The 71,795-nt window shown below is 43.7% G+C and overlaps 1 protein-coding gene and 1 long non-coding RNA gene across 2 annotated transcripts; one reads left to right on the top strand and one right to left on the bottom strand.

Moving 5' to 3' along the window:
- Positions 1 to 49,652: 49,652 nt before the first annotated feature.
- On the bottom strand, positions 49,653 to 55,445 carry Bambi (BMP and activin membrane bound inhibitor). The gene is made up of 3 exons (XM_069998212.1): positions 54,999 to 55,445; positions 51,640 to 51,927; positions 49,653 to 50,441 (listed from the first exon to the last, which is right to left on the bottom strand). The coding sequence occupies exons 1-3, from the start codon at positions 55,072 to 55,074 to the stop codon at positions 50,023 to 50,025; spliced, it is 783 nt and encodes a 260-aa protein (XP_069854313.1). The 5' UTR covers positions 55,075 to 55,445; the 3' UTR covers positions 49,653 to 50,022.
- Positions 55,446 to 56,090: 645 nt separating this feature from the next.
- On the top strand, positions 56,091 to 60,410 carry LOC138810906 (uncharacterized). Its single transcript, XR_011367260.1, has 3 exons — positions 56,091 to 56,280; positions 56,888 to 57,127; positions 60,298 to 60,410. It is a non-coding gene; the product is annotated as an uncharacterized lncRNA (long non-coding RNA).
- Positions 60,411 to 71,795: the final 11,385 nt, after the last annotated feature.

The following is a 71,795-nucleotide window of genomic DNA, read 5'->3' as shown; positions in this document are numbered from 1 at the left end:
TATATCCTAAGGAGGTAGGGGTTATAGCTCAGTGGTAGATCACTTGCCTGTTAAAGGAGAGGCTATGGGTTCTAGCCCTGGCACCCTAAAAAATAAGATAAAGAAAAATAAAATAAAAAATGAGTTGGATTAGCTTGAGAGATCATTCTTCCTAAGGTTTTAAAAAAGAGATAAACACCTAGGTGAATTTCTTTCTTATGAATGACAGAGGAGCAAGAATGACTGATCGTTTTGATTCAATGCTTAAATCCATCCTCTTCAAGACACCCTAGTGACCAGGCTTATGCCTAGAGATGAGGCCTTGTAACTGAATCAAAAGAAGAACTAATGAGCTGAGCACTTGTGGCTCATGCCTGTAACCCTAGCTACAGGAGGTTGGGTTCTGAGGATCGTAGGTCAAAGCCCATCTGGGTAGGACAGCCCATGAGAATCTTATCTCTAATAAACTACTCAGAAAAAGCTGGAAGTGATGCTGTGGCTCAAGTGGTAGAGTGCTAGCCTTGAGCAAAAAGAAGCTCAGTGCTCAAGCCCTAAATTCAGGCCTCAGGACAGGTACCAAAAAAAAAAAAAGAAAAGAAAAGAAACAAAGAAAGAAAGAAAGAAAGAAAGAAAGAAAGAAAGAAAGAAAGAAAGAAAGAAAGAAAGAAAGAAAGAAAGAAAGGAAGGAAGGAAGGAAGGAAGGAAGGAAGGAAGGAAGGAAGGAAGGAAGGAAGGAAGAAAAGAACTAATGTAGCCTTGTGATATTTACAAAGCACATCCAAAGCAGAGCACAGAGGAAAATGCATAGCCCTAAATACCTAACAGAACTGAGATAAATACAGCATCTGAAATAAATACAGGAATAAGTAGAACAGAAACAGTAGAGACAAAGAGAAAATAATTTGACAAGAGTTAAATAGTAGAACTAATAAATATGTCAAAGAGCTAGGTATATTACTATAAAAATGGATATGATAGTCTCATGGATTTGTTTGCCTAGGCTCATTTCAAACTTTCATGCTCAAATCTCAGACTTCTGAGTAGCTAGGATCATTATTCTATACTGTGTAAATATCTGAGTTTTTCTGCCTGACAAACATCTTCAAGTAACTTGAAGACCTCATGTTCCTCTGGCGCCCTTCATGCCAATAATTTATCAGTTCCTCTATTAAGGATATTTTAAATACAAAATGAAAAGAACAAAACAGAACATCTTAAAGACCTTGCCCTTTGAGGAGAATCTTACAATGACAGAAACAGGAAAGGACTTAGAAAAGTTTTAAACAGCATTCAAAGTCAACATCAATTTGACCTTTTGGTTCCACTTTGTCTTTTCCCCCAACAAAACTAAATTCTAACAACAAGAATGGAAGTGAGTCCTACCTTTGCTATTCCTTCCTTCTTCTCCAGCTTTATCCCAGGATGTCACAGCAAATTGGAACAGCTGGGCTAAAGGCTGGGCTCATGACTCAATTATAAAATTCATTGTTCTCTTCAGAAGAGCAACTCCTGTAAACTGGGCAGGAGGAGGAGATGGGGGGGGGGGGGGAGGGGGGAGGGGAGTTGCCACAGGGCGGGGGCACAGCATTTAAGAAGCCTTAAGCAAACAACTCTCCAGAAACAATTATATTTTTCAAACAGTGGATACATCTTTTTCTATCTTTGGCAAGAGAGCCTTTAAGAAAAGTGACATGCTCTAGCTTAATAGGATTAAATTCTTAACTGAAGCATTTTTTTCTAATCCATCCACTACTGTCTAATCTCCTATGAGTCAGAACATAAAGAAAGTTTCTATTTTGACTCAAAAACGGCCTTCTTAGAACTCGCACACCCTGGCACTCCCCAGACCCTCCTGGCCAACAGGCAAATCCACAAGTGCCAATTGCGGAGTTGAAGAGGAAGACTCCCAAGGCACTTTTCCTTACTCCATCCCCATCTAGCCCTAGTTTGGTTGGTTTTGCTTTTCTTTTTTTTCCTTTTTTTTTGCGGGGGGGGGGGGGTGGCGAGGAGAATGATCAGCTGTAGGTCTTGAACTCAGAGTCTGGGAACTGTCTCTGAGCTTTTTTGCTCATGGCTAGCTCTCTACCTCTTTGAGCCACAGCTCCACTTGCAGTTTTCAGGTGGAGATAAGAGTATATGAACTTTCTTTTTTTTTTTTTTTTTTTTTTTTGTCAGTCATGGAGCTTGAACTCTGGGCCTGAGCGCTGTCCCTCAGCTCTTCAGCTTAAGGCTAGCGCTCTACCACTTGAGCTACAGCGCCACTTCCGGTTTTTCTGGTGGCTTATTGAAGATAAGAGTCTCACAGACTTTCCTGCCCAGCCTGGCTTTGAACTGCAATCCTCATATGTTAGCCTCCTGAGTAGCTAGGATTACAGGTGTGAGCCACTAGAGCCCAGTTATTTGTTTGTTTTTTGTTTTGTTTTGCTACTTCATCTTGCCTTGGGCCATAAAAGAAATGTCCCCTGGGAGTAAAGTCCTTATGGGTTGACACTGTATTTCATTCTATGAGATCAATTGTATTTTGAAAGTCTTAATCAGGGGCTCACAAAGAAGCATCAACCCATTCTAGATATTCTCTATGATTGGAAATGAACTAAAAATAACATTCAAGGGGGACCTAAAATACCTGGCTCTAATTCTCTTACAGTGACAGTTTGCTGTCATTTAACCTTTACTTCGTTTTCTTCACTAGAAAAAGGAGTTTAAAATGCTCACCAAGCTGGGCATGGGTGGCTCTTGCCTGTAATCTTTGCTACATAGGAGGCTGAGATCTGAGGACTAAGGTTTGAAGCCTGCCCAGACAGACAAATCTGGGAGAGTCTTAACTCCATCAAAAATGCCAGAAACAGAGGTATGACTCAAGTGGTAGAGCACCAGCCTTGAACAAAAATGTGAAAGGATAGCACAAAACCCTGAGTTCAAGGACACACACACACACACACACACACACACACACACACACACACACACACACACACACACACACCACTCAGGGGCTCTCGATGGTAGAACACATGCTCAGCATCCTCAAGACAGAATCTACACAGCCAAATTATAGTGATCATCATCAAACCTACAACCTTATGCCAACACCCCCACTCTTCCCAGATGGAAAGCTCAGTCATTCAGTCTTGTACACAAAGATGCTTCATAAGCTACAAGACATCTACAAATTCAAAGCATTAATAGTCTCCATTCTGAGTTCTGCTCTTATTAACAGTATATACTTTCCCCCCTTCCCAATCATAACCACAGAACATTATTACATTGCTATATGAGTTGAACCTCTGACCCTCATAAATCCTTGTTCTCACTGAGCCTTAAGACAATCCTGCTGGTAAAAAAAAACAATTATTATTATTAATGTTAGTTAATCTGGGATTATCAGAAGCTTTCTGTTCAGCAGGTATTACTGCCCTGTTGATATAAGATTAGATTATTCGATATGGCGAATGTTTTGCAGAACTATTTGTTTCTCCAGCAGAAGAAGAATTTGCACATTCTTCACTGGAAAGATCTACACAGATACTTGATACCACAGGATTCTTCCCCATGAAAGACTGCTATTACAAAGCCAAGGAGCAAAGTTGGCACTCATTAATGGAGAAGCATTGTAGAGTTCCATGCATGCAGTGGGAAAAGAGAGAAATTTGTTTGTAATTTTGGTTGGAAGCCATATTTGGCTTCTTTCTGCTAGTTAAACACACTTCAGTTCCATGGGGCATTTAGTAGCCACACTGCATCCAGTCTGGGATGGAAAGTACAGTCTTGTGTACATTTCTGTAGTAGCTTTTTTACTAACCCTTACTTTTCTCAAGCAAAACATAATGCAGGGATGAATTACCTCTGACCATCAAGCCAGGCCAAAATCAGACATGTTAGGTCACCAGTGAGTGTGCCCCAAGGTATCAGAGCTCCTGTCCTTCTTTCTTCCCTGTCTACTTCCGGAGTACTGATTGAATGAATGTTTGGGTTGATCTATGGATAAATCTGTCAAAGTACAAGATGACGAACGCTCCAGACACCTTCAGCATCCTTAATTTTCTCAACCACAGGGGCCTTTGCAAAGATCTGAAACCAGTGGAGATTGGGGCTGTGGCATTCCATTTGCAAAAAGGAGGAGTGTTGTCATCTGGAGATGACAAAGATGTTAGCTGCCTGGGGGAAGGAAACTGTTCCTCCTTCCCATCTAAGATAGTGAAGCAGCTCTCCTTGGTCACCTTTATTTAAAAAATATTTCATTTCTTTTGTTTTGTTTTTACAATGTTGGGGTTGAAATCCAGAGTCTCACAACTGCTGATCATGCTATGGACCAGGAAAGCACACCCCCAGCCATTTTTCCCATGATTCTATTCCAAGGATGACCTTTATAAAAGAAGAATGAGTAGGATGCTCTGGGAAGACATTTTACAAGAAAAGCAGTTTGAAATTTCTACCTAGAATATTCTGCAGGTCCATAAAGTGGTGCTGTGTTGAGACCTGTAGAAACTCTATCCTGATGGCATGCTTACAGAAATTACACTCAGCCTTTCCACAATTTCTATCTGGTGCTCCTGGAGACCTGTGCCTTTGATCATTCTTTCCCTCAAATTCTATGCTTCCTTAGCCAAGGCTGTCAAGTATGCAGCCCTGAGTCCATGCAACCTGATCAATCTCCAAATCTGCCCTTGTGAGGTTTGAATTAAGGAGGCATTACCCCACCACAGCCAACAAGAACCAAAGATTCCAACTGTGGGCCTGAGAGTTCAATGTCAGACCCTGGAGTTCCACATGACTCATTTACCCGTGTGTCCTAAGGCATGTTCTACTTTGTAGGATACATAAAATTACTAATCCTTACATCTTTTAATGGCATAAAATATAAAACCCACAGATTATTAAGACCAGATTCCTGCTTATTGTTTCATTATTCCTGAAATCATGCTCTGTAAGGAAGGTTTTCCAAATATCTTTATATTAGTGTGCCACCCCTGAGGGGTAATATGGCTCTCCAGCCATAACATGAAGCACAAGAAAAACCATTTCCTCCAGCATGAGCCCTTGTCATTGCCCACTGATACCTTTTGTTGTTGTTGTTCTTGTTTGTGGCCTACTGCTGGGATTGAATTTAGGGCTTTATGTTTGTTAGGCCAGCGCTCTACCACTTGAGCCATGACCCCAGTCCTTTGTTATTTTTTAAGGTTCTTTTTTTTTCCAGATAAGATCTTGAGCTTTTGCCTTGGACCTCGATCCTCCTACTTTTGCTATGTAAATACCCAGAATTGTAGGCCTGCACCATCACACCTAGCCTAGATATCAGTTTTGAATGCCTAATCTGCACACTATTCGTGGTCCTGCTTTTTGCTCCATTGCCAAAATCTTGCACAGCGGCAGTCCATAGACACCTCTCAACTGTTTTGATTGGGAGTTCATCTGAACAGTCTCCTTTTATCACTACATACTCTGTCCTCTATTTCAGATTCTTGAAATACGGTTGATTGCTGTGGTTAGACCAATCTTTATATGTCTGGGTGAATAGAAGATCTGGGTAGAGTTTGTAATGTGCCTTTAAAATCTGAAGGGCTGGAGGTGTAATTACGCACTAGAGTGCCTGCCAACATGCAGAAGAGGTTCTAGATTTCAACCCTCATACTGCAAAATAAGGGGAAAGAATCCATAAGTCAAATAATATATACAAATGAAAAAAGTGGTTCCCAGGAAATAGGGGATCCTTTACTCAATCAGATTTGTTTTCTTTTAAATTCAAAATCCACGATGAAACTGAAAACTACACCCCTGAATACAGCACCTGAAGATGAGTCCAGATCACAGAGTTGTCCAGAGTCTGAAGTACTTAGTAAAATCTTTGCATTTATTTTCTTATAACCGTCATTTAAAGTCATGGTTGTAGTCATTATTGTTGCTTTGGTTTTGGAAGAAAAGAGGAAAGAGAATAAAAGTTACACTCAATCACTCTTTAAATTAAACACACAGGGCTGGGAAGTTGGCTCAGTGGTAGAGTGCTTGCCTTGCATGCCTGAGGCCCTGGGTTTGATTCCTCAGTACCACATAAGCAAAAAAAGAAAAAAGCCAGAAGTGGTGCTGTGGCTCAAGTGGTAGAGCACTAGCCTTGAGCTGAAGAGCTGAGGGACAGCGCCCAGGCCCAGAGTTCAGGCTCCACGACCGGACCCCCCCCAAAAAAAACATAAATAAATAACATTAATTAATTAATTAATTAAACACACAAACTGGAATCCCTTATTCAAGATGCTTTGAACCAAAGAACAGATTTCTGATTGGCTTGGATTTAGGAATATTTGCATACATATAACGAGATATGTTGAGGATGAAACCTAGTTCTAAACACAAAATTCATTTGTGTCTCATACACAACTTCTACCCATAACCTCAAAGTAATTTTATGAACTTTACTTTTGGTTGGTTGCTTTTGTTTTGGTTTTGGTTGGTTTTTGCAGTCCTGGAGAATCAAACCAAGGGTCTCAGGCAAGGTAAGCAAGTGCTACAACCAAATTACACTCAAAGCTAGCTTCAAAGCACTTTTCTTTTGCTGGTCCTAGGATTTGAACTCTGGACCTGAGGGCTGTCCCTGAGCTCTGGAGCTCAAAGTTCTACAACTTGAGCAACAGCTCCATTTCTGGCTTTTTGTGGTTAATTGGAGATAAGAGTCTCATGGACTTTCCTGCCCAGGCTGGCTTCGAACCACAATCCTCAGATGTCAACTTCCTGAGTAGCTAGGGTTATAGGTATGAGCCACCAACGCCCATCTCAGATTTTTGAATTAAGGATGCTTACCCTGTATAAACCAATTCCATTTCAAATTTTTCTAGTGTCAAGTTCTCTACAAAAAGAAGTCCATTACTGAGAGAACTAGAAGCATACCTTGGATAGGCCATAGCTTAACATTCTTGAGGCTTTGGGTACAATAAGAACCCCAAAAGAAAATAAATAAATCCCCAAATTAAAATTCTGCCTAGTTATAAGAGATGCTGCTGCTATCCCATAAACTTCGCTTGCTTTTATGCCACGTATTTAATGAACTTATATTTGATTCTGCAAAACTCTTTGGTGGCTAGACTCTAAGTCCAGCCATTGTGCCAGCCATGACAGATGGTGGGTCTGTCATGAACTGTCTGTGACAGCTGTGGCTTATCCCAGGTACAGTCAACTCTGGTCTTGGGCTTGGGTCAGGGCTGGTAAGCACAGGTTAGTGGAAAAAAGTGCCACCCTGGACATTGTCCTGCTTTACAACCTCATTTCAGCTAGCCTAGAGGAAGGTAGATAAAACAGCTAAACTGGATCACTCAAAAGCTGGGATTGAGCTAGGCACCTGTGGCTCATGCCTGTAATCCTATCTACTTAGGGAGCTGAGGTCTGAGTACTGAGGTTTGAAGCCAGCTTGGGCAAGGAAAGCCTGTGAGACTCTTATCTCCAATTAACTCCAAAAAAGCCACAAGTAGAGCTATAGCTCAAGTGATAGAGCGTTAGACTTAAGCAGAAAAGCTCAGAGACAGAGCCCAAGGCCTGAGTTCAAGCCCCAGGCACCAAAAAAAAGTAAAGAAATGAAAAGAAAAGAAATTTGGAATTGAACACAGAAGCCAACTTTTCAAGAGATTAAAGAGGAAGCTAGGTCTGGGAATAGAGCTTCGTGATAAGTAGAGTACTTGTCTACATATCTGAGGCCCAGGGGTTCCATCTCTAGTACAAAGAAAAGAAGGAAGGGGGGGGGAAGAAGGAAGAAAGAAAGGGAAAGAGGGAGTAGGAGGGAGGGAGGGAGGTAAGAAAACATCAGAGTAGGAAACTAAATTATTAGATACAATTAAATCACTGCAAAGCACAGTGCCATATGAATATTGAAAACACTACTTTGTCTGGGAAAGGCGAGAATATGGATTCATTCCAATACACCTTAGAGAGTCTATTGTATCTTACACATGAAGTTTTACACTCACATTTACTAGGTCGGACACTTCCCTTTGGAGCTGGAGATGTAGCTCATTGGTAGAGCATGTGCCTAACGTACATGAGCCTGGGGTTTGATCTCATAAACACACATACACACACACACACACACACACACACACACACACACACAAATGTGACCTTTTCTTTAATAACAACAACAACAACAATAACATATGGAGATGCTTGACATGCGGAAAATATTCATTTCTGAAGCATCAAAGGGAGACCTTATAATTATAGAAAGATGGCCAAGTTCATCAACTTGGGAAATGAACTGAATGGTCAGATTTTATCGACTTCATCTGCTATTCCTCTTCTGGAACAAGTTGCAAACGTTCAAAATCATGCAAACTGACAAATCTACCCTTTTGGCCATCTTGAAGTATGTGGGGGCTCAGGGTGGGGGGGGGGCGGGCATCTCATTCAAGTTGTCTGAGAAAAATCAATTTCAATGCTCCAAAAAGGCCTCCATGATTTTGACAAGAAATACTAAGGTCATTGGGTCTGAGCCAAAAGAAAAGCATTTTTTCTTTTAATTAAGACATCAAGGCAGAGCTTAGTGCTGGTGGCTCATGCCTGTAATTCAGCTATTTAGGAGGCTGAGATCTGAGGTATGAGCTTCGAAGCCAGCCAGAGGAGAAAAGTCTCTGAGACTCTTATCTCTAATTAATCAGCCAATCATGCACAAGTGGAGATGTGGCTCAAGTGATGGAGCCTTGAGCATAAAAGCTAAGGGACAATGCCTCAGTCCAGAGTTCAAGCCCCAGTACCAGCACCAAAAAAGAAAAAAAAAATCAATACAAAAGAAAAATGTCTAAGTTCCTAAGAGATGTGAGTAAATTTGCTAGCACTAAGCTATCATTAATAACACATATTCTTCAGGATTGGAGGTGACCCCTAGAAGAGGCTCCCCATGGATCCTGAGGCTCTAGACTACCAAGTCCTGTTACAGCTGGTGATAGAATGGGGTGTGGCAGGTGAGGGAAGGGAGATCCACATCTGGGCAGGTGTCTGTGGTGGGTTGCTGCAGCAGTGGGGGAGTGAACCTAATGCAGAGGGACCTCCTCCCTCCCGCTCACCTTTGGGCAGCTACTCTCCATGGACTATGAACACAAAGTAAAGGGGCAGTGGGGTCTCTACAAGCAGAAGGGACCCAGTGGGACCTGTTTTGCCAAGGAGACGCCTGGGCATGTGCCATCTAGACACTTTGACATTGCTGTTTCTGAGATTGTCTGCTCACAGGGTGTGTTGCCCACACCAGTGAGGGCTGGCCTCACTGTGTGCTCAGAATAAAGTCAAAGCTATTCATTCAACAAAAAGCCTGGAGCTTCCTCCTCCCGGACAGACAGACGCTGTCCCAACAGAACCAACCTTGTACTTTCAAGCCAGGGCGGCTCCAGGCCCAGGAGAGTTTGTCTAAACAATTCCCAGTACTGGCGCTCATTATAGAGAGAATTCCACACAGACAATCCTGCTTTCTCTCCATGCAGCAATTTGAGCTCATCTGTTGCTTTCTGCTCTTTTTTTTTTTTCTTCAATTTTTCTTTTTTTAATCATTTGGACTAGAAAGTAATTAGAGGGATGGACATTCCAGAAATAAAAAAAGATCAACAGTTGCGCTTTATAATTCCAATGCAAGCATCCAAGTATCATTTCAGGCTTTCCTAGGAGCCCTGGGCAGGTATGATTTCAATAATTAAAGTTTTGCATACATTTGTTAATTATCACCCTGGAGTTGAGGTTTTGAACTTTCAAGCTCCGGGAGCCACTAAGGGGGGTGGGGGGGGGGGGAAGGGGGTTCCATTACCCTACTCCCCCAACCTCCAACTCCCCCTTTTCTTCTTGCCTACCTCCCCTACCTTGCCCAACAATCTTGGATTGTTTTTTGCCCTATCAAAATGAGACTGGAGCAAAGAAAAATAGTGTTTGGGGGAGAAGAGTAAGGCATGGTAATTATATTCCTGATCACATGTAATTTCCAAGAAAATGAATAGATGTGAGAGTCTATTTAGCTCGCGACTCTGTGTAATTCCACAGTCAAAACCACAGGCACCCCACTGCCACCTGGGTGCCTTTCAAAGCCACCTAAACTCAGCAGCCAAATGGTTAATTACAAGGGAGGGCCCATTCCCACCCAGCAAGCACAGCCCTGACTCTGAACAAACACTGTCATTAAACAACAATAGCAGCTCTTTATCCAGAGCCAGCCTCCAACTGTTCCCCTCATCCCTCCCATCCTCTACCCACCCCCTTCCCAAGCCAAGGAAGAGTCCCAAAGATAAGGCAAACAGTACCTAAGACAAGCAAGGCACTGAGGCCATATTCATTAGTACTTGTGCTTCACTTCTCTGCACCATTCAATGTGCAAGTGGATACTATCATCATCATCATCATTGTTATTATTTTGTGCCAATACTGGCTTGAAGTCAAGGCCTGGGTACTGTCCCTTAGATCTTTTGCTCAAGGCTGGTGCTCTACCACTTGAGCCACACTTCTCCACTTCCTGCTTTTTGGGTGGACTTTTCTGCTTGAACTGGCTTTACAGTGTGATCCTTAGATCTCAGCCTCCTAAGTATCTAGGATTTCAGGCATGAGCTATCAGTGCCTAGTTCAAGTGGATAGTTTGTTTATTAAGTACTTATTCATTTGTCCAGCACTATAAAATGCAGCGTATATGTTAGCACATTGGTGAAGCAAGCATTGCATTTATTCAAGGATTGAAAGGAGGACTGAATAAGACAATCATAATAAGAAGATAATAATAAAACCTGAACACTACTTGACATGTAATTTCATTAATTTTCAATTGATTTTAGATTATTATTTTTAAGTAGTTGTACAAAGGAGATAACTTTTTTTGGGGGGGTGGGTCCGGTCGTGGGGCCTGAACTCTGGGCCTGGGCGCTGTCCCTCAGCTCTTCAGCTCAAGGCTAGTGCTCTACCACTTGAGCCACAGCGCCACTTTCAGCTTTTTTTCTTTTTGCTTATGGTGCTGAGGAATCGAACCCAGGGCCTCATGCATGCAAGGCAAGCGCTCTACCACTGAGCCACCTTCCCAGCCCCAGGAGATAACATTTTTATTTAAAAGTTATTAGCTGAAAATGTACCTCAGAGGTAGAGCAAGTAGTTCTTACATAAGCAATACCTTACACACACACATACACACACACACACACACACACACACACTCACACACACGGAGTTGTTGAGGATTGGACGTGGTGGCACACTCCTGTAATCCCAGCTTCTCTCTCTGAAGGTGCAGATTCAGAGGATCAAGGTTTAAGGCCAGTCCAGGCAAAAACTTAACATAAACTCATCTCAAAAACAAGATGAACCAAGATTCAGTAGCTCACACCTGTAATCCTAGCTACTCAGGATTCTGAGATCTGAGGATCACAGAAGCCAATTGGGCAGAAAAGTCTGTCTCTCATCTCCAGCATCCAACTGTGGCTCAAGTGGTAGAGCAATATCCTTAAACAAAAGAAGCTCAAGGGATAGCACCCAGATCCTGAGTTCAAGCCCCAGGACGGCAAAAACAACAACAGCAACAAAATAAAATAAAAACCTGAATATGATGTGCACACATGTAATTCCAGCTATATAAGTGGGAGAATAAGAGGATCATTTTCCTATCTGAAAAAATAAATTAAAGCAAAAACAGGTCATGGGCCTGGCTTAAGTGATAGAGTACTTGCAGGTACAAGTACCTAAGTTCAAAATACCTCCCTACCCAAAACAAAAAAAGTCAAAAGTCACTGTATATGAATTATAATGTCCAAGTCTTTGCATTTATTATCTTATTTCATACTGGCAATGCAACAAAGACTTGCCAGGCACTGATAGATCATGCCTATAGTCCTACCTACTCAAGAGCTTGAGATCTGAGGATCATGTTTCAAAGCCAGCCCAAACAGGAAAATCCATGGGATTGTTACCTCTACTAAACTACTGAGAAAAAAACAGAAGTGGCACTGTGGCTCAAGCGATAGATTCACACCCCAGGACTGCTGATTCTGGAGCTTGAACGCAGGGTCTGGGCACTGTCCCTGTGTTTCTTTTTGCTCAAGGCTAGGGCTCCACCACTTCCAGGTTTGTTTGTTTGTTTGGGGGGTACTCTTAGTGGAAATAAGAGTCTCACAGACTTTCCTGCCCAGGGTGGCATTGAGCTGTGATCCTCAAAATCTCAGACTCCTGAGTAGCTAGGATTAGAGGAGTGAGCCACTGGCACCCAACTGGAAATAGAATCTTCTGACTCCATACCTGTTCTATACTTCTCTACTTAAATTTTTGAGAGTTGAGAATTTATCATAAGTAGAACTTTATTTTCTCATGGTTCTGGAGGCTGAGAAGTCCAAGATGGAGTTTTGGTGTTTGCTGAGAACCATCTTGACACATTGTATAGGGGAGACAGAAAATCAAGACAACATAAAAGTCCCAATCTGTCCTTCTATACAACACTGGCTCCTGAAATAACAGCATGAGAGTAAGATTTCTTAAGCCCTGTGTTGGTTGCTCACACATGTTATCCTAAACTACTTAGGAGGCTGAGATCTGAGGGTCAAAGTTCAAATCTAGCCTGGGCAGAAAACTATGTGAGACTCTATCTCTAATTAGCTACCACAAATCCAGAAGTGGAGCTGTAGCTTGAGTGGTAGGATGCCAGCTTTGAGTGAAAAGACTAAGAGAGAGTGCCCAGGTCCTCAGTTCAAGCCTCATTTCACGTGCATGTGCATGTGCTCGTAGGCACGCGCACATATGCTTGTGCGCGCACACAAACACACTCACACACAAAGAGAGAGAGAGAGTTAACAATGTTAATCCATTAATCAAACATCTCTCAGTATTCCCTTTGCCCTCTATCCTTGCATTGGGGATCACATTCTCAACATGTAAACTTTGGAGACCGGTTCAGACCCTTTCAACACCTTTCTTGGTATGGGCTCCTTTGTCACTAACAAGCTGACATTACCCATCATGCCCTGCACTGCTGGCTCTTCACCATTTCCATGTTTTATTTATTTATTTATTTATTTATTTATTGTCAGTCATGGGGTTTGAACTCTGGGCCTGGGCGCTGTCCCTCAGTTCTTCAGCTCAAGGAGCCACAGCACCACTTCCAGTTTTCTGGTGGTTTATTGAAAATAAGAGTCCCACATACCTTCCTGCCCGGGCTGGCTTTGAACTGCTATCTTCAGATCTCAGACTACTGAGTAGCTAGGATTACAGCATGAGCCACCCAGTTACCATTTCCATCTTAAATAGTCATTTTCCTCCAGTGCCTTCCAGCACTTAATCTGGAGCCAAAGGGCATGGTTTTTATATCAACCAATGCAAAAGTGAATTAGCCTCTTTATCAGTGGTAATGGTGTATGACTTTTTTTTTAAATTTGAATTTGGCACACACATTAATGATATTGAATTGGTTTGATTTGGATTCCACTAAATCCATAGTGACTTGTTAAAACAATCTTTGGGCTTCCCAGAGTTCAATAAGGATTTCCACTTATAAACAACTCATCACAAACTGTTTCTCTTCTCCCTTGGTCCCTCAGGAAGAGAGACTCATACTTTTCTTCCCAAACCTCAAGATATTGTTGTAAAATTGACTTTCTAGTCACCAGAAATATTATAACAAGGGTTTTGTTTTTAATTCAATTATAAAATGTGCTGCATGTCAACAAGTATTCCTTAAATATGACTATGACTTGCCCACAGGGGAAATAAACCTTTCCAAATGACCAGGAGGAAGTATGGGTGTGGTCTTTACTTACAACTTGACTCTACTCCTCTGAAAGTGGTCTGTTTACTCCTAAGATTAGAAAGTGAATTTAAAAAAAATTTTAAATTGCTCACTGGCTAGTCAATCGATTTCACAAAGGCAACACTGCCCAGTCTTTGCAGTCTAGAAACTGAGTTTCTGTGTTGAATTTAAAACACAAAAATACCAAAAATCAAACAACAATCGGTGCATTGGGCACTGATGGTTCAGGCCTGTTACTTTAACAACTCAGGAGACTGAGATCTGAGGACCATGGTTCAAAACCAGCCCAGACAGACAAATCTAAGAGATTCTCACCTCTAATCAACCACCCAAAAAGCAGGAAATAGAGCTGTGGCTCAAGGTAATAAATCAGCCGTAAGCAAAAAAAGCTAAACAAGAGTACAAGGTCCTAAGCTGGGTGCTGAAGGAACATATCTGTAATCCTAGCTACTCAGGAGGCTGAGATTTGAGGATCACCGTTTGAAGCCAGACCCAGCAGTAAAGTCCATGAGACTCTTATCTCCAATTAACCACCAGAAAACCGGAAGTGAGGCTGTGGCTCAAAGCCTTGAGTGCAAAAGCTCAGGCACTGAGTTCAAGCCCCAGGACTGACAAAAAAAAGAGAGTACAGACCCTTAGTTCAAGCCCCAGTCTCAGCATATGCGCACACACGCACACACACACACACACACACATACACACACACACACAAGCAATGCTTGTGTTCTCCAAGAGAAAGGTACCACCAAGTTCACACAGCAGCTAGAAAGATGATGGATCCACCAGGGCCACGGCGATTCCTGCCTAAACTAACAATCCATTTACTGCCACAGCTCAGCCAGGCGGTCATCACTGCCATGCCTCCAATTACCTTCCATCTGTTTCATGTTTGAAGTTTACAGCATTTGCCCACTTTGGCTACACTAGTTTACATCTAACACCGAACACATGTTTATGTTTACCACATACCAGTGCTGCATTCTTGGATTTAAAATTATATCAATTTATAATCCCATTAATGGAAAACTTATGAGAAGGATCCGGCTCCTTTAATAAAACTAGAAAGAACAACCATTTGGAGGCTGTTAAGTACAAGCCCATACCAAGACCTAAATGCTTCAATTAGACGTACCCTGCTCAGATAAGTAGCCTCCTCATGAAGGCTGCCGAGGACAGAGCTATTGCTTGAAGTTTGTGTTCTGAGACTCCATGCTGGAGTCCTTGTCTTCATTGGAAAGACATTAAGTGATCAAAGAGAATACAAGGGTGCTTTGTTCAAAATAGACCCAATGAAAGGCTCCATGGCAGAATGCATGCTTGGTATGCACAAAACCCTGAGTTTTATCTACAGTACACACCCGCTCACAGAATAGGATCAGAATGGGAATTTTTGAACTTGGCATTTTCTAAGGTCAAGTTTATGCATGACACAAGTTTTCAGTTTCAAGAATGAGAGAGAGAGAGAGAAAGGGCTGGGAAGGTGGCTCAGTGGTAGAGTGTTTGCCTTGCATGCATGAGGCCCTGGGTTTGATTCTTCAGCATCACATTAGCAGAAAAAGCTGGAAGTGACGCTGTGGCTCACGTGGTAGAGCGCTAGCCTTGAGCTGAAGAGCTGAGGGACAGCGCCCCGGCCCAGAGTTCAGGCTTCACGACCGACCAAAAGAAAAAAAATAAATAAAAAGAATGAGAGAGAAACCAGGGAAGCTGTGTGTGTTGACAACTGGTAATGACTTTGCCATATATAGCTGCTTAGGACAGGACTGAATGCGTGTTTAGACATCTATATCTGCTGCTGAATAGTTTCCAAAGAAAACCACAGATAAGAACATTATTTGGATCTTGGAGCATTTCTGAAGGATTTCAGCTTTATAAAAAAAAATACTTTGGGAATTATAAGGGATTAAATTTTGCTCCCACAGGCTCCCTTCTACTTAAAGAAGAAACTGCTCTTTCCCTGCTTTGCCAATCTCCATCCTTTGGATAAGCCCTACACAGAATCTTAGTTCCTTTTCAATTCCTACATCTATTCACAGGGAAACTTGAATCTTCAAAAACAGTAGATAAACAAGAATTTTAATAATTATCTTATGTTTCAAAACGTGTCCCCTAAAACAAACAAGCAAACACACAGAAAAACTAGTCTATAATAAAACAATGTGAAGGTACTGGTCTAGGAGGGGAAGATTGAAAACAGTAATAACTTAAGAGAAATACAGGGCAGACACAGCCTCAAGAATGACAGGCACGGGGGGAGGCGGGGAAGGGATGTGAAGGGTAAACAAAGGAGGAGGCTGCAATGCTTGGTAAGAAATGTATGCATTATCCTGCCCATGTAATTGTAGCCCCTCTGTACAGTATGTTCTCAAATAAAATAAAATACAATTTAAAAAAAAAAAAAAGAATGACAGGCACTGTGTCTGTCATCTAGCATCTAGCATCAAAGGATTTTCTTCAGGTATGGAAGAATTTTGCATCAAAAATCACATACTCAAAATTGAAAGTTTGTCTCAGTTGGTAGAGTGATAACCAATAAACAAAAGCATCAGGTACCAAGTTTAAGTCTTGGTCTCAAACCTGAAAAAAAAAAAAATCACATACTGGTAGAACAGTAATCCTAGCTACTCAGGAGGCTGAGATCTGAGGATCACAGTTTGAAGCTAGTCCTGGCAGAAAAACCTATGAGACTTTTATCTCTAATTAACCTGCAAAAAGCTGGAACTAGACGTGTGGCTCAAGTGGTAGAATAACAGCCTTAAGCCTAAAAGCCAAATAAAAGCAGATAGCCCTGAATTCTATGCACACACACACACACACACACTGGAACTAGACGTGTGGCTCAAGTGGTAGAATAACAGCCTTAAGCCTAAAAGCCAAATAAAAGCAGATAGCCCTGAATTCCATGCACACACACACACACACACACACACACACACACACACACACACACAATGCAGACTTCAAAGGGGATAAGAGTCTGGCTTATTTTAGTTTGCTTTTTTTTTTGGTCTGAGACTGGGGCATGAACTACATACTTGATATTTTCACTCATTGGTTGGCACTCTACCAACTGAGCCACACCTCCCACCCTTTTTCTTGTTTTAAGAAGGTACTGACTACAAAGTTATACTGGGTTTGTCTAGGTTCAATGGTCTAGGTTCTAGGGTCAACGCCTTGCCATTCCTCTAGAGATTCACTTGGTTGACATAAAAGGCAGGCAGCCCTTTTCTCCTGGAGAGTATGGATGTATCTGAGTGTCTCCCAGCTCTGTAGGGTTTGTGTAATGCTTCTCTTCTTTAAAAAACATATTTTTATTCTTATTATAAAGGTGATGTACAGAAGGGTTACAGTTATATAAGTCAGATGATGAGTACTTTATTTATTTATTTACTTTTTGTGGGTCGTGGGGCCTGAACTCTGGGCCTGGGCGCTGTCCCTCAGCTCTTCAGCTCAAGGCTAGCGCTCTACCACTTGAGCCACAGCGCCACTTCCGGCTTTTTCTGCTTATGTGGTGCTGAAGAATCGAACCCAGGGACTCATACATGCAAGCACTTTACCACTGAGCCACCTTCCCAGCCCAAGGAGTACATTTCTTTTGGGACAATGTTACCCTTTCCCTCCCTCTTTCTGACTTTTTCCCTCCTGTTCTCACCCACAGATTGTGTAGTTCATTTTCAACATAATGCCTAATGAGTATCATTGTTGGACTCTCTTCTTTAAAATTAAAAAAAAAAGAGAATGTTTTGGTGCTCTTCCTAGTGAGCTTTTACACTCAAGACTATCTATCACTTTATCACATGAACCACAGTACCACTTTTGTGTGAGTGTGTGGGGTGGGGGGGGGGGTGAGTCTCATAGACTTTTGTGCTCAGACTGTCCTCAAACCATGATCCTCAGTCTCCTGAGTAGCTAGGAGGACAGGCATGAGCCACCAGTACCCAGCCCTCTCTTCTAAAAGGCAGCCTGCTTCTCTGGAACTTGTTCACCTGCCTCACATAGTAGACCCTGTTTCCAGTTATCCCAGAATAATGAAGTACCATGCAGCATGGTGCTGAAGGAGAAAGGAAAGTATGGGGCAGAGGGAAGAGGAAGGGGTATCTGGCTGTGCTCAGAAGCCTGAGGCTGGGAAATCACATCAAGGCTCTTTCATCCACCTTTGAAAAGCATCATGGACTCATTAATCTATTCCTCTTGATAATGTTTCTTCCACCTTGGAGATTTAAAGAAGAACCCAAAGATCTTTTAGATCTCCAATATTGCAAAGAAAATAAAAGATCTTTTAAGAGCCTACCACTTGGAAATTCTGCTTCAACAATGAACTTTCCTGGCCTTGCGATGGGATCATTTTGTCATAGACTGTGACCGTTGAGAAGAATTTCAGTTTGGTTCAAGCCCTAAAATACTTCCTAAGATGACCAGAATTCTTCACAACACCTCAAAAATACACATAGGAGTGAAGGGTGTAGCTGTGACAGAATGGCTGACATAAAGAATTTAAATGAGAATTTCAGAAGGTTCAATGGCTCCATTGCTCGTGTACTCAGGCAGAATATAATGGTGGTAAATGGCAGATGCTGTTCACCTCATGGAGAACAGAAAGCAGTGAGCAAGATGAGACCTGATATCATCTTCCAGGGCACGCCCAAGTGACCACTTCTTCCAAGTTCACCTCTCAAATTGTCTACCATATCCCTCATCAGTTGAGGACTGAATATTCAACACATGAGCCTTGCAGAGACATTTTGTTTTCAAACCCCGATTGTTGTTGTTGTGCTTAGCATAAGTAAAGCTCTGTTTTCAAGTTCTCAGCTCCAAAACAAAAGCATCCTCCATTGGACACTGGTGGCTGATGCCTATAATCCTAGGTACTCAGAAAGCTGATATCTGAGGATTGCAGTTCAAAGCCAGCCCAGGGGAGAAAAGCTCATGAGACTCTTATCTCCGCTAAAATGCCAGGAAGTGGACAAGTGATAGAGTGCCAGCTTTGAGTGAAAAAACTAAGGAACAGTACCCAGGCCTTAAGTTCAAGCCCCAGTACTGGCACAGGGTAAAAACAAAAAAACACCCTCCTTTTCTTCAGCTCTTAGTGAAGGTGCATGATGTAAACACTCATGTGTGCACACATGCGCACACACACACATCTGCACATACTATTTACACACATCATTCTTTCAAAATCAGGCCAACTACTTGGTTAATTTCAGAGGCCTGTCAAATAGCATAGAGACCTTACAAACCTTCCCCCTTCTTCAAAGGAGAAGCTGCTCCTTCAAAGGAGAAGCCTGCTGAAAATGGACCCAGTTCTTATAGGTCTTACACAGTTTAAAGAAGTACTGGACATTGAAATCTATACATGAACCTTTCTGAGTTTTAAATGTCGGCTGAAAACACTAAACAAGCCAAATTAAACCATTTACCAAGCCCCCATGGATCAAGCCTTAGCTTGCCAGTGGTACATGTTGGGCAAATACTCTGTTCCTCGGCCACACTCCAGTCCTCTGTGTGTGTGTCTGTCTGTCTGTCTGTGCCTGTCTGTGTCTGTGTGTGCATGCATGTGCATGCACATGTGTACATGCCATGTGTGCATGCTCATGCCAATCATGGGGCTTGAATTCAGGACCTGGACTCCATCCCTGAGCTTTTGTGCTCAAGGCTATAACCACACTGTACCCCTTGAGCCACAGCTCCACTTCTGTCCTTTTGGTAGTTAATTGAAGATAAGAGTCTCACAAACTTTCCTGCTAGAGCTGGCTCCAAACTACAATCTTCAAATCTCAGCCTCCTGAGTAGCTAGGTTTACAAAAGTTAGCTTCCCCAGTCCCATTCTGAAATGATTAATGACCATTATGGATTTATGAGTCTGTGTCCTGGGAAAACATGCGCTCTTGAAAAGAGAAAGAAAGGGAAGCTAGAGATGACAAGGCCTGAGTGAAAAAGAAGAGCACTGTAGATTGAGGAAGAAACATTTGCATGCTTGTGCATTTCTAGAACCCCTGGCTATAAACCACGGCTTTGGAACAACTGCATGTGAGGCTTTCTCTGCTTTGGGCAGGGCTGCCATTAAAATCAGGCTGCAAAGCTGGGCCCATTGCAGACTCAAGTGACCTATCTCCCCATGCCCCACTCTCCAACCCCAACTTATTATCTTCAGGATGGAGGGTTTACACTAAAACTATGTGTTCCCAGCTCTGGGTTTGTAAAGGTCTTAAACAATACCTTTGCAGATTCTCTCCTCTCCTCCCCTCCCTTCTCCTCCTTTCCTCTCTTCTCTTCCCCTCCCTTCCCTTCCCCTCTTCTCTCTTCCTCTTCCTTCCCTTCCCTTCTCTCCCTCCTTCTTGCTTCCTTCCTTCCTTGCTTGCTTGTTTCCTTCCTTCCTTCCTTCCTTCCTTGCTTCCTTCCTTCCTTCCTTCCTTCCTTCCTTCCTTCCTTCCTTCCTTCCTTCCTTCCTTCCTGCCTGCCTGCCTGCCTGCCTGCCTGCCTGCCTGCCTGCCTGCCTGCCCGCCTGCTTGCCTGCCTGCCCGCCTGCATTCTTTTTGAGATAAGTTTATACTACGTACTCCAGGCTGGGATTACAAGCATGGGTCAACACTCCCAGTTTTAGAAGAAATTTTATTTTGTCTCAATAGACATTTTTTAAAATACCTGAAAATGAATGAATAAATAAAAATATTAGGGTGGGGTATAGCTCTGTGGTAGCACATGCAGTTTGCATCTGTCATTTCTTGAATTCAAACTCTAGCACTGTAAGTAAGTAAATAAATGAATACTAAGTATTATCTGATGGGCTGAGGGTATCCTGTAGTAGAAGTCATAGTCAGTGTGTATGGGGCCCTGGGTTTGATCTCTAGCCCTATAAAAATATCAAAAAAGAGAAAATAAGGATCAAATGGTAGAATGCCTGCCTGGCAGGCATAAAGACTTGAGTTCAAACTACAGTATGACCAACCCCCATAATAAAAAAGCACTTATTAAGAGAAGATAGAGCTGAGTGCTAGTACCTCCCACCTGTAATCCTAATTACTCAGAAGGCTGAAATCTGAGGATCCCAGTTCAAAGTCACCCTAGGCAAGAAAGACTTTAAGACCCTTATCTCCAAGTAACTAGCAAAAAGTTGGAATGGTGTTGTGGCTCAAGTAATAGAGCACAAGCTTTGAGCACAAAAGCTCAGAGACAGTGCTCAGGCCCTGAGTTCAAGCCCGGGCATTGGCACAAAAAAGAGAGACAAAGACAGAGAGGGAGCGGGGGAAGGAAGGGAGAGAAAGAGAGAATAGATTCCACTGAAGAAAAGGAAAAAAAACCTCAGCATAAAAACAGTTCATTTAGGGGCTGGGAAGGTGGCTCAGTGGTAGAGTGCTTGCTTTGCATGCATGAGATCCTAGGTTTGATTCCTCAGCATCACATAAGCAGAAAAAAAAAAAGCCAGAAGTGGTTTTGTGGCTCAAGTGGTAGAGCGCTAGCCTTGAGCTGAATGCTGAGGGACAGTGCCCAGGCCCAGAGTTCAGGCCCCACAACCGAACACCCCCCCCAAAAAAAAAACACCAGTTCATTTAAAATATATAAATGAACTGTGCCAATGTCACATGCCTATCATTGGAATTACTCATGATGAAGAGATTCAGATTGTAGCAGTTCAAAGCCAGACAAGGCAGAAAATCTGTGTGATTCCATCTACAAAATAACCAGCAAAAAACTAGGCTGGAGGTGGAGGCATGGCTCAAGTAGTAAAGCCGCAGCAGAGCAAGCAAGCTGAGCTCATAGTAGGTTCTGAGTTCAAGCTATAGGATAGGAAGGAAAGGAGGAAGGGAAGGGAAGGGAAGGGAAGGGAAGGGAAGGGAAGGGAAGGGAAGGGAAGGGAAGGGAAGGGAAGGGAAGGGAAGGGAAGGGAAGGGAAGGGAAGGGAAGGGAGGGAAGGAGGGAGGGAGGGGAGGGGAGGGGAGGGGAGGGGAGGGGAGGGGAGGGGAGGGGAGGGGAGGGGAGGGGAGGGGAGGGGAGGGGAGGGGAGGGGAGGGAAGGGAAGGGAAGGGAAGGGAAGGGAAGGGAAGGGAAGGGAAGGGAAGGAAAGGAAAGGAAAGGAAAGGAAAGGAAAGGAAAGGAAAGGAAAGGAAAGGAAGAAAATTTGTTTTGAGGAAAACTCATTTCAGCTCCTTCATGGGGACTGGTAGGTGTTCTGGCTGGGATGAGCCCTGAGGTCCTTTAGTTACTGTATGTTAGAGACAGAGAGAAGGGGAAAAAGCCAGTATTTAGGGCAAGGCCAGCCAGGGCAGTCCTTTGAAAGCTGAGAAGGTTTAGAACACAGGAAAATTTTGGGCACCCCATTAACAAAGGCTTTGCAAGCCAGTAAGACTTAAAGAGGAAGGATTTGAATATCCATCTGTTTGCCTTAGGGGGCTGCTCAGAGCAAGCACAAAGTTTGAAGCTCATAGTTTCAAGATAATAAAACATATTCATGAAACAACAGAGGGCGAAACACATCATTCCATGTTTGGAAGTTGTTCTAACCTCTTGTTTATACAGCTCTTAGGACACTCACTTTATATATAATACCCCTAGCAGGACTTGCTTCTCCAAAGCCATTCCTCAGATTCAATCACTCATTGTTCATGATAAAGAGTTCACTCTATAGCCATGAATCTCTGTGCAGATTTGTGGGAAAATAATCTTACTCTTTCATTACATTGAAAGTGTGATCGTCCAATCTTAAAACACAAAGAGCCAGTTGCATTTTAAAAGTGCACTGTAGAGCTAAATTGAGAGTTGACTTAATCCCATTTTTATGGGCTGATTAATGTCCCAAGTAACCAGACTGGTTGGAAAGTTAATGCTTTTTTTTTTTTTTTTTAATGGGATACACCAGGCTTTTTGCCTTTTATAAGGGGAGCACATCTCTATAACCACGATTCCTACAGAGCAGTATTCAAACCCATTGTCAGGATTTTCCTCATGCTACAAACATATTAACTAAAATAGGGTATCTGCAGGAAAGGATTCCAATGATGCAATTCCTTTGAACAACTCACTTAGGGGTGGAGGTATGGCTGAAGTGATAGAGTGTCAGTCAATGAGTGAAAGAATCAGATCAAGAGTTCAAATCCCAGTCTCAGAACCTCTCCCCTCCCCTGAAAAAAAAAGAAATGAACAACTTACTTATAGTTTAACAAAATGAATACTAAGAACCTGGATCTTATGTTGTGAGGAGGGATGAGGTCAGAGGGAGGGGAGCAGATGAATGGAGAGAGGTAGGGATAGGGTGGGTGAAGGCAGTCATAAAATTAATGTACATATGTGAGAACGGAACCAAGTAATTGAAGGGATGGGAAAAAGGAGGAAGAATGATGAAAGCAATGACATTGAAAAAGATATATTTTACTCACAAATGACATGTCCAACTGACACTCTTTGTACAACCACTTAAAGACAATAAAAAATTAATATGAAAAGTTTTCTTGTGCTAAATGAAGTCAAAGTTATTCATGCCTGCAAATTTGTTGGTGGTGGTAGTGGTGATTTGGGGGTTTAAACTCTGTCCCTGAGCTCTTTTTGCTTAAGGCTAGCTCTACCACTTTGAGCCACATCTCCACTTCTGGTTTTGATTGGTTAATTAGAGATAAGAGTCTCACAGGGACTTTTCTGCCTAGGCTGGCTTTGAACTGTGATCTTCAGGTCTCAGCCTCTTGAGTAGCTAGGTTTACAAGCGTGAGCCACCAGTGCCCAGTACATTGACCACAATGTTGATTGGTGGTAGCTTGAAATCTGAGCTCTGTTGAACTGAGGTATAGAGACAGCCTCATAATAGGAAGAATAATCAAGTTCTCATTGACTAGCTATTTTGTGCAAAGGAATTTATGCCAGGCACTTTGCATACTTTTTTTATATGATCTTCGAGATACAGATGTGAGTGAGCCTCTAAGACACTGAACAACTTGTCTAAGAAGTAGATTTGGGTCATCCAAACCAGTGACTCCTAGATGGTCTCTGTGTATACTTGTCTACCTTCATCAGACTATCCTGCTTGCCCACATGCAGCTAATAAAAGATGTCCTTTCATTCATTCATGCCATCATCAGTGACAAAATCAAATTCGTTGGCTCTAGTGATTCATACCTATAATCCTAGCTGCTCAGGAGGCTGAGATCTAAGGATCAACGCCACCAGGACAGGAAAGTCCATGAGACTCATATCTCCAATTAACCAGCAAAATGCTGGAAGTGGAGCTGTGGTTCAAGTGCAAGAGTGCTAAATCTTGAGTGCAAAAAGGCCCTGAGTCCAAGCCCTAGGATCACATAAAAAATAATGATAATAAAAATAAATAATTAATAAAACTATCTGGAAATTTATCATAAAACTTAAAATGAAGCCAGGCACCGGTGGCTCATGCCTGTAATCCTAGCTACTCCAGAGGCTGAGATCTGAGGACCTAGCTACTCCAGAGGCAGGAAAGGCTGTGAGACTTTTATCTCCAATAAAATATCAGAAAACCGGAAGTGGCGCTGTGACTCAAGTAGTAGAGCGCTAGCCTTGAGCTGAAGAGCTGAGGATAGCACCAAACCCTGAGTTCAAGCCCAACCACCACCACCAACAATAAAAAAGAACAACAACAAAAACAAAACTTAAAATGAGGTAAGTGTAAAAAGATAAGTAGGTATCAGCTCTATGGTTGAGGTGGAGAGATTTCTTAACAGCCATGACTCTGCCCTTTGGGGTTTAAGCAATGAGTGCTGACTGTGGAATCAGAACTCTTCTACTTGTCAGCCTACTAGTCTGGTGAGTTTTCCTAGAAACAGAAATGCCTTGGGCAAGGTAGGGACCTTGTCCATTTGAAATTCAAAATAGTTAAAATATATTCCCAAGGGGCTCAGTGTTAGAGCACCTGCTGACCATCAAATGGCAAGGCCCTGGTTCCATCCCTAGCACCATAACAAAATAAAATAAAATATATGTTGGACTGGCTCATGAACACCAACCTAGTCAGAATTACACAGAGCACTGGATAATAAGTTCCCCAAGAGAGAAATCTTCCTAAAGGTACAAAGGACAAAACACATAGGCAAATTTCACTTTTGTGAAGGGCAGAGGAGCAATGATAATACTTCAATCTGTCCCCACCAAGCCACACTAGTGACCCAACCTAGAGATGAAGCCTTGTAAGAGAATTTCTAAAACTTAATAAAGCCATGTGATATGCAGAAAGTACATCCAAAACAACACTCAGAGGGAAATGCATAACATTAAATGTCTAACAGAATTGAAATAAATACAGTGTCTGATTCAGGAATAAGCAGACATAGAAACAATAAAGGCAAAAGAGAAATTAATTGGAAAGAAAGAAAATAGTGGAACTAATACATTTATCAAAGAGCTCGATGTAGGAAAATATAATGCTTCTGTATTTATTGGGTGTGAATGGATTATAGGTTCGAAGATTACATGATTAGATAGATAGACAGTAGATACATTAGTCATATTATTTGAAATCCCAGCCTGTCATAGCTTCTTGGAAAGGGTCAGCAATGAGGAAGGAATGGCTTTATCTTTTTTCCTGGGTACCATGCCTCTATCTTCTATCTGGGCTTCTATCTGGGCTCACCAGTGGAAACCCATTTTCCTCAGGAGCAATGGCTTCCTGGAGGTCCTAATTAATAGAATGATCAGCCCAGCTTCTCTAGACCTTTCTTCCTTCCCATCCACAGCCAATCCACAGTAGAACATTCACTTCACATACATGAGGACTGACTTACAGCCCCAGGACCAAAACACACACACACACACACACACACACACACACACAAAACAAACAACAACAAATGAACAAAACCACCAAATCACCATGAAAACCATCTTATGCTTATTTCTTATTTATTTTCTTGACTGTGATTTCCAAGGAAATGTAGTCCTGGGTTCTACCCCCAGCTCAATGTCTTTTTTTCTGACTTTGGTCCTGAAAGTGAAGCTATTATATGTTTTTTAAATAGCTTAGTTTGGGAGGTTGGAGATTGGATTTTTTTTATTGTTGTTTCATTTGTTTGGTTGGATGGTTGGTTTGGGGTGTTTTGTTTTGGGGTTTTTATTGGTTTGTTTTGTCATTTTATTTGATGTGAGCATCCAAGAGGAAGAAACCAAGGAGTTGTCATGAATGGAGAATTTGTAGTTCTCATAAACTCTCCCAGCAGATAGTAAGGGGTGCTCTCTGAGGGTCTTGACTGATTACAGTGAAGGTGCCCCTCTAAGGACATTGGGAAATGAGTCACTCGTTTCTTCCTCTCTATCACAGTCTTATGAACATCTTACATTCAAAGAAACAAGTCTGTGGGCCCACTTTTCCTCTCAGATAGCTCTGTCTCTATGCTCTTTTTCACAATATGAATAACATAAAATCTATCATATAACCATTTCTTTTTCTTTTCTTTTTTATTTGTTTGTTTGTCAAGGGGCTTGAACTCCGGGTCTGGGCGCTGTCCCTCAGCTCTTTAGCTCAAGTTGATCACTGTACCACTTGAGTCACAGCACCACTTCCAGTTCTCTGGTGGTTAATTGGAGATAAGAGTCTCACAGACTTTCCTACCTGTGCTGGCTTTGAACCAAGATTCTCAGATCTCATCCTCCTGAGTACCTAGGATTACAGACATGAGCTACTGGCACCCAGGTCATTTAACCATTTCTACGTATATAGTCCAATGTATTATATACAATTGTAGTGTTGTACAGTTGTTACAACCATCCTTATCCACAACTTTTTCCTCCTCCTCAAATGGAAACTCTATGCTCATTAAACCCAACCTCCTCATTTCCCTTCCTCCAGTTCCTGGAAAGCACCAATCTACTTCCTGTTTCTATGAATTTGCCCATTCCTTGAATTTGGGTTGTATGTGTTGGAATTTCATTTCTTGTTATGGTAATACTCAATCGTGTAGTGTATTTTGTCTATCTATTCATTAGTCAGTGGACATTTGGGTTGTTTCCATCTTATGACTACTACTATGAACATGATGTGCACCTATCCAATGGAGTCTTAAGGTGAGCCTTTGATTACCTGGGACAGATGCTGCCAGACACCAAACCGGCTCTTCAGAAGAATTCATCTGAAATGTTTAATGGATGGCGGAAAGCTCTTGGTTAATATTCATTAGTGTGAGTACCTGAAATTCTGGAACAACACATAGAACCAGGTGCCCACAAAGAAAACTCACACCAGACTAAGGGTCCTGAGAAAAGTCCTTAGTGATGCAGACCTGGTGAAAAAACATAAAGGCTCAGTGCTTCTGTCTACCCAGTAAGATAGGAGCCAAAGTCAAGGCAAGGAAGGACTGTATTCTTAGACATTGGTAAAGACCCACTGAAACAAATACCCACTGAAAAAACTCTCTCACCTTGGTAGAAATAATAACTTGGATCTAGAACATTAGAGATCTTCTACCATTTGAGCATAGTTGTGAGGAGAAATCTCAGAGAAGGATCCAGTGGTAAAGATCATGAGACCTTGGCACACCTATCAGTGTAAGCTGAATCAGAGCACTCCTGTCACCAAGATAATGGTTATCTGATGGCAGAGGACTAAGAAATAGGAAAGACCTGTCTGAGGCCACAAAGGCATACAGACAAACCCTAAAGTTGAAGGTAGAATGGACATTGAGAAAATTCTTCGGTAAAACAAATCCCCAAACACAACCATATTGCATGGGAGGAATTAAAAACCCCTGGTGTAACCAAGGGAGCCATGACAACAAGTGAAATCTAACCTACTGTCAGCCAGACACCCACTACAGAAAAAGCCCCAGCAGTGCTCATTTTCAGGCACCAAATTCATAAAACTCAGCCTCTACTATTTTAAACAAGATTCACAAAAGCAAGCAATTTCAAGGCATACAAAGAAGTCCTCCTACCTTCCCTTCAAGAAACAAAAATTAAAAAATTGTGAATTTATGGATATGACTTAGATGATGAAACTTTCAGAAAGTATTAATAGAGCTAAAATGAATATTCTAAAGGGTTTTGTCTTGAGGGAGTAGGAGTAGATGGCATGTAGAGCAGGACAAATCTTTTCTGCAGAGGGAAAATATCTGAAAGACACAGCAATAGAAAGAAAGCCACTGATGGGTACATCAATATAATCAACAAAACTAAGAAGAAAAAAGTGATGAACTTAAAAACAGGGCAACAGAACATACTGAAATTGAAATCCAAAGAAGAGATAGAAAAGAGGCAGGGAAAGTATCCAAAAGTTATAGGACAGAAAGAAGTGGTCTAACTTCTGTATAATCCAAATTACAGAAGAAAGAAAGAATGGATCAAGAAGTTAAAAAAAAAATGTACAAAATAAGTTAAAAAAAATAATGGCCAGGATTTTCAAAAATATCAACAATAAACCAATTATTCAAGAAACGCAAAAAAGAAATAGAATACACTTGCTGGGCACCCGTGGCTCACGCCTGTAATCCTGGCTATTCAGGAGGCTGAGATCTGAGGATCACAGTCCAAAGCCAGCCTGGGCAGGAAAGTCTGTAAGACGCTTATCCCCAATTAACCACTAGAAAACCAGAAGTATCACTGTAGCTCAAATGGTAGAGTACCCACCTTGAGCTGAAGAGCTGAGGGACAGCACCCAGACCCAGAGTTCAAGCCCCATGACTAACAAAACAAAACAAAACAAAAAACCGAACAGCAGAATAAAGACTAGTTTAATAAAACAAACTCTCAAGAATACTCAAGTACCAGCATTTCTGGCTTCCAAAAAGTAACAAATATTAAAGGATTTCTTCAAGGTGGCACACATTGTAATCCCAGAGATTGAGAGCCTAAAGCAGAAGAATCATGAAGAATTGCGAATCACTATGTAGTGAGAGGCTGTCTAAAAAAAACCACCTTTTTTTTCCTCCCAGAAAATTATAATACCAAACAGAAACTTGGATCTCTATAAAAAATTGAAAAGCACTAGAAAGCCGGGCGCCTGTGGCTCACACCTGTAATCCTAGTTACTCAGGATACTGAGATCTGAGGATCACAGTTCAAAGCCAGTCTAGGCAGGAAAGTCCATGAGATTCTTATTTCCAATAAACCATCAGAAAACTGGAAGTGGCACTGTGGCTCGAGTGGTAGAGCCACAGCCTTGAGCTGAGGAGCTGAGGGACAGCACCCAAGCCCAAAGTCCAAGCCCCATGACCAACCAAAACTAAACAAAACAAAGCAAAAACACTAGAAATTACTTAAGTGAACAAAGTATAGAATATAATTTACTGAGTGGGGGGGAGGATGGGAAGTAATGGGAAGGGGAAACAAAGGAGGAGGTTACAATGCTTGATAAGAAATGTACTCATTATCTTGCCCATGTAATTGTAACCCCTCTGTACAGTATTTTCACAATAAAAAAAAAAAAAAAAGAATATGCCAGGCGCCAGTGGCTCACGCCTGTAATCCTAGCTACTCAGGAGGCTGAGATCTGAGGATCGCAGGAGAGACCGTGAGACTCCTATCTCCAATAAACCACTAGAAAACCAGAAGTGGTGCTGTGGCTCAAGTGGTAGAGCACTCGCCTTGAGCTGAAGAGCTGAGGGACAGCGCCCAGGCCCAGAGTTCAAGCCCCACAACCCCCCCCCAAAAAGAATATAATTTACTTATTAATTTGTTCAGTTTAGTGGTACTGGGAGTTTGATCTCAAAATCTCATGTGTTGTAAGCAGGCGCTACATTACCTGAGGCATACATACTCTAGCCCTTTTTGCTTTAGGTATTTTTTTTGGATTGAGTCTTTCTATTTTTGCCTGGGTTAGCCTGGACTATTTACACCACCATCCCACAATGCAACAAGGAGAAACCTCAGAGGAACTTGGTCCCCCACAATCTTTCTTTCATTTTCTAGAACATCAGTGTTTCTCAAACTGCTTACAAGAGATCAATTATTTCTTCTAATTTACCTGAAACTGATAACTTACAAAATACAATAAAAACAAATTACTAGTCAGGTGCTGGTAGCTCACATTTGGAATCCTAGTTATTCAGGAGGCTGAGACCTGAGGATTGTTGTTGGAAGCCAACCCAGGCAGGAAAGTCCGTGAGATGCTTTTTTTTTTTTTTTTTTTTTTTTTGCCAGTCCTGGGGCTTGAACTCAGGACCTGGGCTCTGTCCCTGGATATAAGAATCTCACCAGACTTTTCTCCATGAGCTGGCCTAAAACTGTGATCCTCAGATCTCAGCCTTGTGAGTAGCTAGGAAAACAGGCATGAGCTACTGGCACCCAGCTCCAGAGACTCATCTCTAATAAACTACTCAGAAAATGCCAGAAGTGGCTCTGTGGTTCAAGTGGTAAAGTGCTAGCCTTGACCACAAGAAGCTTAGGGACAGCATCCACACTCTGAGTTCAAGCCCCAGCACTGGCAAAAATAAAACTAAATAAATAATAATAATATATAATAATATAAAATGAAAAAATAAATTACTAGCAGAAATAAATTTGAAGCAAAGATACACAAACCAAAGTGCCATTTTTTGTTTGCTTATTAGTTTGTTCAGTTTTAAGTGCTGGGGTCTGAACCCATGTCTTCACACTCACTGAGCCCTTGATCAACCAATGAGCTCCATTCCAGCCTCCATTTTGGCTTTTATTACAGTCAACAGACAATATAATTGCTTCATCAACTAACTATGAAAGTATTTTAGAGGAATACAAAGGTGCATGCCTCTGATTATATAAAATAATATTTCTTGAAATTAAAAATAAGTGTTTAATGATTACTTTCTCAGTTTGCGTGCTATACCATCAAGTGCTGATACCAGCTTGCAGACCTGTTCCAGTGCATGCGTTGGAGTCACTCATTCTAGAGTTCGGCTGGTAGGGCCAAGGAAAGTGGGCAGAGCTACTGAAATGATGAGGATCCAATAGTCAGGAGCTGGAGGTTTCCTTCTCACATTAGTATGAACTCCAAGAAGCAAGCCCTGGCTGGGGACCCTGCCTTTAACCATGACCTGAGCTCTCAAGGATCAAGAAGCAGATTTAACTGCTGTTGGATGCCCTTGTGTGACCCTGGAGGCTGATTCCATTAAATGTTAACTTGTTCCATTTGTTTCCTTTTTCTACCACTAAGAAAAACTTTGATTCCTCCAACTCTTCTAATATTCCTTTATGCTTTCTTTCATATTCTTCATTCTTTTGTTTCTTTTCTTCTTCTCTTCCTTCTTCCTTTTCTCACTTTCCTTCTCACTTTCCCCCTTTTTGCTTCCTTTTCCCCCCACCTGTCCTTTACTCTTTCACACATTAATTTAAGCAAAACTTAGACAGGTTAAACATTGACCCTTTATAAGCTAGTCAATCCAGTGGCCTTTCTATGCTAGCCTGAAGCATTCTGTCACCTGACCTATTGCATTTCTGATCCTAGCTTTCAGAGCCTGACAATTCCCACCGTATTTCTTCCTTGCCTTCTGAAATGTCCAATACACTGTTCAGTGAGGAGCTGGGTGTCTCTGGGCTGACTGATTATTCTGGGAATAGAAGTCCACTCTTGCATGAATTCCATCATTGAGAAAATTCCCCAGTGCTTTGCTCATTGACTATTTTCTGAAATTCCTTCAGGACAGAGTTATGAATAATGTGAATGAGTTGTCAAAGCACAATGGAGAGAAAAAAATCTCTGAGCCTCTTTTTTTTTTCTTTTCATTGATACTGGTGGGATAGAAATGTACTTTCTGAGAGCTACTGAAAATTTAGAAATACAATTTACATGAAAGTTAACATGCTATGGCTTTCCAAACTATGTCCTGGTATGAGGCACTGGAATTGTACCTGGAGCTCTTGTATTTGGCTAAGAATTAAATATCAAGCTTATCTGGGCTAAGGGTATGTTCAGTGGTACAGTGCTGGCCTACCTAGTAAGTATAAGGCCTTGGGTTTAATCCTCAACCCCATGTGTGTGTGTGTGTGTGTGTGTGTGTGTGTGTGTGTGTGTGAGTGCGCACACACATGTGTGCACACACGTGTACTGGTGGTAGTATACCAAGTTTATTGAAAGAGTCAATTCAATATATATTGCTTTTTCCCTAGATATAATTCTAGATGCTTCCAAAGGAAAATTTACATGAGAGGGAAAGAAAAAAAGAGGAAGGAAGGAAAGAAGGAAGGAAGGAAAGAAGGAAGGAAAGAAGGAAGGAAGGAAGGAGGGAAGGAAGGAGGGAAGGAAGAAAGGGAAGGAGGGAGGGAGGGAGAGAGGGAGAGAGGGAAGAAGGGAATCATAAGCCAGGTGCCTGTGACTCATGCCTGCAATCCTAGCGACTCAAGAGGCAATATGAGACTTCCAGTTCAAAGCCAGCCTAGTCTCTGAAATTCTTATCTCCAATTAAGCACTAAAAAAGCTGAACGTGGGACTATAGCACAAGTGGTAGAGTACTAGCCTTGAACAAAACATGCTCAGGGACAGCACCCAGACCCTGAATTCAAGTCCAAGGATGGGCACCAAAGTAATAAAACATCAGAAAAGTTCACTAATATATAAACCACAAGGGTCACGGAATCAACTGATTTCTGCTTCCTTCCATTGGGAAGGTGATTGGTAAGGAAATAAGAGGCAACTAAAGTAAGAGAGAGAATAAGATTGTGTCTTCTCTCCCTCCACACCACCAAGGACGAGAAAAAAAAAAAAGAATATGACCTCTCCTTATATCAGAGTATATAGGTGTTATTGAAAAGTACCCAACTCTTTGTCCCATACTTGCCAACATAGAAAGTTGGTTCAGCTGGTAGTATGGAGTATGACTTTCAGAGGTAATATGGTTTGGGGGTAATCTTTGTGAAGGGTAGAGACCCTATTTCAGACGAAGAACTATTATAAAGTTTCCACTCAGAAATAAACTTTTGTGGACTCAATGGCCATTTTCCCACCAATTCTTAGGATCCACTGGGAGAAAAGGCAGCCCAAGCTATGGAGTCATGACTCATAGCTTGCTCTTGGGGAAGTCAGTCAACTATGGTTTTCCACTGTGTTATAGACAGAACACCCGAATTGGGTATTTAGGTATCAATTAAAAAGTAAATATTTAGTGGGGTAGAGGTAGAGAACATGTTATATATAAGACCTTGGGTTTGATTCCCCAAGCAAACAAATAAACAAATACACATTTAGGTGTAAGCCATTAGGAGACATAACCTTTTAAAATATTTTTCCTAACTAGTCCATGATCCAGTACGTATTTATTTATTCATTTATTTACCCAGTTCTGGGGTTCAAACCCAAAGCCTCCCTCTTGCTCCTCTAGTCCTCTACCAATTGAGCAATATCTCTAACCCATAAACTACAAAACAATATTTCAGTTAATTGTAAAAAAAAAAAGGTTCAAAAACAAGAAAACTTTATTGTCAGACTGTTTATCTTAAATAGTAAAGAAAGTATAAGAGAAAAGTTAAAGCTATTTTTTAAGCTGGATTGTTCTGAGCTTTATTTTTTTATTTACTTGGGGGATTTTGATTTTGGGTTTTTTCTCTTTTTTGGTCTTTATGTTTGGCTTTCCATTTTTATTCAGCAGAGTCTAAGAAAAATCAGCATTGCCCTCAACAATGCTGCCATCACTTTTGTTAATTATAGGGTTGGCCTTCCTTGTCTTCTCTCTCTCCACACTGGAGTCCAAATACTGAGTCTGAGGTTTATTGTAAATGTAAATTCAATTACCAGCCCTATTCCAGTGGTTGGTGCTGTGTTGGATGAAAGCAAAGATGGCCTCAAGGTCTAACTGTGTGTTCACCATTTTCCATCTTCTTGAAGCTGGCTTTCTTGGTTTAATTACAAATATTAGAGAAAGAAGACGTGATTCAAAGCCTATATTGAAACCCCAGTGAGAACTAAAAGGGGAGAAGAAAGAAAAATGTGGAAACACAGGAGGAAAAGCTTATCTTTATAGTAAAGTAGAAGTTTAATAACAATTCCTCTTTGGAATACCTTTCCCAAGGGAATCAAAGGGCTGCCCGGCAATGTAGAACCCTTATAATGTGAACTTGTGGTGGGGGAAACCATTGTGGTCCCGTAACTCTCTATGACTGTAATACAGGCCTGAAATACTTAAGAAGAGGAAAAGTTTCTTTTCACCGGCAGTTGTGCAGAAGTATTGGTCTAGGAGGAATCCATTGGCCCTATGGCTTTAGGCCTATAGAGAGAAAGTGGGGAAGGTGAGGCAGCACTGGTGGAACAACTTGCTCATTCTATGGCACCTAAGAAGCAATTCTCTTAGAAAGGAAGAAGTAACCAGAGTCTCATAATTTCATAATTCCCTTCCAGGCCATGGCCCTCAGGCTGCATATAGCATCTCATATCTACAATCTCAGTATGAGAAAGACTAGAAAGCAGAAGGCTGGAAGCCAACCCAGGCAAAAAGTTAGGGAGATTTTTATCTTCAGCAACAAGTTCAGCATGGGTGAATGCACCTGTCATCCTAGCTACATTTGAAGCACGGTCTAAGGGAGATCACAGTCTAGGCCACTCTGGGAAGAGGGAGGGATAATAAAAAACAAAAAAAAGGGGGTCTGGGAAGGTGGCTCAGTGGTAGAGCGCTTGCCTTGCATGCATGAGGCCCTGGGTTCGATTCCTCAGCACCACATAAGCAGAAAAAGCCGGACATGGCGCTGTGGCTCAAATGGTAGAGCACTAGCCTTGAGCTGAAGAGCTAAGGGACAGCACCCAGGCCCAGAGTTCAGGCCCCACAACGGAGACACACACACACACACATACACAAAAGGAGGGAGGGGGGAGGAGATGTCTCAAGTGGTAGAACACCTGTGTAGCAATCACAAGGCATTGAGAGTTCAAATGCCAGTAACGCCTTAAAGAGAGAAGCGTAGGGACATGATCCTAATGACTTAAGTCCCCCACCACCTCTTCTGTTTATATGTTTTGTTGGGAGGGGAGGGAGTGTGGCTTGAGCATTATCCTTGAGCTCCATTTTGCTCCAGGCTAGTGCTCTATCACTTGTACTACCATAGCACTATTTCTGGCTTTTTCGGTGATTACTTAAAGATTGGAGTCTCACGGGCTTCCCTGCCTGGCTTACCTTACCTGGGCTGGCTTTGAACTAAAATCCTCAGGTCTCAGCCTCCTGAGTAGCCAGGATTACAGGTAGCTACTGGTGCCCAGCAACTCACCAACTCTTAAAGGTTCTGTGTGTTAGAGGCTTGCCATTATTAGAGGCAAGCCTCTAACACACAGATCTTAGTCATTTCAGATCAATGAATCTATCTATAGATTGACAATTGGTCTATCAATAAGCAGATCAATATGGAGATCTGAAATACATATGTATCTATAGCTATCTCTATCTATATCTACTGGATAGATAGATAGATAGATAGATAGATAGATAGATAGATAGATAGATAGATAGATAGATAGATAGATGTTTATTAGACTGGAAGATTTGCCTAAAGCTCAGAAGTCATGTAGAATGCTTAAATAAATTGTTCCTTTCCAAAACCTTAACTCTGACTTCATCCTTGCAAGACATCAGTGACCAGAAGCCACATAAGGGCAGTGGAGGGCTACCTGAAGCCCTGGTAGCTTCTGCTGGTGACCTATGTTGTCTTACACACGACAGATGACACAACAATTATCCAGAACATTTGGGAAAGCTCCGTAGCTTGTCTCTGATGACTATGGAAACCATAGACTGTTGCCTCAACCTTAACTTAGACATTGGTGATATTTTGCCCTATAGTATCATAAGAGACTTCAGAAGGCTTTCCCAGACTGTGTAACTGAGGCCAGGGATAAAGTGCTCAGCTCCTCATATGGCTCAATTAGAGCCCCAGCTCCTTTCAGGAAAAACAAGAAACTAACTCACAAAAACAACACATTACTTACTAGGGAAAATCACAAAGGGCCACAGCAGTATAAGATGGTTTAGCAAGCTTCAAAATCAGAAGGATCCTATTACTTGGCCCTGGCCATAACAAAAGCTGATTTTGCACATCCTGTTTATGACCATGCAGGGCCCTGCTCTTTTGCTAGGCTCACTTAGTTGACTTAGTTGGGGCTGATCCCAAGGAATCTGCATTGAGCACAAAGGCCTGAGCACTGGTACTGACTGCTGTCTGTCTGCTGCGGGTATAGCAGAGAGGATGGGGAGGGTGAATTACTATTTTATTCCAGCTCACGCCGGATCACCTGCAAGCCAGGTGAGTCCTCGTCACATGGCTCTGCTCCTAGGAAATCTGTTTCTCTAAAAATACAACAGAACTTTCATAATAGACCAAACCATAAACCCACCATATATAGTCACTGTCACTAACCACAAAGCTGTTACTTACAGGTTTTGATAGCTTCCAGATTCCTTGATGCCCACGTAGTGTGTGTGTGTGTGTGTGTGTGTGTGTGTGTGTGTATGTGTGTGTGTGTGTGCTATGCTGCTTGTTTTTTTTCCCCCTGGTTGTATTGGGGATGGAATACACTACTATATCTACTATGCAAGTGTTGTACCACTGAGATACATCCTCAGCCCTGTTTTTTTATTTGTTTGTTTGTTTATTTATTTTGTTGGTTGTAGGGCTTGAACTCTGGATCTGGGCGCTGTCCCTCAGCTCTTCAGCTCAAGGTGAATGCTCTACTATTTGAGCCACAGCACCACTTCCAGTTTTTGGGTGGTTTATTGGAGATAAGAGTCTCACAGACTTTTCTGTCTGGGCTGGCTTTGAACCATGATCCTCAGATTTAAGCCTCCTGAGCAGCTAGGATTACAGGCGTGAGCCATCGTGGCATGTTTTTATTTTTATTTGAGATGATATTTTGCTGATTTTTCCAGCTTATCCTTGAATTTACAAGCCTCTTGCTTCAGCCTTCTGAATAGCTATGATTACAACCCAGGCTGTGCCGAATCTTTATTTGCATGATCACATTTAATCTTCTCAACAACCCAAAGGCAGCTAAGGTTATTAATCTCTTTTATGTAGGAGAGGAGAGAGACATTAAGTAGTCCAAACTAAGGTTCCTAGTAGTAACAAGAGTGCCTCTAATTTTAAACTCAAGTCCTTCAGGCACTAAAATTGTATTGTTAATAGGAATATTTAAGGACACTCAAAAAGATGTTTTTGTTATTAAAAAGGTGATACACAGAGGGGTTATAGTTATATAAGCCAGGTAGTGAGTACATTTCTTTTTGGACAAAGTTACCCCTTCTTTTTAATTGCCAGTCCTGGAGCTTGAACCCAGGGCCTGAGCTTTTGCTCTACCACTTGAGCCACAGCACCACTTCCAGCTTTTTCTGTGTATGTGGTACTGAGGAATAAAACCCAGGGCTTTATGCATGCTAGGTGAGCACTCTAGGCAAGCACTCCCAGACTAGGAGGGATATTTTTTTAAAATGTTTTTAGCTATGCACCAGTGGCTCATGCCTTTAATCCTAGCTCAGAAGACTGAGATTTTAGGATATCAGTTCGAAGCCAGCCTGGGCAGAAAAGTCCATAAACTGTCAGGTGCTGGTGGATCGCGCCTGTAATCCTAGCTACTCAGGAGGCTGAGACTTTAAGATTGCAGATGGAAGTCAGCTGGGGCAGAAAGGTCCCTGTGGGATTCTTATCTCCAGTTAACCATTCAAAAACTGAGGTGGTGGGCTGGGAAGGTGGCTCAGTGGTAGAGCGCTTGCCTTGCATGCCTGAGGCCCTGGGTTCGATTCCTCAGCACCACATAAGCAAAAGAAAAAAGCCAGAAGTGGCGCTGTAGCTCAAGTGGTAGAGCACTAGCCTTGAGCTAAAGAGCTGAGGGACAGCACCCAGGCCCAGAGTTCAGGCCCCACGACCGGACCCCCCCCAAAAAAAAAACAAAACTGAGGTGGTGCTTTGGCTCAAAGTGGTAGAGCACTAGCCTTGAGCAGCATCCAGGCCTGATTTCAAGCCCCATCCATGAACAACAACAAACTCCATCTCCAAAATAACCAGTGAAAAGCCAGGCTGGAGGCGTGGCTCAAGTGGGAGAACACCAACCATGCAAGCTGAGCCAAGCAAGGGTGAGATGCTGAGTTCAAGATCTCTTACCAGGAAAACAAAAACAAAAACCACCAAACAAAATGCTTTTGACTCAAACAAGCACAGGTGGTATTCCTGGCAGATCCTACTTAAGCCTAGGATGTAGGTGCAATTTCCCAGAATAGGGAGAAAGATGAAGTCAAATAAAATGACCCATTCATTTAGATCCACATTGGGGGTTTTAATGTGATTGGGGAAGAGAGGGCTTTTGGTTTTTTTCTGGCTTCTGCTGTGAGGTGGCTCCACTCCAGGCCAGAAGCCTTACTAGGAGTTGCAGACTCCATAGGTGGGTGGCTGCCAAGCAGGTCACCAGGCTCTGCCTCAGTGTAGCAACCAGACAGGCTCCTCAGCTACTGAACCTCACTTGCTTTAATGAAAGTCCAGCGTCCATGGCTGGCCCTCTCCTAGCAGAGAGCTGTGAATAACAGCTCCATAAATCTCCTGCCTGGAAAGAAAAGGTCTGGTTTGCTCAGGCTGGGATAAACAAATTGAGCATTTCAAAGCGACCTGGAAGTTAACTCACCTCAATTTGCATACAAATGCCAACAAACCTTCTCCCTTTGTTAGTCAAGCTGGAGAAGGATGTTGGGTTTTATTGTTTAACCCTCCTGTTTGTCACTTTCCTGTCTGAGGGAGGGAGAGATTTACCTCCTAGCAATCTACTTCACCGTCTAGGGTCTGAACTGGGAAATGACCCTCAGCAGCAGTTGACAATGTTCAGGAGAGAAAGGGGTCCCTTCCAGCTGCCTTCCAAACTCCAGCCAGTCTCCTGCTTCCCTGCCTATCCCCCCCCCCCCCCCCCCCCCCCCCCCCCCCCCCGTGAAATTGGTTAACCCCCCAGAGAAGAATCTCAGGGGAGATCAGGCTCCTAATTAAGCCTGATAAATGGTACAGCAGGTTTTGCGGGGAGGACCTATGCCCATATCCAGCCAGGATGTTTGCATTTTATTTATTTACTTACATTCATTTATTTTTGGTACTAGAGATGCAAACGCTTGGCCTTATGTCTGCTAGGCAAGCACTTTTCCATTTTATAAAAGGGTTGCTTGTAAAGAAATAGGGTTTCTCTTTTCCACACTTTTTTTTCTTTTCCCTCTCTCCCTTTCCCCCTTCTCTCCTTCTCTCCTTCCTTCCTTCCTTCTTTCTTTCTTTCCTTCCTTCCTTCCTTCCTTCCTTCCTTCCTTCCTTCCTTCCTTCCTTCCTTCCTTCCTTTTCTTCTTTTCTTCTTTCCTTTCATGTTAATCCTGGGCTTAAACTCAGAGCTGGGGCACTATCTTCCAGGCTAGTGCTCTACCATTTGAACCACAGCTCCACTTCCTGTATTTTGCTGATTAATCGGAGAGAAGAATCTTATACACTTTCCTGCCCAGGCTGGCTTTCAACAGTGATCAGATCTCAGCCCCCTGAGTAGCTAGGATTACAGGTATGAGTCACCAGTACCCAGCTATTTATTCATATTCATCAATACTAATGGAAGCAGATCGTTATTGGTTTGAGTCAAGGCACATAGAAAACATGGATAAGTATTTATAGAACATGACAAATTAGAAACAATGTAAAAACATGAGAGCCATGAATATTCACCTCCATACCCTCTGCCCCCCACCACACACTACCACTTACATATATTCTTTCTGCAAAATTTACCTTTGATTGAGTCAGGTATGATAAGGACACACCTAAGATCTCAGCTTTCACAGGCTGAGGCTAGTAGATTGGGAGTTCAAGGCCAGCCTAGAGTATATAGTAAGAGCCTGAATCCTGGCAAAGAAAGAGAGAGACAGAGAAAGGGAGGAAGGGAGGGAGGGAGGAATGAAGGAAGGGAGGGAGGGAGGGAGGGAGGGAAGGAGGAAAGCTTACCCTCTGGTTAAAGTTATCTATTGAAAAAGTACTTTAGTCTGGGAATGTGGCTTAGTGGTAGAGTGCTTGCCTAGCATGAAGCCCTGGGTTTGATTCCTCAGTACCATATTAACAGAAAAGGCCAGAAGTGGTGCGGTGGCTCACGTGGTAGAGTACTAGCTTTGAGTAAAAGAAACTCAGAGACAATGCCCAAGCCATGAGTTCAAGCCGTAGGACTGGCAAAAATAACTAACTAAATAAAAAGAGATAAAAAGTAAAAGTACTTTAAAGATGACATGATATGATAATGTAAAACCACATACAGAAGTCTAAATTACAAAGAACCATTTGAATTTTGAAGATAATATTTTAGTGGCGATGCTAATAGTTTGTGGGAAAAGAACTTGTAATTTATTTGTTTATATATATATATATATTTATTTATTTATTTTTGAGCAGTTCTCAAACTCACCCTCCAGAGTACTAGAAGGAAGCCTAACTTTCCCCAGAGTCTTAGGTTTTACTATATTCCTGGGGCACAGATTTATCTCCAGGAGACAAACTGAGAGTTTTCCTGTGTTGACTCAGTGGAGCCCAGAGGCATTAAGCTGGGGGCAGGGGGCAGATTGGGTTGTCTGCTCCAGGATCTCTTACATTTGACTAACAAAACTTTTCCCTTCCTCTTTTCTTATCTCCTTAGAGCACAGTGTTAAAAAGATGTCTTTAAAAAAATACTCAAGGGGCTGAGGCTCGAGTATTAGAACACTAGCCTTGAGCAAAAGAAGTTTAGGGACAGCTCTGCAGCCCTGAGTTCAGGCCCCAGGACCAGCAATAAACAAACAAATAAAACTCAGCTGGTACTGGTGGCTCAAGCCTCTAATGATAGGAAGCTGAGATCTGAGCATCTCTGTTGGAAGTCAGCAGCCCAGGTCAAAAAGTCCCTGAGACTTCAATAAAAACCAAAGTAAACTAGAAGTGGAGCTGTGGTTCCAGTGGTAGGGTGCTAGTATTGAGCAAAAGAAGCTCAGGAAAAGCAGTTAGGTCCTGCATTCAAGCCCCAGAACAAACACACACACACACACACACACACACACACACACACACACACACACACACACACACACACACACACACACACACACACACACACACACACACACACACACACACACACACACACACACACACACACACACACACACACCAAAACTCAATGGAAAAATTAATTCTTAGTTTAAAGGAAGTTATCTAGATATTTCTAGATGAGGATGAGTATCCTTATATGAACTCATTAAACTACCCCAAACTGAAAAGTTAGGCTGAGTTTAGCAATGGTTTGCTCATCTTTAAACCCATTTGAATTGTTTCCCTCTTGACTTCCTTCCCTAGCAATTTGATTTCTTTCAGGCTTCCCACACAAATACTTGTTTTTGCAGTGCTGAGGTTCAAACCCAGATCAGAGTATGGTAGAAGAACAGCTCTACCCCAGAACTACACCCTAGCTTGCCATACAAAAATTGTAATTGGTAAAGCAATAGGTTAGGGTAGATACAAAGGTTACACTGATACAAAGGTTACACTGGAAATCATCACTCCTGCACCCCGCCCCTCACCCTCAAGTTCAGTCTAATCCTTAAATCCTGATTTATCAAAGCAGCTATGAATTAAAGTCTATGGTTATGAAAACCACATCCACTAACTTTAGTACCAGCCCCCCCCCAAACAAACAAACAACAACAAAAACAGGCTTCCCCATGAACATCTACCACATAAAAAGTCAGAGCTGCTTTTAGACCTGAGGTTTTCCCACTGTTCCGAGTTCCCTAGGGAAATTCCAAGAGGAAGCAACCAGGGATAAAGAGCTTTTTGTAGTTCTCTCCGCTTAACTGCTAAAGCAATTTGGGTTCCATTAGGTTTGTAAGGCGAGATCTTTCCAGAGTCAATTTTACACGACAGCTTCTGAGTTTATTAATTCATCACAACTCACTTTGCCTTCTGAGGTCTAAAAACAAACGCTTTACAACTGCCCCATCTGTGCTATCTTAAGTGAGCCAGCTGAGGAGGGTGAGATCTGAGGATCACTGATTCAAAGCCAACCCAGAAAGGAAAAGACCAAGACTCTTGTTTCTAATTAACCAGCAAAACGCCAGAAGTGGAGCTGTGGCTCAAACTAGCCTGGAGTGAAAAAGCTAAGGGACAGTACCCAGGTCCTGAGTTCAAGACCCAATACCAGCACGAAAGAGAGACGGCGGGGGGGGGGGGGAGGGGGAAAAGGAAAGGAAGGAAGGAGGGAGGGAAGGAAGGAAGCAAGCAAGCAAGCTAGTATAAAATTATTATTCTGAGGCAACAGAACCTGTTAGATTAAGAAGGCAAACAAACACAGCAGGCGGTGCCTAGTTGTCAGCTGGCCTTCCTGACTTCTACTCAGACGGAGTGCAACTTGAATCTAATCTACAAGATACAAGCAGCTGATCACCATTTGAACAGGCTCTAGAGGACTCCTAGTGAGGCTACTAGGTAGAAGGAAATCTCCCCAAAGTGTTGAAGATCGCTTACCAAAGTATCCTGAGACTGCTTAGTTAGTGAATTTGGTTGTATTTTTTCACTTTTACAAAATGGAAAGTCGGCAGAAGCATGCTGATAGGCTCTCCCTAATAAGAAATGATTTTAGATTCCCCAGGAAACTGCTGCTTGGCTACAGGCATTGACTCCCTAGCTGCTAAAACTCCAACCACCACCTAAGCTCTACCTCCAAATGTGAGAATGACAACAGAGTCTCCACCATGGGTGTGTGCAGTGATAGCAGATCAAAAGGGATATGTGGAGGATACAAACTGCTCCAAATAAGGAGATGGACAAATTGGAAAGAGGTTTAATTTCATCTATTCATGGAATCTCAAATTTTTAAATCAATGATCTCCCATTGAAAGACACAGGACTGGGGCTGGGAACGTGGCTCAGTGGTAGAGCGCTTGCCTTTCATGCCTGAGGCCCTGGGTTCGATTCCTCAGCACCACATAAGCAAAAAGAAAAAAAAAGCTGGAAGTGGCGCTGTGGCTCAAGTGGTAGAGCGCTAGCCTTGAGCCGAAGAGCTAAGAGACAGCGCCCAGGCCCAGAGTTCAGGCCCCACGACCGGAACCCCCTACCCCCCAAAAAAAGAAAGACACAGGACTTGAGGAGATTTTGTGTGTGTGTGTGTGTGGTGTGTGTGTGTGTGTGTGTATGTCTGTCTGTTTTGGGACTTGAACTCCTGGCTTTACACTCTTGCTTAGCTTAGGTTTTTCACATAAGCTTTACCACTTGAGCCACATCTTCACTTCCAGCTGTTTGCTGATAATTAGATGTAAGAGTCTCATGGACTTTTTTGCCCTGATGACTTTGAACCACAATCCTCAGATCTCAGCCTCCTGACTAACTAGGATTATACCGGTGAGCCACCAGCCTTGGCTAATGGGGACTTGGAGAATGAGTTGGGTAGAAGGAAAATGGTGAGTTTGTATCCAGACTCACAGAGCACTGTGACCTACAGAATGAACAGACTAGATTAGATTAACTGCATCCAAAAGAATGAAATGATTCTTCATTCACCCCCTTCACCACCAAAACAAAACAAAAAATATTGCACAAAGTTTCAAAAGCTAGTTGTAAACATCTTGGTATTTTGTTGGGAGCAGCCATGGGGAGTATTGTCACTAATGGTGATGTTTGTCACAGAGCATATCCAGCAGACACAGCCATCTACAGCTGATATTATCACCTCACTTAAGTTGCAGAAGATGGAAATATTCTTCTCAGCAGCCATCCATCTAGGCTATTGCAAAAGACAACAAATACTAAACAACATATTTAGTAGATATAAGAAAGCATGAGAGACACCGGTGACTCATGCTTGTAATCCTGGCTATTCAGGAGACTGAGATCTGAAGATTGTGGTTTCAAGTTAGCCTGGGCAGAAAAGTCCATGAGACTCTGATCTCTAATAAATCACAAGAAAGCCACAAATGGCACTGTGGCTCAAGTGGTAGAGCACTGGTCTTGAGCTGAAGAACTTAGGGACAGCGCTCAGACCCAGAGTTCAAGCCCAACAACCACCACCAACCACAAAAAGCACATGCAGATATAGTAAAAGGAAAGTGGTATTGTGGGGAAAAAAATACCAAATCCACCCTGTGGATGACCCAGGGCCTGCAATTATGCAGATTTGAAGTATTTAAAAGTTCATGTAAAAACAACTTGAATTATAAATAATGGATGTAAGTTTTTTCAAATGTTAAGAACACAGTTCAGGACCATCTAATTCATCCAAGACAGTTATTGTTTTGTTGTTTTTGTGCCTGTACTGGGGCTTGAGCTCAGGGTTAGGGCACTATCCTTTAGTACTTTTTATTCAAGGCTGGTACTCTACTACTTGAGCCATACTTCCTCTTCTGGCTTTCTGCTGGTTAATTGGAGATAAGTTTCTCAGATTTTTCTGCTCTGGTTGACTTCAAATTGCAATAACTCAGCCTCTTGATTACCTAGGATTACTGATGTGAGCTACCACCAGCACCCAGCTCTTCTTTTTTTTTTAAAGAAACATCATGTATGTGTGGAGTGTGTGTGTGTGTGTGTGTGTGTGTGTGTGTGTGTGTGTGTGTGTGTGTGTGTGTGTGTGTGTGTGTATTTTGCTGGAATGGAATCCAATGCCTCATATCCACTATCACAGAGCTACATCCAAAGTCTGAGCTTCTTTTATATTAACAGAAATACTTATGTCTTTTTTGTCTGTTTATTTTCCTGGTGTGAGAATCAAGGCCAGGGCCTTCCGCTATAACTTTCCACAACCATGCTATAAAGTTTTGTGACTGATCCCATTTTACAGGCAACCAAACTGAGCTTTCCAAGTGCTTACATTGCTTGCCTGAGGTTTAAAGTCATTTAGGCTCAGAGGCAGAGGAGAGGACAATTAGAGCTTGTAAGGAATAAAAGCTATCCTGGCCCCTAAAGGCCATGGAGTCCTGATACTCGATGCCACCGCTTTCAAGCTTTTAGCCTATAATCAGCCTATATTGAAACCAGATTTACCAGTGCTTGAGGAAAGCTTTGTGATTGTCTAAAGCAGACATGTTTGGCATTTTAGAAGGGCAAACCCCCTATGGTGTAGTGTTTTTAATAAAATCAGTTCAACAGAAATTAAAGACTTACCAGTCAATTTCTAGGAAGCCTCTAGCCATTCAAAATAATGGGAGGGCCACATGCAAAATAACATAAAAGACTTAACCAGGCGTACATCTTTTTTTTTTTCCTTAAAAGGGATGAACTGATAGGGATACATCTTGGAACTTATAGTCCCATATCTCTGGTTTGAGCAAATTTTCACTTAAAAAACAAATACTGTGTTTGAGGGAAGTTCTATGTCAGTATCAGACATAGCTGACCAATATCAATGTCAATATCAGACCAGCTGCATCTGGTTAGCTAGGCCTTGAATAGACAGCTCAAAAATATAATAATAAAGACACCTCTTCCAGAGAGCAAAACAAACGAACAGTCATCACCCAATCAGGCATGTTGTTCTGTCTCCTGGCACACTGCTTCTGTGCTCTCCTGGGTAAGCAAAAGTCAAGTCTTAGTCAAAAGCAGTTCTGAGTAGAAAATTCAGAGTTGAGAACCAGGCTCATGCCTGTAATCTTGGCTACTCAGGAGGTTGAGATCTGAGGACGACAGTTCAAAACCAGCCTGGAAAGGAAAAGTGTGAGAGACTCCTCAGTGAACCACAAAATGCCAGAAGTGGAGCTGTGACTCAAATGGTAAAGGGCTGGCCTTGGGCACAAAAGCTCAGGGACAGTACACAGGCCCTGAGTTCAAGCCGCAGTACAAGAACAAAAAACAAACAAAACAAACAAAAAGGGGCCATGTTGTATGTAAATTTGTCTGGGGTGAAGACAGTGTGACTATTAAAAAAATGAGACATATCCACAGGACGAGTATTCACTTAGGAGAAAAGAGTGGTTGGTCTACAAGGGTGGTTTGAATGTCTCAGACAGATACAGGCTAAGAGCCTGGGTCACACAGTAGCAAGAACAAGAGCCACACCATAGCACAATTCCGTGGAGACACTCCCCATTCATCTTCGCACCAGCCTGGATTCAAGGCTTCCTAGCATGGGGCTTCTGATTTTAACGTGTTTTAACTGAGCATACTGCTTTAAATCCTTTCTTTTCTAAGGAATGGCTAATTTCCTAGTTAACCAGTACTTGTAAGAAATGAGGTGAACAGGGGAATAGCAGAGGAGGAAAAAAGATGACAACATGTAGCTTACAGGTAGGATGTCTCCTTAAAGTGGTTGGCTTTACTAGAGGGTGGTAGAGCAAGCGTATAATCCCAGCATTCTAGAAGTGGAATTAAGAGCTAGCCTGGGGTACATGGCTAGTTTTTTGTCTCAACCATCTTCTTTCTCTCTTCACCCTTTAAAAATCACTAGCCTTACAAAACACTGTTACAAAACAGTTTTGTACCGTATGTTATTGAATAGTCTCAGTATTCAGGCAACAAAATGATTCCCATCTGATCAAAATAAAGCAAGTGATGGTCAGACTTCATCCTTCAACTGTGCCAGTCCTCAGGCATGAACTGAGGGCCTGGGTGCTGACCCTGAGCTGTTGTGCTCAAGGCTAGAACTCCATCATTTGATTCACAGGTTCACTTTGAGCTTTTTGGGGTCCGTAATTGGAGACAAGAGTCCCACACTTTCCTGCCTGGGTTGGCTCTGAACCATAATCATCTCAATTCCGAGTAGCCTGGCTACCAACTGCCAAATTCGATCAGTTATTTTCTCTAGCCAGGTTTCATTGATCAAATTTAACAAGTCTTTGACTCTCCTACCCAACCCCCCCAAAACATCAACAAACATTTGGAGGCTGGGGAATGTAACTGTGTGGTACAGCAAATGCTTAGTGTGGTCAAGGCCCTGAGTTTGGTTCCCAGAACAAAACACATTGATGTATATAAAAATAAGATAAGCATATAAAGAGCTGTCAGTCTCAAAAGTGCAACACATATGCTATCATTGCATTGTGTGTTCCACAGCATACTGTGTAACTTTCAGCAATCTAGGGGTTGGAGGCGGTTGCAAAGGCTTAAATGGCAGAGCACTTGCTTAAGCCCTGGATTCAATCTCCAGGACTGTGAGAAAACAAAACAAAACAAAACAAAAGGAAAAGAAAACCTAAATACTCAGTCTTTTTGAAACAGATGAACTTGTCGATCTACAAAGTGGTCTTCTTAACTTATTATTTATCATAAAATATTCTAGTAAAAGAATTCTAGGGGCTCAGTGGTAGAGTGCTTGCCTTGCATACATGAGGCCCTGGGTTTGATTCCTCAGTACCACATAAGCAAAAAGAAAAAAGCCAGAAGTGGTGCTGTGGCCCAAGTAGTAGAGAGCTAGCCTTGAGCTGAAGACCTGAGGGACAGCGCCCAGGCCCAGAGTTCAGGCCCCACGACCAACAAAATAAAGAAAAAAAGAATTCCAAAACCTATTTTTCAACACTAATACAGATATGCAGGCTATAGGTTTTCAAGCAAAAAAAAAATTCAAATATGAAAGACAAGTGAGAAAAAAAAAAAAAAAGAAGCTATCCAGGGGTTAGAGATTTAGCTCAGCAGAAGAACACTTGCCTGGCAAGTGCAAGGTTGAGTTTGATCCTCAGCTCTGCCAAAAACAAAATAAAATAAAACAAAATAAACACTATCCACAGTAAATTATTCCTAAATAACTAATTCACTCACATTTAAAATTACGATGATTCTTTAGGGGAAAATTCACAACTGTGGTACAGTTTTAAACTTACAGCCTTATTAGGTAGGCAAGAATGTTACTTGCACAGCTAAAGTCCACACTCTTTTGGTTTTATTAATAGATTATTTTAGCCGGGCATGGTGGCTCAAGCTTGTAATCCTAGCTACTGAGCAGGTGGAAAAGAAAGCTACTAAGATGGAAGCATACAGTTAGTTCAAGGCCAGGAGGTGTAGGAAAGAAAACTCCATCTCAACAAATGGCTGGGTGAAGGGGTGTGTGGGGTGCCTGTTATTCCCAGCGATACTAGGAAGCACAAGCCTTATTCCTGCCCAAGCATAAAGATCCTACCTTGAAAATAACCAAAAAAATCAGTGGCTCGAGACATAAAGAGAACTGGCCTTGCAAACAGCAGGCCTTGCACTCAATTCCCAGTACAAATAAATAAATCGGACCATTTTGAGAAAGGAATCTAGTAGCACTGGTTATTTAAAAAGTCTACTGTTACACGATGTTCACTACTGAAAATCTTTTCAGGATTGCAATTTTGAAAGAGCTGTAAATTTGAAAACTAGCAACAACATATTATATAGTTTGGCTAACTTGGGAGACAGTATACTTCATTTGTTTCAAAACAGAAAAAAAAGACACAGGCTTACAATAGCCACTGATTTGTTTAGTTAATAGGTACTGCAGAGCAATGCAGTTAAGCTGATAAATAGTATTGATATTATTCTATAAACATTATCTGTGATATAACCACTTCAATCATATAGGACCTGGTACAAGTTAAGTTTAATAAATTCTTCCAGGGCTGGGGATATAGTCCAGTGACTAGCACTTAGCATGTACAAGGCTCTGGGCTCAATACTCTGCACAAAATAGAGAGGAAAAAAAGATCTAGGCATCAGAGGCTCACGATTTGAATCCCACTACCAGGAGGCTGGGATCTGAGGATTGTGGCTCAAAGCTAGCCTGGGTAAGAAAGTCCTGAGATTCTTATGTCCGATTAACTATCAAAGAAGCCAGACATGGTGCTATGGCTCAAAGTGGTAGAGCACTAGCCTTGAGTACAAAAGCCCAGGAAGTGTCAAGCCCCAGAACTGGCACAAGAAAAAAAGTTAAGTTTTTAGATGAAAGCTTAAAAAATCAGAATTATCCTCCTAAATGGCATTGTGTAATGGTTGTCGCAGACTCAGAAATTCTATAAAAGGAAGTTACACATATGTGCAGGGTGCTGGTGGCTTGTACCTGTAATTCATTTAACCTGTACCTGTAACTATTCAGGAGATTGAGATCTGAAGATCACGGTTCAAAGCCAGATCAGGCAGAAAAGTCCATAAGGCTCTTATCTCCAATAAATTATTCTGAAAAAGCTGCAATGATGCTGTGTCTCAACTGGTAGAGTCCTAGCCCAAAGACAGTGCCTAGGCTTTGGGTTCAAACTCTAGGACTAGCACCATGGGGGGGGGGGGCAAAAAAAAGTTACACATTTGTGAGAAAATAAACAAGAACTCACTCTCACTCATAAAAATCAAAACCAATCCGAGCAGTGTGGCTTATGCCTATTGTCCTAGCTACTATAGAAGTTGAGCCTGGAAAGATAGCAGATTTGAAGCCAGCCTAGGTTTAAAAAAGGTCCATGAGCCGGGCGCTGGTGGCTCACGCCTGTAATCCTAGCTACTCAGGAGGCTGAGATCTGAGGATCGAGGTTCAAAGCCAGCCCGGCCAAGAAAGACCGTGAGACTCCTATCTCCAATAAACCACCAGAAAACCGGAAGTGGCGCTGTAGCTCAAGTGGTAGAGCGCTCGCCTTGAGCTGAAGAGCTGAGGGACAACGCCCAGGCCCAGAGTTCAAGCCCCACGACCGACAAAAAAAAAAAAAAAAAAAAAAAAAAGTCCATGAAATCCTTTATCAACCAATGAAAAGCTGGGTGTGGTAGGAAGCGCCCGCCCTCCCAGCTCTGTGGGAAGCAAGATTCTATTTGAGTAATAACATGGTCTGGGGACAGGATTAAAGAGGTAGAGTGACCACCTGCTCAGCAAGTGAGAAACCCTGAGTTCCAATCCTAGTACACCAAAAAGAAACAAATAAGCAACCAAAAACCAATCAAATCCAAACCCTAGAGCTAAGCAGTCTTAGCAACAACTGAGCTTGAATTTCATTTACATTGTTAGTTAATGTGTGCTCTTGTACATTTTCATTTACTTTCTTGTTTGGGTTTTAATTCCAAACTAAGGGCCTCCCTCATGTTAGGCAAATGCTCCACCACTGAACTGTACACCCCTTGTTCTCCCAGAGGCTTTTTTTCCCCCCATTTCAGTTTTTAATTTAGGAAAGACACCACTAAATTTCAGGTGAAAGAAAAAAATATATTTTAAAATCTTTACAATAATAAATCAAGATGTAGGAGCTTCCACAGAGTACATTGAGTTTATTTAGGTACTCCATTCCAGCTCCTTTGGACGTACATAACCCTGGCAAGTGTGTACATAGTCTTCTCTGCCTTTTTTTTTAATAATGTTAAAGCAAATAATACATCTGACTGTATTCAAGTCTGTGCAAATAATCCTTCAGAAGAAATATCCAAGATGCTGTTTGCAGAGGTCATTTTGTCTCACAAGATGATTCATTCCATGAGTTTGTTTGACTTCAAATAAAGTGCTCCTGTCCAGCAGAACTCAAAAGACCTTCAAGAAAGAAGTTCAGTACAGGTTAAGACTCCCGTCATACGAATTCCAGCTTGCCGTGACCACTGTACATGCCCCAGTGAACCAAGGAAAGGATCTTATCCTGACTGAGCTCTGCTTGTCTCATTTTGTCACAGGTCAGACAGCAATTTTCCTGTCCACTGACAGGCACCATGCACTCCAAGTCTAACTTTGCAACCTGTCCCTTTTTGGAATGGTGTCCATGGAAGCTGTAGTGCAAACGGGAGAGCATCTGTTGCCGCTGGTCCTGTAGCCTCTTGTTCTCGCTTCGGAGCATTCTCAGGGCCAGCATGATGAGCAACACTAAAATCAGCCCACCAGCAATAGGAACTGCTATCACTGCCGCCCGGAACCACAGTTCTTTAGAGGAAGTTAGTTCCTGCACTTTGGTGATCAGGTTTCTGCTGCGATCATGCTGATATCTGTTTCCTTGTCCTAAAAGAGCACAAAGAAAATGATCAATCCTTGGGGTGCCTTCACCTTGGTGGACACAGTCCTAATCGACCATCCATTTTTCTTATTTGCTGGTCCTGGTGCTTAAACTCGGCCTGGACACTGTCCCTGAGCTCCTTTTGCTAAACGTGAGCCCTCTACCACTTGAGCGCCACTTTTGGGTTTTTTTTTAAGTAGTTTGTTGTAGACTACAGTCTCAGAGTTTCCTGCCCGGGATGGCTTTGAACTGCAATCCTCAGATCTCTGCCTCCTGAGCTACTGGAGCTCCGCTCAATTTTTAAAGAAGAATTTTTTATTTGGTCAGTTGTGCAGCTTGAACTCAGGGCCTGGGCACTGTCCCTGGGACTCTTTGTGCTCAAGGCTAACACTCTAACATTTGAACCACAGTGACACTTCTGGTTTGAGTGGTTAATTGGAGATCAGAGCCTCACAGGGACTTTTCTGCCTGGGCTGGTTTTGAACGGAGATCCTCACATCTCAGCCTCCAGAGTAGCTAAGATTACAGGCATTAGCCACCAGCACTCAGATTAAGAAGGAATTTCTTCAAGGTGAGCAACAGTGGCTTATACCTTTAATCCTAGCTACTCAGGAGGCTGAGATCTGAGGATCCCAGTTCAAAGCAAAGGAAGGCAGATACATCTGGGAGACTCTATTATCCAATTAACCAGCTATAAACTGAAAGTAGGGCTGTGGCTCAAGTGGTAAAAGTGCCAGCCCTGATTGGACAACGCTAAGCAAGAACACAGGTTCTGCATTCAAGCCCTAATGTCAGCACAAAACAAGAAAAAAAAAAAAAAACGTGTTTCTTTTAAAAAAAGCTCCCTGCAATTCAATCAACAATATTGGGATAATAAAGATAGCTGTAAAACTACCCAAAGAAGCTTACAAACATGCTTATTTAGAAGCTGTCATTACCAAGACTTAATGGTTATTTTAATGTATTCAAAATGTTGAAATAACAGGCAAAACCTATTATGTAGACAGACATCTAATGCTTAGGCAGACATAAAAGCCACTCAATAGAGATGCATCTTTGCAGCCAGCCATGCTTCTCCCTCTGCTGTCTCTAATTACATTAACAACAAAATCAATAGCAGACACACGAAGTCGTGGCTGTCACAGGTCTATCAGGCAGGCCAGGCAGGGAGAGAGTGGTGTTTAAGAACAGCTTTCCACCTACCTGAGGCTTCGCCTTTGGGAGGAGAAAGAACATCATGTAGGCCTCTGTAATTGCACATGTCTTCGTGACAACATTCCAACGTGGGCATGGTGCTGCCCGAGTGGTTTTGGGCCAGTTTGGCTTGGCAGATGTCTGTTGTGCTTGTAAGGGAGTCCAGGCAGCCGTGGGTGAGTGGGGAGTTTGTGTTCTGGGGATCAAGAAGTCTAGAGAAGCAGGCACTGAGTTCAGATTTACACATGTAACCAGTGGCCACGCAGTGGGCAGCATCACAGTAGCATCGGATTTCTCCTGAAAAACAAGAGGCACCACAATCAGATGACCAGATAGAAATCACTAAATCCCCCAATTCAAAGACACTTAATTTTGGATGAATCCAGCTGAAGGCTAAGACTGGAAATGCCCTGAAAACAATCAGTGCTTAAATTGCAGTGATTTTTAAATACAATTCTAGGAATGTATGAATTCCAACAGCACACTGCTGATGAAGGAAGACTAATTAAAAATACTTTGGGTTTTAGAAGGAAAGCGAGCCATCACTGTCATTTCTCCTACCAGAAGGTAAATCATGTATTTATTCATTTTAATCATTTAATCCTGCATAACCATACAACATAAAACTGCTGGGCTTTGGGGTTTCGTCAGTATAAATATTTGATCGGAACTACTGAATTGTTTACTATCCCGAAGGACTGAGCCAAGATTTAAGAGCTTGAACTAACACCTTATAAAGTTATTAACTAGAAACACAACAATCTAGAAATTGCTCAGGTCAGGGGTTTTAAAACTATGAAACTGGGCAGCTATTTGCAACCTCTCGAGAAAAGGCAAACTTTGCCTATAAAGATCTTTTCATGCCGAGGAGCTTTTAGTCAGTATATTGTAAAACAGGAACTGGGCAGTTTACAATTAGTGGTTGGCTTGCCAAAGTCAATTTCTTTCAGCCCAAATGGAAAGTCATAAAAAAGGGGGGGGGGCGTAGAGAATGTAAAACTGCCAGGCTAACTCCTCCTCCTCAGTTTTACATGTAATTTAACATGTGATCTAAAAGGGGGAACCGCTGAAACTGAAAATCCTCTGCTGGTTGAATGAAACCTCAAATTTTTCTACAGGAAGCAATTAAAAAAAGTTTCCTTCATAAAACTGATTTGGTAAAAGTTACAAAGGCTCTGTTAACATCAGCACAATTCGAGATTTCAGGCTTGGATGTTGAATAAATATTTCTGGATTTGAAAGCAATCACAATCCCCCTCACTAGAACCCTCGGCCTGGGGGAGGGGGACCTCTGGTCACTGTCACCCAGCTCCGGCTCCTGCACACCTTGTCCCAGTTCCCCCTACCTGAGGATCTGTCACGAGCCACTGACACCTTCCCAGTGAAATTAAACTCCAAGGGGAATGTGGCTCTTTGGTTCATCCCCAGGTTCACTCTTCTTCCTCTCTGGTGAATGCCTGAGTAAGGTGTCTCATTTAATTATCTATCCAAATTCCAAGCTATCACATAGTGGGCTCAGTTTTCACCCAGGCTGCCAAGGCTTCAGCTCAAGGAGAAGCCAGCCAACTCAGAGATCTCAGGCAACCTCCAAACAGTCCAAAGGTGGAAACTGCTCCTGCATCTGTGCTGCCACAGGGTCTCTTCCCTAGTTGCCTGGGTGTCCAGAACCTTGCCCTGCAGGGTGTTCTGTGCGATGTTTTCTCTGCCTCCTTCCAAGCTCAATTTATTCTTTGTGCAAGGCAAAGATTTGCATTCATCTGAGCTGATGATGACTACAGGTCCCTAACTGGATAAATTCCATATACAGGTTTAAAGAAGAAATACAACAGATGAAAAGCCCATTTTCAGACCATTGGCCTCAGACTTGGTATAGAATAGGAAAAGGGACCACAAGAAGACTGTTGATTCAATGTTTATGAGACCCTATTTAAAATACGACATCTTTTTCAGTGACCGAAAACAGTCTACTAAAATGTTGACAGTTAACTGGGAAAGTTCTAAGTCATATAAAAAAAAGAAAAAGAAAAAAAAAAACTAGGGCCGCTATTTTTTCGGCAAGGAGAATGGACTTTTGTCTGACTGTATTCAAACTATATTTCTGTCGTTTCATAAAGTTTCTTCCGTGGCATGCAAAAGGCCAGAAGGGGACTGGTATTTTGAAACAGGGAACAATGCTCTTCTGTTTGTTCCCTTTCTAGTTACTGTACATAGTGATTAAACAAAAATGTCTGCTTCAGTCAAGGTGGCTACAGAAAAGACTGCTGGCTTCTTTAGCTTTTGAAGTCTGCAGCAGGCAGAAATCCCTGATCCCTAATTATACCATTATCAGGCACATAGTTTCGGTATCTGTGACTTCATGTCAGCCCCAGTCCCTCCCAGCTCTGCCCGCCTTTGATAGGGCCAGGAGGCTCCCCTCTTACAGGCTGCAAGGGCTGTTATTTAGGGTTAATTACACCCTGCCTTCCAAAATAAATAAATACTGTAGCACCTCATCCTTGCTCGGTTAGCTTATCCTTTAACCTCATGCCTGCTACACGGCAATCAGAGAAAAGTATGGGGTGCAAAGGCTAAATAATGTTTCCTACTTAAGCCTGGGGTCTAGAAGGCAGAGGCGTTTCCAAGATGAACCCGGCAAGGCAACGGACCCGCGTGGGCTTTTTCCTTTCTTTTTCAGTATGGTTTGTCAAGTAAGGGTGGAAAATGGACCGCTAACAGCACCCACTTCTCCGACCCACTGAAGAACCACATAACACACTCCCGTAACACACACACTCAGAAACCATCGAAGATTACACACATTCAGATAGACGTTTGCATCCAGACAGCTCCACGCAGACACCCACATACACCTCCCCAGGGCAAACTTCGGACACTCAGAAGCCGGAGATCCACGTTAGAAGTCGGTCGCAAATACACAAAGGCACCCGCCACATGCAGGCGCAGACACCCGGGCGCGGGGCGGTCGGGGCCGGGCTCCGCGTCTCCTGCTTGACATCGCGCCCCGGGAGAGGAGATGGACGGCGCCGGACCGTCCCCCCGCCGGGCTCCGCCGCGGGCTCGCCCACTTCTGACCCCCGCCAGGCGCCCCGACCCGGCGGCGCGGCAGCGATCGCCGGCCCCGGGGTGCCCCGGCCCCTGCAGCGCTCCGGGGGACAGATCACCGCTGCGACTTCTAAGAACTTCGCAACCGGTGGGGGGGGACCCGCGGCTCGGGCGCGGGAGGTAACCTCGCCCGCCGCTCACCAGGCCTAGCCAGCCGGTTCCAAAACCCCGCGGCGGCGGCGCCCTCGGCCCCGGAACCCACGCGCGCCCGGCCGCGCCCTCGGGGGATCCCGCGCGCCCCGCCACCGCCGCCGACCCGCACCCACCTTTGGTGAGCAGCACGGCCATGGCGCAGAGTTCGAGCTGCAGCCAGATGAAGATGTAGCTGGAGTGGCGATCCATTGACGTCCCCTCGGCCGCGGCGGCGCCCCGCCGGCCCCCGGAGCCGCGGCGCAGCTGCAGCCTACGACCCCCGGAGCCGCGGCGCAGGGGGTCCTGCCCGGGTGGCAGGCGCCCTCAGCGGCGGGACGAGGGGCCGGGCCGCGGCCGGACCATGGAACGCGGCTGCGATCGCGCCGAGGAGCCACGAAGAGCTTCTGACTCTGTGTCCGGCGACCCCCTCTGCTCCGCGGATGTACGCAGGTTCCCGGCGCTGCTGCAGTCCCGGGTGGGCTTCCCCCGCCCCCCCGCAGCCCTGTGCCTGGCCCTTACCGCTCGGCGGAGACCACGGGAGTCCGCGGCGAGCACAGAGAGCAGCCGCGCGGCAAGCCCCGCCAGCCGGCACCCACCGCGGCCAGCCCGGCCCCGCGCTGTAAATAGCGCCAGGCGCGGGGAGCCGGCTGGGCGCCGTCCCGCCCCGGGCCACGCCCCCTCCAACGCCGGCGCTATCTAATTGGTCAAGTGGCTCTTGTCAATCAGCCGCACAGCTTGGGGGGGCGTGCCCAGTCGCAGGCTGGAGGGCGGGGGGCGGGAACTGCCCCGCGGCTCTTAGCGGCGCCGGTGCTGTCCCGGGCCGGGCAGCTGCCGTCTCCAGCGCGCCCTCTGGCGAAGGCCAGCGTGCATGACCTTCGGGAGCCCAACCTGTGGTTCCGCCGCCCGTTCAGACCCCACCCGCTCAGCCGGAGGCCAGACTCCCCCAACCCCAGCACGTGGCTTTGCTTTTGTTCCACCCAAAACTGGCAAGGGACCCACGTGATCTCCCTTGGATTTCACCCCCCCCCCGGCACGTGTCCTCGAATCCTCCCCCCCCCCCCCGCGCCGATCGGGACCGGGATGGACGTCCCGGGGCGGCGTGCGAGCGTCGGCCAGCCCCGCGCGTGCGGGGAGGGGGTGGGGAGGGGCGCCCGGGGCCGCCGGGTCTGGGGTCCCCCCTCCCCCCCGCGTCCGCCTCCAGCCGCCGCCCGTGATCAATAAAGCCCAGACAGACTGTGGACCGGGAGGAGCCGCTAGGTTCTCCCGGGCAGACCGGGGACCCGCCGCCGGCCAGAGACACTTAAGAGAAAATTAGCGAATCCAAAAGCACCCGGCGCCAGGGAGACGACACGGGCCGAGACGGACCCTCCATTAACCGCCCCGAGCAACCGGCAGACTCGCCGGCCGGGGGCCCCGGTCAGTGTCAGCGCCTTCCCGCGGAACGATCGGGCTGGGCCGGGGGCCCCTGCGAGCCGGAGGGGCCGGGGTGGGGGGGGAGAGGGGGAGGGGCGGGGGAGGGGGGAGGAGGGCGGGGGAGGGGGGAGGAGGGAGGGGGAGGGGCAGGCTTTTGTTGGTTTATGGAGAGGAGCAATTGAGCGTCGGGGGGCGGGGGGGGGACGCTCTTTCCTCGCATCCTCTCCCCCAAGAGGAGATTCAGCAAAGGTCAGCCATTTGCAAAGCCCCTTCTAGGGTCCGCCAACCTGTCGCTACTTGTTTTGGGGGAAGGGAAGAAAGACCAGATGATTTCACGCCAAGGTGGGAGACCGCAAGTCACCACCTCCTTCGGGACTGAGTTCGGAAGTTAATTTGACTAAGAATAAGGACTGGAATGGGGGGAGGCGGGGGTTCGGTGGCCGAACCCCCGCTTGCTTTAAGCCAGCACCCGGGTCCCCCAGCATGGGGGACCCCCTTCCCCACGACGAGGAAGCCTGACCCGAAGAAGAATAAGTCTCTCCGCACGCCTAACCTAGTAGTTTTAACCCCGGAGAGCTACGAGGAAGTTAATGGGATTATCTCTGTAAAGTACTGTTGACAGGCAGAAACGGTCAGTTTCAGGAACTCGGAGCCGGACCAGGGCTTTGCTCCAGCAGAATCGAATCCGAAGGCAGACAAGCACCGAGGGCCACGGAAGTGTGAAGAGAAAAGGGGAGTAAACAGCACGCCTTTATCCAGGGAGAGACTTAACAATCCTGAGGAAGAAACTGGATTAGAACTTTTTAGCAAGTGAACAATTCCCAGCCACTCTGCAAACTAGACCGTTCAGGTAATGACACACTGTGTTAACTTTAAATAGTCAATTATTAGCTAACCAGAAAATTGAAAGCTACCACGTTTAGAATACAGCAAAAATCTTCCCCAGTGGAAGATCATTTAACTACTTTGCAGTTCTCACCAGTTGCCTGGAATTATGGCAGAATCTAGACAGTAAATCAGAAACTGGAATCAAAAGACCTTAGAAAACTATGCGCCATGAAGTCATGAGGCATACAGAACATAGGCGCATGACTTCATGGTGGAGGCTAAGGATAGTAAAGAAATCCAGACAGGTCCACCAGAAGCTGTGATCAAGGTTCCCTTCTAAAGAGTATAAAGGAGGACATAGGCGTGAAATTAGGAGTGGTAAATACGGGATGGTTTTACAGGTGATTAATTATTTGAGGTTGGAGCATAAAATAGGGAGTAAGAATAGACCAACAGGTATCAGGAAATAACCATATTTGCCTTTGATATTGATAAATACTTGGTTAAAGAGGCTAGGGGTTGAAAGTTGATTCACGTTGTATTATAGTAAGAATTAACAAATCCAGTTAGAGTTCCCTATCGCTGGAATGAACATTAGCAGCCAGACTAGGAGACTCTACTGGGTACCCTAGCTAGTCTCATGACATCAGGAAGCCAAGTAGATTCTGCTTGGACAGAGAGGCTGGCCAATCTCAAGAAACAATATCACAGAGAGAAGCACAAATGGAGAGAGCAGGGCACAGCCACAGTTCATCTGTCTGCAAAGAAAGGAAGGATGTGCAGGGAGCAAAGGTTGAAATCCAAGTGGATCTGTAGTCACTTGTCTCCACTTCCTGACCTTAAGGTTAACTCAGCAATCTCGGTAAGTTCCTCTTTCACTAGGCTTCTTTAGCTTGTAACCCAACGGACCCAAACTGAGACACTTGTGTTTCGTTGAACTAATATTTACTTTTGCCATTCCATATATATTGGCTTAAAAATTCAGAATAAGAACTTGCCATCCATTCTTCAGGCAATCATTTTAACTACTTAGGTTTTTAAAAATTATTATTACTATTACAAATGGACAACTTTCAAAATGACTGGAAATTAGGTTTCAGTGAAACAAGTCTGTATTTTAATGGTTTCAGGGCAGGCATAGACTTTTGAACTAAGTGAATGAGGGTTTGAATCAATGTGGAAAATCAAAATTGGTTTCAGGATAATATGTCAGTAAGAAGGCCATATCAATAGTCAGGAGAATAGGCAACAATTTTAATTCAGTTTTAAGACTCTTAAAGAAAATTACTGTGTTCTGTACATAATTCAATGACTACTTTTCTAAGTGTAGGTTAAAAATTAGAGGGAAGAAAGAGTATAGTAAAAATCTAATTTCCTTATATACTTGAAATCAAATAATAAAATCATTTACTAAGTGGACAATTTATTCTTGTTTTCTTTTCTTTTTCTTTTTTTTTTTTTTTTTTTTGGTCGGTCATGGGGCTTGAACTCTTGGCTTGGGCACTGTCCCCCACCAGTGCCCAGCTCTTTATTTTCTTATGAAAGGAATTCTTTTTCTTTTCTTTCTTTTCTTCCTTCCTTCCTTCCGTTTTTCTTTTCTTTTCTTTTGTGTCAGGGCCTGCATGCTGTTCCTGAGACTTTGTGCTCAAAGCTAACACTCTACCACTTGAGCCACAACTCCATTTCTGGCTTTTTAATGGTTAATTGGAGATAAAAGAATCTCTCAAGCTGGGTGACGGTGGCTCAAGCCTGTAATCCTAGCTACTCAGGAGGCTGAGATCTGAGGATCACAATTCAAAACTAGCTCAGGCAAGGAAAGTACGTGAGACTCTTATCTCCAATTAACCACCAGAAAACTGGAAGTGGTGCTGTGGCTCAAGTGGTAGAGCACTTGCCTTGAGCTGAAGAGCTGAGGGACAGTGCCCAGGCCCAGAGTTCAAGCCCCACAACCAGAAAAAAAAAAAAAAGTCTCTCAGACTTTTCCTGCCTGGGCTGGCTTTGAACTGTGATCGTTAGATCTCAGCCTCCTGAGTAGCTACAATTATAGGCATGATCCACTGGTGCCAAGCAAGGCAAGTATTTTTAATGAACTCTTTTCAAATTCAGTAATCTTCCATTATTCTATCTGGTTACCTAACAAATGAGTACCTCTCTGCTTTGAATTCCTTTATACACAAATAACTTTTCTACTGTTTCATCCATAACTGGTGTCATTTACCAATATTTTTACTCTCATTTCAAAGTTATTTTTAAAAATAAAATAGGCAGGGTACATTATTAGTCAGATTTGTTTAATTAAAAGGAAGGGGGGGTGGGTACCCATGGCTCACACCTGTAATCCTAGCTACTGTGGAGGCTGAGAGCTGAAGATCACAGCTTGAAGCCGCCCAGGCAGGAAGGTGTTTCAGACCCTTACATCTAATCAATCACCAGAAAGAAGTGGCTGAAGTGGTAGAGTGCTGGTCTTAAGCAAAAAAGGCTCAGGGACATTGCTCAGGTCCTGAGTTCAAGCCATTGGACCAGCGTACATGCACATGCGCGCACGCATGCATACACACACACACAAATAAAAATTAAAATAATACATAAGTAAATAAGTGGAAGAGAGCTCTTCTAAAGATTAGCCAATTTGGAAAGGATTTGTTGTGCAGATTCAATGGTTTTATTGGAAAGATGCAACACTGGGAATTTATAAGCATTACAAAGGAATCATCTCCAGAAGCTAGCTTTTCTTGACTAAAAACCAGAAGATGTGAGTTCTCTTCTCAGGGTTACCTTGTTTTTTTCTAGTCTTGGCTCTCTCATAATTAAGATAATAATTAGCCCTTCTCCATAGAAAGGAAGTTCAAGAGATTTTTGTCTTCTGTTGTTGCTCTAGTCTTTTCTTTTTCTATTTGCCAGTCCTAGGGCTTGAACTCAGGGCTTGGGTACTGTCCCTGAGCTTCTTTTTGCTTAAGGCTAGTGCTCTACCACAATGCCACTTCCAGATCTTCCTATCTATGTGGTACTGAGAAATGGAACCCAGGGTTCATGCATGCTAGGCAAGCACTCTACCACTAAGCCACATTCCCAGCCTCTACTCCAGTCTTTTAGTTTTTCAGTTCCTAGTTCCTAAGAAGAATCTGTTGATTGATGTTCAGCTAATGGAAAGACCATCCTAAAAGATATTCATTTTATGTTCTATTCAACTAGGGTAGGGTCCTGACTGATATGAAACATGGCTGCTGATTACAAGGCTATGACCAAAAAGATCATGTAAGAAGATGTGGGCAGGTCCTCTCTGTACGAAGTTAACCTCCCAAAGCAGAAAAAGATTACTGAATGCATTAAAGTTGTTTGTCCAAATTGATATACAAGAGTTTTTATCACTTGAGTTTTGCTATCATCTAAAATAAACTTGATCTAGTCAATTAAAGACAAAAGCATCTTATAGAGTGAAGACATTCCAAGGCCATTTTGTCCCTGTGCATTATCTTTAACAGATCACAGTCTTGACTGTTCTGTCTTTTTAGTTGACAAGAGAAAGATGAGTTGTAGCATTTGGGGGGGTGAATAAGCACCCTGGTTTTTCCATAAATATAATTTGCATTTATGGGATGGCTAAGAGCAAATGGCATTGCTTGTCAATGTGTAGTTAATCCAGAAGTGAAATGCATCAACCTTACAGCCAAGAGGCCAAAGCAGTCACTTCTTTCCTCAGGCCCATCTTCTCAGCCTCACTCAGGCCTCTAGCTCTTCCTCACAAAATCACAGGGAAATCAAAGCTTTCTAAAGCAGCAACACTGTGTGCACAGTTTATGACTTTTCCTTGTCTGTAGACTCTGCAGAGATAATGAATTCCTAATGCAAGAACACATCTCTAGCCAGGTACCAGTGGCTCACACCTGTCATCCTAGCTACTCAGGAGGCTGAGATCTGAGGATCACGTTCAAAGCCAGCCCAGGCAGGAAAGTCCGTGAGACTTTTTTTTTTGTCAGTTGTGGGACCTGAACTCTGGGTCTGGGCGCTGTCCCTCAGCTCTTCAGCTCAAGGCTAGTGCTTACCAGTTGAGCCACAGCTCCATTTCTGGCTTTTTCTGCTTATGTGGTGCTGAAGAATTGAACCCAGGGCCTCTTGCATGCAAGCCAAGCACTCTACCACTGAGCCACCTTCCCAGCCCCTCCGTGAGACTCTTATCTCCAATAAACCACTAGAAAACCAGAAGTGGCACAGTGGCTCAAGCAGTAGAGCTCTGGCCTGGAGCTGAAGAGCTAAGGGACAGAGCTCAAGCCCAGAGTTCAAGCCCCACGAACAACAACAACAAAAGAACACATCTCTAGTGTCATGTGACAGGATGATCCTGTTCTCATCCCACACCTTTTGTTTCATTCATTGGTCAATTTCCATTCACAAAGTCATGTCTATAGAAAAAGAAATACAAAAAGAAAGAGGACCCAGGTGCTTTTGGCTCACACCTGCAGTAACCCTAGTTACACAGGAGGCTGAAATCTGAGGATTATGGTTTGTTTGAAGTGAGTCTGGGCAGAAAAGTCTGTAAGATTCTCATCTTCAATTAACCAACAAAAAGTCAGAAGTGGAACTGTGGCTTAAGTGGTAGAGTGCTAGCCTTGAGCACAAAAGCTCAGGGACAGTACCCAAACCCAGAATTCAAGCCCTAGACCAGCAAAAAGAAGAGGAGGGTTGTGTGTGTGTGTCAGAAAACAACTCTATGATTCTATTCTGTATGCTGCTTTTTACATTGTGGTCCTAGTCAAGGATCAATTCTTCTTTGAATGGATTAATGTCAACAAGTGGCTTTTGAATGGAAATGATGTACCTCTGTAGATGAAGTATTAAAACTAGCTGGTCACTAGTGGTTCACACTTGTATTTCTAGCTACACAGGAAGCTAAAATCTGAGGATTAAGATTCAAGCCACCCAGAGAGGAAACTCAGTGAGGCTCTTATGTCCAATTAACCAGCAAAAAAACAAAAGTAGACCTGTGACCAAAAAACAAATCGACTGCACCTAGATAAATGCCTTGAATTCAAGTCCCAGACATTCCTACATCCACTCACTAACACCCCACACTCCCACAGGAAAGGAAACTGAGGCAGAGGGAGAACCAATAATTTTGCCTATAAAAAACCACATTGACTGATAGAGCATACATATAAGTTCTGTGTGTGTGTGCTCTGTTTACTACTTTATTTTTGCCAGTACTGATGCTTAAATTTAGGGCCTGGGTACTGTCCCTTAGCTTTTTCACTCAAGGGTGGTGGTATATCACTTGAACCACAGATCTCCTTTTGACTTTTTGGTGATTAATTGGAGATAAGAGTCTCATGGACTTTCCTTCTGTGGGCTGGCTTTAAACCTTGATCCACAGATCTCACTCTCCTAAGTAGCTAGGATTATAGGCATGAGCCAAAGGCTCAGTTTCCTGACTTGTTAAAGAAAAAAAAAGCAGCCAAAGGTGGCCTTCCTGTCTCAAAGATTGCCAACATAGTACCAACAGGTCCTGATGCAAGTCTTGTTAACTATGAAATCCTATAGAAATGTGAGTTTTCTTCCTGTGTTGTGTGTGTGTGTGTGTGTGTGTGTGTGTGTGTGTGTGTGTGTGTGTGTGTGTGTGTGTGTGTGTGTGTGTGTGTGTGTGTGTGTGTGTGTGTGTGTGTGTGTGTGTGTGTGTGTGTGTGTGTGTGTGTGCTGGTTCTGGGTGAACTCAGGGCCTGGGCACTGTCCCTGAGCTTTTTCTGCTCAAGGTTAGCGCTCTACCACTTGAGCCATGACTCTACTTCAGGATTTTTTAGTGGTTAATTGGAGATAAGAGTCTCATAGAATTTCCTGGCTGTGATCTTCATATCTCATCCTCCTGAGTAGCTAGGATTACAGACATGAGCAATCGATGCTCAGCTATGAGTGAGTTTTCTTACAGTTTATCCAAAACTACATTTAATTAACTGAGTACATCTCGAATGGCTTTAAGACTTCCCAGGTGGTTTTCAGATTTTTCTTCTCCCTGGAGCTGAAGATTTGAAATGCAAACATCACCACCTCCCCAATCCAGCCTCCAGCCTGGGCACGCTGATGGCTGATGGTGTCTCTTGACAGGCAGCCTTGAGTCTTGCCAGCAAAGGTTTGTTCCCAGTACTGGTGATAGTCCAAGAATCAGCCCAGACAAATTGGTATAGATTCCTAGCTGGAATCTAGGGAACAAGAAGACACCACCGCCCTTCAACGGGATTCTAGCATCATTTGCCCTCATTCAATGCCATAGGCAGATCTGATGTGGCTTACTCTTTTTCTAATGGCATGCTGATTAGCTATTGCCATGGAACATTGTCTGCAGATGATCAACTCTTTGGATTCAAGGCCTCCACATTCCTAGAACCCACCAGCCTTCTAGGGGAATGCCTAATTTATTACTTAAGTGAAATTGTGTGTGTGTGTGTATGTGTGTGTGTGTGTGTGTGTGTGTGTGTGTGTGTGTGTCTGTGTCTGTCTGTCTGTCTGTCTGTTAGTCAAATCCAGGGCCTCTTTCATGCTAGGCAAAAGCTCAACTACTGGGCTTTACCTCTAGTACCAGACTTCTTAATTTGAAGGTTAAGTTTGTAGTGGTGGCTGGGGGGGAGGGGGAGAAGGGAGGGGAGGATAACTGATATTCCTTTGTTTTTCTTAATTGTTTAAATTATTCGTGAAGATTGATTTTCCTGGAAACAGGTGACTTTCAGCTCCTGATAAATGCAAACGATGCAGAGAAAAGAGTTTATGTTTTTGTGCTTCATCAGTGATAATGCCTTTTCAGATCTGAAATTCCTAGCTGGGCACTGGTGCCTCATGTCTGGAATCCTAGTTCCTCAGGAGTCTGAGGTCTGAGGATCCCAGTTTGATATTTCACCTTGGGCAGAAAAGTCTGTGAGAATATTGTTTCCAATAAGCCACCAAAAAAAAAAAACTGGAAGTGGAGCTGTGGCTCAAGTGGTAGAGCACCAGCCTTAGGGGAAAAAGATAAGCAAGAGTGCAAAAAAGCCCTGAGTTCAAGTCACACACACACACACACACACACACACACACACACAGAGTCCAAAGTTAATCAGAAAATAAAGTGCGAAGAGATTAGTGGCTAGATGGAAACAAGTTTTTGGTAGTAGCCCAGAGGGGAATCTTGCATGTGGACTGATGCAGGAAGTTTCTGGAGAACAGACTCCAGGTTTATGCGCTCCCGGTTTATTGGGATGCCAAGAAGATAAGTATTTGCAGACACTCATAATAAAATAAACGCCACTGAAAATAGAAAAGGTAGCCGAGTGCCATTTCGGTTCCCTGACATTGGCCTACTAAGATCAGTTTTAGCGACCCCCCTACCCATCCCTGACAGAGATCGACCCACGGGAGAGCGAAGCCGGGAGCCGAGAGCCAAGCGCGCGCGCGGGGATGGAGAGGGAGAGCGAGATCCCCCGGGGGAAACGCGAGCGCTGGAGAGAGGCACCAATTATTATAATTGAAGGTAATGGTGCCGAGGCGCCAAGGAGCTCCGCTCTGCTTTACATCACTCAGCCGAGCCCCAGACGCCCGCGCCCGGCCCCTCCCGCCCAGTCCACGCCCTCGGGGGCCGGTCCGCCCCGCCCTGCCCGGCTCCGGTGCGAGCTCCGGCCGGCGGGCCGGCTGCGGGCCGGCTGCGCAGCGCCCAGGTTCAGGTGCACGGTGCTGGTGCTAGCCTTGCGCCAAGGAGGTACTGTGCACTCGGTTCTGCTTTACCACACCCCCTTTCAGCCTAAAACCGGGCGGGGGGGGGGGGGAATATTAGATTGATTGCTCTGTCGGTGAGTCTGTCCTCCGTCCATTCATGTGAGCAACCGTCCACCAAAATCAATCAATATCTAATCTGTCTGTCTATCTATCTATCTATCTATCTATCTATCTATCTATCTATCTATCTATCTATCTATCTATCTCTATTTTTCTATCTATCTATATTTCTATCTATTTATCTGTTTGAGTCTGTCCATGTGTCCTATCTATCTAAACATCGATCATTTGCTGTTATCGATTACTTATTTGGGGTTACTAGGAATCCAAGCCTTTTAAAAGCAGTCATGTGACCCCATGTTTTCTTCAGAAGCTGTAGCTCTTTTTAAAGAAGGATGTGAGGTGTCAGGCATCGAGGTGCATGCCTGTGGTCCAATCTATCTCAATCCAGGCAAAAAAATCACCCTTGAAACCTTGAAACCCTAATCTATAAATAATAAAAGCCAAAAAAAGGCTGAAGAGGCATGGCTCAAGTGGTAGAGCACCTGCCTGGCAAAGTCAAGTTCGAGGCCCTCATACAATAATGCAAACATTTGGCTGGGCATCTTGGTGCCAGTAAGAGTGAAAAGTCCAACCCAAGATGATTAGTATTCTGCAGGACACCGCTTAGAGCAAATTATTTTGGAATGCACCATCCGTATATATGGGGCTCTTACAAAGGTTTGGTTTATCTTCCTACTTTCCTCTTTCCTTGTCCTCCTTCCTCTGTGTGTGTGTGTGTGTGTGCGCGTGCATGTGCGTGTGTGTGTATGTGTGTTGGTAATGGGTATTTGGGCTTTGAACTCAGGGCCAGGACACTCTCTCTTAGACTTTTTGTTCCAGTTTGGAACTCTATCACTAGAAAAACATCTCCACTTCTAGCTTTTTGATGACTAAAAGTCTCACCAGGAGCCACTCATCTATTCCTGCAGTCCTGGCAACTCAGGCAGCTGAAGCAGGAGAATCATTTCAGCCCATTCTGGGCTACAGGACAGCAATTCTTCCAACCCTACCAGGGTAACTATCTTTCTTAAGCCAACAGTGAGACTTTGGCACCTATTAGCACCTTTGTTTTCCAGAGGAATTATGAGGGAGAGATGCCATAGTGTGCTTCTTCCGCCCTCTTGTGGTGAAAACCAAGTAGAGCATGCAGGAATCGGCTGCTGCTGTTGATACATGAAGCAAGGTCACTCTAAGGAACATTGAGACTCATTAATTATTTTAATGAGTGTTTTAGTGTCTTGCAACAGTCTCAGTAAAAGAGGACTGTGAGCCTATTTCCCAGACTTTCTTCAGAGCTTTGGGCAATAATGGGCAAGATTTCCTCCTCGCATAAGATGCAGACAAGGGATGTATATACATTCCCTGTAAGTTGTGGGGGGCCAGGGCCATTGTTCTAAATACAACAGCCCTCTAAACTCCTACCAGGATGGAGTTGCTCATACTCTGCTGACAACATTTCTTTATTAGACAAAACATTTTGTAATGGAAACAAACTAATCTCTAAGATCAAAAGGTGTGGGTTGTTTCTACAAATCCACAAACGGTTTTTGATTGACTTCAACTTTCTAAGGCAGGGGATTAATAGGGCACACTTGTGAGATTCGGAGAATCAAGGTTTGGGGCCATCAGAACTTGGCTTTTTCCTTGACAAAATGATATGGAGGAAATCGTGGGCCCTGACCATGATCTCCAGTCTTCATTAAGGCAGCAGGAATGACTGCTTTCAGATCAACCTGGATTTCTCCCACCAACTGGGGATGTGACATGCGCAGGAGAGACATCTTGGGCTAACGGAGTCCAGACTTGGTTCCATTTTAGAGACTGTGGATAGGAAACCTAGGTAACTTTATCTCATGGAGCAAGACCAAGGAAAGCAGCCAGGACTTTCCAGGGCCCTGTCCTCTGCCTCCATCCTCCTCCAGCTTCTCAACTTAACTTTGCTTCTCCCAACAAGAAGCTTTTCTGCGATCAGCAACTGCAGGGGGCTTCTTGTTCTAGATAAAAGGGACACAAATGACACAGAAGTAAAAGCACTGGATTGAGTCATTCTTGTGTGTATGTGGGTATGTGTACTGGGGTTTGAACTCTGGACCTTGTACTTTCCTTTAGTCTTTTAACAGCTGGCACATGACCACTTGAACCACCTCCACTTCTGGCATTTTGCTAGTTAATTGGAGATTAGAGTCTCTTAGATTTGTCTGCTCAGTCTGGCTTTGAACCAAGATGCTCAAATCACGGCCTCCTGAGTAGCTAGGATTTCAGGTGTGAGCCATGCTACCGGCTGGCTTGATCTGAGTCTCCTTGACTCCAGCTCTCAGCCTGGCTTTGGATCCTGTCTCTTTGAACCTCCCCAGGCTAAAGAATTCTCAGGTTCAACTGGCCTGAGAAATGGCTTCTCAAGAGCCACCCTGAGAATTGGAGAATGCTGAGCTTGGTTTGCAGCGCTGGCTCCCAGTCTGTAGGACGAGGAGCTGGCTGCTGAATTAAGGCCTTTACTGTGGGCTCCATCGCGGCGCCAGGACCTTGTTAAAAGCTTCTCACACAGCATGGATCAAATCATGTGGGGGAGCTAATGAAAACCCAATCTGTGAGCGCGTCCCCAGAGTGTCTAATTCAGTGGGTCAGACATAGGTCCTGAGAACTGGCATGTCTCAGGAGTTCCCAGGGGGGCTGATGATGCTGACTGGAGACCACACTTGGACAGCCTTTGGCCTAGAGCTCTGCGGGGGGCACCAAGCTCCCCTCCGTTTCCCAAGATAGCCCGAGAGATTGTAAATTTGCTGCACCAGGGAAAGCAGAAAAGGAACCTGGCTAGGCGATCAGAGCCAAGGCCTCCTCCCACAGAGGCTCTGCAGCCCACCCCACACCTCGAGCAGTCCGTGTGCAGAGCCCCAGACATCACATCACCGTGGCCTTGAGCAGTTGAGCATGCGCACCACGTCCTGGCTCCCTTACTCTCCCCCGCCCTGCATGGCTAGCGTCAGGCTAGTCTGTGATGCTTAAAGTGTTTTTGCTTCCTTTTCCTCCTTAAAAACAATAAGTGGAATGGGGCTGTTTGGTTTGTGATAGACCTGATCTTAAAGTCTTTAAAGCTTCCTAAGGTAACTACTGTACAAGGTCATTAGGAACGGATACAGGCATTATATGTAAAGAACAGAGTACAATGCGAATCATAGAGTAAGTCAGACTTGGTGCCAACTGCCTATTTGTTTTTATGCCCATCCTGGGGCTTGAACTCAGGACCTGTCCCTGAGCTTTTGTGCTCAAGACTAGCACTCTACCACCTGAGCCAGAGCTACACTTCTGACTTCTGGATAGTTAGAGATAAGAATCTCAAAGACTTTTCTGCCTGGGCTGGCTTTGAATCGTGACCCTCACATCTCAGCCTCCTGAGTAGCTAGAGTCATAAAGTGTGAGCCACTGGTGCCTAGGGAATAAGTCTTCTCACATGTGGTTGTCATTTTGGTCACCTGTTAAAGAAAAACTAGAATTTTTGACTCTGGACCAAGAGTGACATGTAGCCCAGGATGTATGATTTAAAAAGTAATGGCCAAGTAGGCTCACAGCTGCTCTGCATTTTACATTTCTGCCTCACTTTTTCATCTGTCAATGGAGGATGATGGTGATAAGTCATAGGTCCCAGGAACACTGTAAGACTTAAACAAATGATCTCATGGGAGATCACGTAAGTCTGTGGAGGCATGGTGAGGGATGGGTTTCATAGGCAGGACCACAGACAGGAGAATGAAGAAGAGAAAGAAGAGCGGGAAAGATGCTGAGCTCTGCCTCTGAGTTCATGATTGGGCCCAGAGGCTGACTTGAAAAGCCCACCTCATAGTTGCTCACCTCTATAATCCTAGCTACCCAGGAGGCTGAGATCTAAGGATCGTGGTTCAAAGGCAGCCCAAGCAGGAAAGTCCTTGAGAATCTTATCTCCAATAAACTACAAACAAACAAAGAAACAAAAGCCAGAAGTTGAGCTGTAGCTTAAGTGGTAGAGTACTAGCCTTGAACAAGAAAGAAGCTGAGAGATAGCTCCCAGCTTGGTTCAAGCCCCAGGACCAGCACAAAAAAAGAAAGAAAAGAAGAAAAAAGAAAAAGCTGGGCTCTGGTGACTCACAGTTGTAACCCTAGCTATTCAGGAAGCTGAGGGCTGAGGATCGTGGTTCAAAGCCGTCCTGGGCAGGAAAGTCTGTAAGACTCTCTCTTTTTTTCTTTTTTCTTTTTGTCAGTACACGGGGCCTGAATTCTGGGCCTGGGCACTGTCCTTCAGCTCTTCAGCTCAAGGCTAGCACTCTACCACTTGAGCCATAGCGCCACTTCTGGCTTTTTCTGCTTATGTGGTGCTGAGGAATTGAACCTAGGGCCTCATGCCTGCAAGGCAAGCACTCTACCACTGAGCCAGCTTCCCAGCCCCTGTAAGACTCTTATCTCCACTTAGCTACCAGAAAACCAGAAATAGATCGGTGGCGGCTCACAACGGTAGAGCGTTAGCCTCAAGCAGAAGAGCTTGGGGACAGTGCCTAGGCCCTGAGTTTAAGCCCTACAACTGCTCCCGTCCACCCCCCCCACCACACACAGTCCAACTCCCCAAACACATTGTATGTTGATACTTGGTTTGTTCCACAGGCAACATTTTAATAGCATCACTTAATTCTTTATATTGAGGTGGTCTAGATTCCCTGGTCAAGTTCTCTGGGTTACTGGGGAAAAAACAAAACAAAGCAACCCACCAACAGATAATGCCCAGTGCCATAGAATGAAAGGCCTCTAGGCCCCAGAACCCCCATCCTTGCATGAGAACAGCCATCTCCTTCCCCAATTCATCAGCACTGGTGAGGAAGCCATTAGTTCTCAGGCTATTGGTCTATTCCAAGAAGAGCTCATTGAGAAGGCAGATACTTACTCCAATTAATCACCAAAAGAACTGACAGTAGAGCTGTGGCTCAAGTGTTAGAACATTAGGCTTGAGTGAAAAGCTAAGGGACAGGGGTTGGAGGCGTGGCTCAGCTCATTGAGTGCCCGCCAAAGCATGCCTCAGCCCTAGTTTTGGACGACAAACAAACAAACAAACAAAAAACCAGAAACAGCACACACACACACACACACACACACACAACAACAACAACAACAACAACCAAACACACAAAAACCTAGGTTGTCACAAGTTCATTTGCTTTTAGAGTCATGCAAGTTCCAACATGTGTGCTGAAGTCAGACATTCTCTTCCTCCCTCTTGCTATGGGCTAACAGTATTGCCAGCTCAGTCTGGAATGTCAACTTGAACTTTTAGCATTAGAGTACCACCAGCTCGAACTCAATATAAATGTGCTTTTTTCATTTGATTGAGTGTTCCAATTTACTCTATACTTCCTGAGGCCCTTAGGTTAAAACAACATGATCTAATGCAATAAAAACCAACGGAGGAAAAAAAAATAACATTCTTTGCTTCCAATAGCACAAGGCCAATTGAATCTACTGAAAGCATACTTAAACTGCGTGAATCAGCACAAGAACTGAGTTCTCTTCTTTCTTGGTGCTCAGAAATCCAACTCGGAGGCCTGTCTTCCAATACCACATGACGAGCAAAGCTTCTAGAACAATCAACTGTGTCTGAGACCCCCTGGAACATGAGTAGTACCTGCTGAAGGATCTCTCTGAATCACCAGGCAGATTAAGCCAGGGACTAATGAAGCTTAGTCCTTGATAATTAATTCGAATTCCACAACATCTGACAGAGACTTAAGAACTTTACAGTGTTCTTGAGGACATAAAAGCCGGAAGGGGACCAGAGGGAAGTTAATTCTTGACTTAGGCCTGAAAGCACACATAGGGCATAGTAGATGTGAGAGGAGCACAGGGGCTCACGTCTATAATCCTAGCTACTCAGAAAGCTGAGTTCTAAGGATCTCAGTTTGAAGCCAGCCTGGGTAAGAAAGTCAGTGAGATTCTTCTCTCTAATCAAACCATACACAAAGCCAGAAGTGGAGACGTGGTTCAAGTGGTAGAACACTAGTCTTGAGTGAAAAAGAGCTCAAGGCTATGAGTTTAAGTCCCAGTACACACACACACACACACACACACACACACACACACACACACACACACACACACACACACACACACACACGAGCACAAGGACATGCTGGCAAATGGAACTACAAGTCAAGGCAGGTAAATGCCAGTCAATGTGGCATGCATGACCTCCCCGGTATTAACAGAGCAACTACTATGTACCAGGAAGTGAATGCTCCAGAAACCAAGATTGCCAGTGAATACAAATGTAGGATACATTGTGTCTAAGGGTCACTGAATCAACTGCAGCTGATGAATGCTGGGGGCGCTGAGAGAGGTCCTGAGTGAGAGAATGAAAGTAGAGAACTTTTTTTCAGTCATGGTGCTTGAACTCAGGGACTAGGTGCTGTCCCTGAACTTTTCTTTTTGGTGGTTGTTGTTGTTTTGTTCCAAGCTAGCACTCTACCACTATGAGCCATAGTTTCATTTCTGATTTTTTGATGGTTAATTGGAGATAAGATTCTTAATGGACTTTATTCCCCAGGCTGGCCTGGAACTGAGATCCTCAGATCTCAGCCTCCTGAGTAGCTAAGATGACAGGCATGTGTCACTAGCCCTCTTCAGGAGAGTGAGGTTGGGGAGGAGATGGGAGAAAACGATGGGAGAGGCAACATTGACCAAGATGCGTTATATTCATAAGCTGATACGTTGAGCTGAAATCCCTTTGAACAACTACTTACAGAATATTAAACACATGGAAATTTAAAATATATGAATAAATACATAAAAATAATGGGGGTTGGAAATGTGGCTCAGTTGGTACAGTGCTAGCCAATAATCAAAAGCATCAGGTACTGAGTTCAAGTCCTGGTCTTGGGTCAAAAAAAATTAGTGACCAGAGG

Source organism: Dipodomys merriami, unplaced genomic scaffold (assembly GCF_024711535.1).
Source record: "Dipodomys merriami isolate MVZ:Mamm:240054 unplaced genomic scaffold, mDipMer1.0.p SCAF_51, whole genome shotgun sequence".
Classification (NCBI taxonomy): Eukaryota; Metazoa; Chordata; class Mammalia; order Rodentia; family Heteromyidae; genus Dipodomys; species Dipodomys merriami.
The sequence above is the reverse complement of the archived record's forward strand: the minus strand, read 5'-3'. Positions and strand labels throughout refer to the sequence as shown.

What these genes read in the sequence shown, in the direction of transcription:
- Bambi (XM_069998212.1), bottom strand. Translation starts at nt 55,074, where the DNA reads ATGGATCGCCACTCCAGCTACATCTTCATCTGGCTGCAGCTCGAACTC. An exon ending in GGCCGTGCTGCTCACCAAAG is followed by an intron (nt 51,928 to 54,998) that starts GTGGGTGCGGGT and finishes CTTGTTTTTCAG; the next exon opens with GAGAAATCCGATGCTACTGT. An exon ending in TCCCAAAGGCGAAGCCTCAG is followed by an intron (nt 50,442 to 51,639) that starts GTAGGTGGAAAG and finishes GTGCTCTTTTAG; the next exon opens with GACAAGGAAACAGATATCAG.